We start from the raw sequence: 52,064 nt of genomic DNA on the forward strand, positions 1-52,064 counted from the left end.
GACTATATCATCAAATGAAGGGATGGCTACAACAAATTATGGCGTTTGTGTTAGAGGATCGCAGATGGAAAGTTTAGAAGTTGACTATTTTGGGATGATAATTGATATTGTACAAATGGGGTATCTTGGCCACCGTGACACAAAGATAACTTTATTTAAATGTCAATGGTTTGATCCTAGCCCACAAGGAACACGAAAAGATCGATATGGCAATGTTGAAGTTAAGAAGTCTAGGAGATACAATAGATACGATCCGTTTATCTTTACTCAACAGGCCGAGCAGGTTTATTATACATCTTATCCCGGGGATGAAAGAGAATGGCTGGGGGTAATTAAAACCAAAGCTCGTAACATTATCCCAGTGACAAGAGTAAAAGAAACCGATGAAATTGACAATGCTTACCAAGATGATTGATTATGTTGTGGAGGTTCCTATACACATTGCTGATGATGACATCCATCAGATCCTTGTTGACACTACAGCTGAATTAGAGACAATCCCTGCTCAAAGCATTGATAGTGATGACACAGACATTGAGGAACCACAATTCTTGTCATCATCTGAAGTAGAACACGACGATTATAAAACTAAGGAGACTGAAGAAGAAGAAGACCTAGTTCAAAATGAGGAATCAGAATGAAATGCCAATTTTAAACAATCATTAGAGAACTTTGTAACATTCATGACATATTATGTTTGTTTGTGGTCATATTTCTTGTGATATGTCAATGTAGTTGTAATTGTTGTAATATTTGGTACTATCAAATACTTATCTTTGGATTTATATGTTAATTTTGATGACATATTATGGAGATTGTAATGGTAAACTAATATTTGTTACATTTTCACAAATGATCAATTCTTATGGAGATTGTAATGGTAAACTGATATAACAATCATGAATGTTTCTTTTTGCAGATGAAGACATTTGACAGTACACATGGTAGGGGTGGAGGTAAGGATACTACCTCTCTACGTACATATGGACGAGGGGCCATTAACCGTCGAGGGCAGGACCACACGTCATTCTCTTCACGTATGCAAACAACATCACCAGATGCACAATCACCACCATCGGCAGTCCTGGAGACGCAAGAGACGTTTGTAGCTTCTACTGAAGAAGCAAATGAGGTTATCCGACTAATTATGCACATATTCTACATTTTTTATTCCAAAAAAATTATGTTCACATTTGCTTATTGGAAAATTTTTTGTCTTTATCTCTTGTTTTTGTTAAACAGGATCACACTTCGTCCCCACCAGAGGCTCCATATTATGGACCACCTCCGCCTGTAATGAAGGATCTTGTTCCACGATGGGGGGAGAAAGATCTTGTGGACAATCGTATATGGGTACGACCGACCATTGATGGGAGCAAGTATGTACAAGAAACGTTAATGGTAGTGGTGATATTTTTTCAATACATCTTCATATAAGTGTTGACAATAATTTAAATGCATTGATGAATATAATCAAATTACAATCTATTTCAGCTTTGAACCATGGGATGTAGTGCGCAAAATATGGGGTATAATCAAGCGCAACTATGACGGTCCATACCCTACATATAAGGCAGTTCCAACCAATGTCAAGGAGAACTGGTTTAACTCATTGATGGTAATGTTGCCCTTCAAATTTGACTTGTGTAATATTTATGTATGATTCAACGTTTTTGAAGCTAATGTTGAACTTTTTTCTAAATTGTATTGTTTCTTCATTGTAGGAATAATATAAATACTTACTGGATGACGAATATCTTTTTCAGAAAGCATACAAGACCAAAGCCAATGACATAATCAGAAATCACTTGAATTTGATAAGAAAAGGAAAGGGCGATATGTCTTGGGTGAGACAAGATGTTCTTGATGGTTTGAAGGTTCACTGGTCTAATGAAAAATGGAAGAAAATGGCTGAATCAAATAAGAGGAACAGGTCCAAATTTGACGGACCTACACATTCTGGAGGGTTCAATTCCATTTCATGAGCATGCAAGGCGGTTGGTAAGAATACTTACAATTTTTCATATGCATGTAGATTCATAAAATGGTAAGCCATTTTTTATACTTAGCGTATTATGTTCTGATTGTTTATGTACATATATACGCAGCAAGAAGATGGGGTCACAGATCCGTCTGCCGTGGGTTGGGCTGTGTTCAAGCATACACACACATCTAAAGATGATCGTGGCAAGTGGTGCAATGACAAGGCAAAGGCAACAGCTGTGAGTAATATCTATTGTTACACCAAATGTTTACTTTACAAAAGAAATTGATTTGTTTTAGTGCACCTGACTTTAACACATGAATACTTTCTATGTAAATTTTAGGATGGCTTTACGAGACTTAGGGAAGAGAGAGACAGTCAAGTCATTCTAGGAGAGGATGCTAGCAGTGTTGCCTCGGATAATGATTTGATCATGCAGGCATCTGGTGGGGTTAACCTTAAAGGACGGTTATACGGTTTAGGTACACTGGGAGGAGCATATAAGAAATCTCGACTCTCCAATAGGCTACCACTTGGAGTGTCCCAGCAAGAGCATGACAGGATGCACACATTGATTATGCAGTTGCAGGGTACAGTTGCACAGCAAGAGGAGAGGGCTGCACAACAAGAGGAGAGGGCTGCACAGCAAGAGGAGAGGGTTGTACAACAACAAGAGAAGGCTGCATAGCAGGAGAAAAAGGCTCAGCAACAGGATAGTCTCATGGTTATGATGCAAAGGCGAATGGACAAAATGGAGAAGCTTTTGCAAAGGCTTCCTGTGGAATTATTAGATACTGAGGATGACGACGAGACTCAGCCCCCGTCTCAGGTCGTAGGTGATGACTATGATCATGTAGGTCATCCATCAGCATGACTTTTGTATCTTTGTTGGATGTATATGACATAGACTATTGTACATAGACTCTTTTGATTAGTATATGATAGGGACTTTTGTATATGTATGTCCTTTTTGATTAGCATATGTCTTGCACATTTATAGATATATGACACTTTTGATTAGTATATGACAGAGACTTTTGTATATGTATGTCCCTTTTCATTAGTATATGTCTTGGACATTTATAGATGTAGGACTGTTTTTATTTGTATATGACAGGGACTTTTGTATATGTATGTCCCTTTTGATTAGCATATGTCTTGGACATTTATATATATATATCACTTTTTTGATTAGTATATGATAGAGACTTTTGTATATGTATGTCTCTTTTGATTAGTATGTCTTGGACATTTATTCATATAGGACTCTTTGGATTAGTATATGACAGGGACTTTTGTTTATGTATATGTCTTGGACATTTATATATATGTCTCTTTTGATTTGTTTATGGCAGAGACTTTTGTACACATAAATTATAGTAACATCAAATAATTTTCATATGTTATTTTCATTATATTTGTTTATCAGGTGTGAAACGTAAATTGGTATTAATTTTGTAGAGAAACAAATGAAAAAGCAATTTCGTCGAAAATTGAGACAAGATTTTTCGATGGAATTATATTCATTTTCTGTCGAAAATTTTCGACGGAATTAGTTTTCTGTCGAAAATCATTACAAGAATTTTCGACGGAATTTCATTCATTTCCGTTGAAAAATTCCGACGGAATTTGTTTTTCGTCAAAAGTCATTACAAGATTTTTTGATGGAATTTCATTTATTTCCGTCGAAAATTTTTGACGGAATTAGTTTTCCGTCGAAAGTCATTACAAGATTTTTCGACGGAATTTCATTAATTTTTCGTAGGAAATTTTCGACGGTATTTGTTTTTCGTCGAAGATCATTACAAGATTTTTCGACGGAATTTCATTCATTTTCCGTCGAAAAATTTCGACGGAATTTGTTTTTCGTCGAAAATTGAGACAAGATTTTTTGACGAAATTTCGTTCATTTTACGTCAAAAGTTTTCGACAGAATTATTTTTCCGTCGAAACTTTAAACAGAAATTATTTCGTCGAAATTTCCGTCGAAATTTTTCGACGGAATCTGTAATTCCGTAAAAAAAATTGTTACCCACGAAGATATTTTCGACGACTTCATTTCCGTCGAAAACATCATTTTCGACGGAATTTTAACGTCGAAAAAAAGACATTTTCTAGTAGTGACCTAACTTTTTTTGTAACCTTTTTTTTGGAGTTACCCAACCCTAATTATCTCTTTGAGACGAGTTGGCTCCCTCCGGTATCCCCACGAGCTTCGACTCTTTGAGCCGGCTATGAGACTAATCCGGAGTGCGGGGGAACAGTGATGGCTAAAGGTTCAGCCCCCTCCCCAAGAACGCATTCAGCAGGAATCGAACACATATCCAACCCCACTAACTCAGCGCCAAGTTACCAACTGAGTTGCACCCATTGGGTACTTTTTTTGTAACCTTATTGTATAAGTATCATTATCTTTTTTTATAAACTTACCGTAAGATCTCTTCCCTCTTTTTTTTTCTTTTTATACATACATATTTTATTCTTGGTTTGTGCTTTCATTTACGATTTTATATAGGGTTCACTTTTTCTGCAGTAAGCCCAATACGACGTCGTTTTGGGGCGAAAATCATGGTATTTTTATAATTTTAATTTATTTCAGGATTATAATAGTCTTTATATTTATAATTTTTCAAGATATCAATACCAAAATGATGTTGTTTTGGAAATAAATGCAGATAACTTATCTGCAGTAACTGCAGAAATATTTTTTCCTTTTATATATTATTAAGTTTTTCCATTTATATATGTAATAAAAAAAGAAAGAATTTTTATTAATTTGATTACATACAAGTAAACAACACAATTGACGTAAGGCCTTTTTTTTAACAGCAAGATAGTTCTTTTTTTTTTTCCTTTTAATATAAAGATCTTATTTTCCTCTTCAATAACAATGGGTGCATATTCTTTTTTTTTTTTTTGGAGTTACCCAACCCTAATTATCTCTTTGAGACGAGTTGGCTCCTTCCGGTATCCTCACGAGCTTCGACTCTTTGAGCCGGCTATGGACTAATCCGAAGTGCGGAGGAACAGTGATGGCTAAAGATTCAGCCCCTCCCCAAGAATGCATTCAGCGGGAATCGAATACATATCTAACCCCACTAAGAATGGGTGCATATTCCTTTGTCTTTCTAAATTCATTCCCGCCTTTATTTTTTATGTTGCTCTTACTTCACATTTTGAGCTAATTAATAAGTAATTACGTGCCACTTTTTCCCTTTCCTCATCTTCATGGAAAATGATAAATAGCCTCTCTCTTTTTTAATAAAACAAATTACTAATGCTATGGAATAACTATATTTATGTTGTGAATTAGAGAAAAATTAATGTTTGTGAGCGATAATAAAGATCTTAAGAGTTTGAAAACAAACAATAATGCCCCGTTATTTGGTAATGTTTCTTAATAGAGGGATATCAGTGGCTTCTAAACTCTGGCCATCAAAGTTTCACAAACACATCAATATATGACAATGCTATTGCTGTGTCGAGGAAAAATACCCATTAGCCAAACAACTAAAAAGAGATATCCAAAGCCATCTGTTAAAGCTTTTTTAAGAAAAAGTATAATTCTTAAATTAAAAAATGGCTTTAATGTTTCTAAAGTAAATGTAGATAAGTTATCTACATTCGCTCCCAAAACGACGTCGTTTTGGGTTGAAAAATTAAAAAATTATAATGGAAAAGACTATTATAACCTTGAAATAAATTATAATTATAAAAATACCTTAATTTCCGCTTCAAAACGACGTCGTTTTGGACTCACCGTAGATAAGTTATCTACATTGACGGTAGAAAAAATGAATCCTTGAAAAATATGCCTAAATTTTTTTATAACAAATGGATAAGCTTTTCTAAAAATAAAAAAAATATAAAAACCGTTTTAATACATAAACAAAAAAAGTAAAAAAATGTTTCTGCAGTTAATGCAGATGAGTTATCTGCATTTATTTCCAAAATGACGTCGTTTTAGTATTGAAATCATAAAAAATTATAAATATAAAGACTATTATAACCCTGACATATCAAAACGACGTCGTATTAGAATTACTGCAGATAATTTATATGCAGTAATTGCAGAAAAAACGAATCAAAAAAAAAACTCAAAAATAAATTATATCATATAGAAATACTTTTTTTCAAAACTTATGCATAATTAAATCAACAATCCAAAACCCAGATAGTCAAATTGCATAAGAGATCTAATCAAGTTTCTTGGAGCACTAAATAGAAAAGCAACAAATTTGTATAATTGAAAGTATCACAACTCTCTCTGGTAAAACATTCGGGCATTCGGCCGTTCTTAGGTTTAGGCCTCAATCTTTGGCTCTTCTGTTTTGGGCTTCTCTTCTTCAACCTTTACCTCTTCTTTCTTGGGTTCAGCCTTTGTTTCCTCAGCCTCAGCCTTTACTTCCTCTGTCTTCGGTGTCCCCTCTACATTCTGCCAATACAAATAGTGATAATTATTATGAGAAACAGTGCGAGGAGACGATATGCTACCTTCTCATGTCAACTTGGAAGGACCGTATATGATCCTTTTAAATTATTAAAATTGAAATTAAAAGGGTTCATGACTAAATTGTAATTGGATATAGCAAAGTCCCGTTCATCTTCACCATTGATTCAATGTTTTTGCCTTTTAAATTTGAGAAATATTTATATGACCCGTACTTGTTCCTTTTCAAAATACTCCTTCAAATTGTGTCCAAAATTTTTGCATAAAGATTAAGAAAGTTATTAAATATCTTTTAACTTTTTAAAATTTATAAATCTATTTTATTACATTATCCTTCCACTCCATTATGTTATGTAAAAATATCAAGAAAAAAAGTAAATAAGTTTTTTTATTTTTTAAAATGATAAACAATTTAAAATAAATTAAAACTCCTAATTGAAGTAATAATTATTTTAAAAAGGAAAGAGTAATTGTTGCTTATAATTTACTCAAAAATTAAGAAAGTTATTAAATATCCTTAATTTAAAAAATATAAATGCATTTGATTTTGATTATTATATTTTCCCTATATTAATGTTTTACTTCTTTCTACTTAATAAAATTATCAAGAGATAAGAATAAATTAAAAGAATTATTAACATTTTCTTTAATTTTTAAACTGACAAGTAATTTGAAACAAATTAAAGCTCATAATAATTATGTTGAAAGGATATAGTAATTGTCGTTTTACATAGAGTCTAACAAAATTAAGAAACATTGATAAAAGTCATAAAATTGAAAGAAAGGAAAATTATTAATGTCTTTTTAGTTTTATAAAAGGGTAATATTACTCTCATGTACTCTCATGTTACAGAGAGAATTCAAGTAGGGCCCGTTATTTAAAAGCAAAAAAAAAAAAGGGCACGATTTTCGAAGTGACAGAAAAGGAGATAACTACCTCATGTAAAATGAGAGTAGTATTTCCCTTTATAAAATAATAAACAAACTAAAACTTTTAAAAATCACATTGATTTGAAATAGAGAGAGAATTATGTAAGGATAATAAAAATGTAGAGTCTAATGTGAAAGAATAAAGCTAGTAAGTACCTCATTGAGCAAGGTGCCTAGGGACTTGTTATCAGGTTCCTCGGTTTTGGTCTCAACATTTGCTTCAACCTTAACTTCCTCGGTCACAGTCTCAGGCGCAGGCGCAGGCACTGGCACTGGTTCTGGACCCTCATTGGTCTTGGGGTTGCTACCACAGTTTCCCATGTTGAATAAAAATTGAGTGGAAGAATAAACCAAGTTTCTTTTCTCGATCGTCCTCTCTCTACGTCAATGAGAGAAAGAACGCTAAGAAGGCTAAGAAAGGCTAAAGGGACGCTATGTTCGTTCATTGTTGAACGGATTTATATAAAGGGTCGTTTCGTGCTTGTTTTGGATTGTCATTTTTGGGTTCCTAATGGCCTGCAAAATTTTGAGGAGGCCAACGGTTGCTATTACTTTAATTCATTGCTTATATTTAGCAAAAAGTTTGTAACCTTTATTATTGTATCGAACTTAGAAAAAAAAAAAAAAAGCACAAGCTATGTATGATTACTCCCCAACTTCTTAAGTGGCTACAAAATTTTTCCTATATGTCACTAATTACATCTATGTTTTACTGTTAAGATATAATTGTAATATTAAAATTATTTTTTCTCTCTATGTCACGTCAACCGACAGTCTTTTAAGGAAAGAGAATTTTTTTTTTAAATTACAACTATATCTTGTCGATAAAACATAATTATAATTGATTGCTAAAAAAAAAATTCTCTTGCAATACAAGAAATGATTTGCCTATATGATTATACTGAATCGACAATCTTTTGCTTTGATAATATTAAAATAACCACATGTCGTTTCTATTAATAGAAAAAACACAGATTCTGTAGCTTTTTGTGTCCTTTCTGCCTGTGATCAGTATATGCATGTTCTATCAATCATGTATATTGTTTTTTTTTTCTTTTCGAATTTTCAATGATTTTAATTAAATACACACGCAAGGTAACTCTGGCTTTTCATTTTGTACAAGGGTTAAATTTCATGGTGGTTTGCTAAGCTGATTTAGCCCCATACGGTAACAACACAATTATGATTCTTCAAATTAAATTTAAAAAATAAGGATTGAAATTCTTTAAATAACTCTGGCTGATTAAAGTATTTATTTTAATCAATAAATAATAAATGAACTATTCATGTTATTCATGGTATTGGAGTAATTGAAACGATGTTGATTGGTGATCTCTTTGCCTATTCTAGACGATATAATAGCATCAAGACATATTAAGAAGTTTGCAAATGTTTGAAGAAAGGATAAGATAATGCTATGGAATGCAAAGACATGTCACGCTTTGAGGTATTTGAAAAGGGTGTAGTCATAGATTTGATCCTTAATAATATTCCTTTTATATATTCTTTATTGTTAAAATATAATAACGTTCTGACAAGTGTTTAAAGAAAGGATAGGATAATGCTATGGGATATAAAGAAATGTCACCCTTTGAGATATTTGGAAAGAAGGCATGGTTGAATTTGTTTGATGGTTTTGGTAATGCATTTCTTTATTAATTATTACAGATAGCGTCAATGCTGTTTTTTGATCCAACAATTTTTAAAGATATTATTCATTATTTCATGGTCATTAACATTTTTAAAAATTAAAAAAAAAATATCTCGCTTACTTTCATATCTTTTTCAATACAAAACCCTAAGAGAAAAAATCTTTTACACATAATTACTAGACTTTCATTCGATTCATGTTTAAAAAAAACAAAACTGAAAAACAGAAGGGAAAGAACAATAAAGCATATAACAGAAAAGCCCACTCACTATTTTTGGTGTGACGACCAACTAGTTCTAAGGTCGTTATCCAAGTAATTAGAGGAAAATAATATTCTTCTTTTACATAAGATAACTTCTCTCATGTTATCTTATTTTGACATTCGCACCTCACTTTTTTTTTTGTAATAGTAGGACACACTCATTTTCTCTCTATAACGTAAGATAACTATCTTATGTGAAAGAAGAGTAATAAAACCCATAATCAATTAAGACCATACTTTTATAAGCCCAGTTTTATTTACATAATTTGAAATGATAAGGCCAAAACAAAACTACTGCAAAAACAGAATGGAAGCAAAAGAAATAGATAAAGGAAAGCGGTATAGTGAAACTGTATTAATATATGGATTGGTTTATGTTATGGAATCGTCTCTGTTCATATAAAACACATTCAGTATTTCTAGATAGAGCTGTAAAAATGCCCCTAGTTTCATGGTCAGCTCCAAAAGCTTTATGTTTGACCGTACTTAATAAAATTTATTTTGCGGGTGGGGCTTTTTTTTTATCCTTAACTCACAAAGCCCCATGAATAAGTGGGCCCCACGAACTAAAATTATTTTATCTTAAAATATACATACTAAAGAATAAATTAAAAAGTAATTTATAAAATATAAATATTTAAAAATTATAAATAATAATAATAATAAATATATATCCTATATATAATTTATATATGTAGAAATTATGTTATGAACTTATGTTATCATTATTATAGATTTTAATATATCACTTATATTTTTTTATAAACAAAAATATGAATAATTTATTATCTCTCACCTTTTATAAATGGAATGGGATTCACTTTGTGATCTAGACCTACTACATGCGAGATAGAGGCCCAATCCCATAAAGGTCCAGAGACCCCTATGATTTTGACCACAAAGGTAACCCATACTTGACTAGCAAGTCAAAGTGACTTAACCTAAAAGGAATTATCATTGTCGATATCAGCAGCTCAGACAAGTTGGTCACCACGTGAACCTAATAAATGTAAGGCAACTCCTGCTTTTCACCAAGTATACTGAATAAGCTTGCCCATCAAGGAATAGCTTGAGAGGCCACTCCTCTCCACCAATAAAAGTAAACATCGTCCTATCAAAGGTGTAACACCATGTAACTTGCAAGGATCAATGATTGTCCTCACAAATTAACATGAGACTTTTCAGCGTACTTTGTCTTCACCCACACACTTCCTAGGAAAACTTCTTATAAGGTCACCCATCTCAGAATTACTCCAAGTCAAACATGCTTAACCATGGAGTTCTTCTTTTCTAGGCTACCGAAAAGTATATGCATCTTGTTAGTATAGGTAGTATCAATTAATTCTTATAAGATATCCCCAATTGTACCGTACCACACCAGCACAGTCTCTGGAATCCCTCTCTCTCGGGTGTTGATTTGATTCATTCATGTACCTCTCAGTTATTTGGCATAAGCCGCTCAATGTTCGTGCTACTTTTGCATTGGCAATCACTCTGTGCCTTTGCCAGCCCTTGGGATATTACAAAAGGCGATATGAAACAATGTGCTCAATACTATAAATACAGAGGCCTTTAGCGCAGGTATGATATCCCTCTTTGGATACTTGAACTTCCTTGAATACTGAACTGAGTTGAGCATCATAGTGACTTGCAGGTACCCCCACTCACTCACAAACTGCCCAGAAATGAAAAGTGCTAATCAATCATCTCGCCAAACATCCAAACATCTTTGTTGGAAATCGACAATCACACAAATCGCAAACGAAAAGAGAAGAGAGAGAGAGAATAGACACAGAGATTTACCCTGGTTCACCCAATTTAGGCTACGTCCAGCTTGTCTGTACTATATTCACCTTACCGCCACTTGTTACAAGGAAAATATAAATAGGATTAGAAAACCCTAACAGCAGCTATTCATGGGCCCAAGCTCAAACTGCTAACCCCGACAACTAGAGTCCTCATCAGCATGTATGAGCCATACCCAACAATCTTGACAAGCTAATTTATCATCTCTCATTATCTTCATCAACATCTTTCAAATATTTGATCATATCCAGCCTAATATTTGTTGGACTCATCACTTTGCTTTGTTAAGACGTTGATAAAAAGAAAACACAACAAAGTTTTCCTTATGCACATTAAAGAGCATATTTTCAAAACTTACTCTAATTTGATTTATTTACTTTAGTAGTATCGTTTTTGTCCTAAATTCAAATTCCTCCATATCTATGATATTGTTTTATTTATTTAATATCTATTTAAAAAATGTGTTATAGAAACGCAAATAATATACTTAAAAATTATAAATAATATTATATAGTCACCATAAGATTTTTAATTAAAATCCACCACTGATTCTTTGCGGTGAAAATAAACATTGTCGATAAAAGTCAACAATTTTAACAGGATTGACAATAAAAAAATTAAAATATTCATATATCAAACAGTATATATATATATATATATATATATATATATATATATATAGACTTGATGTATGATGCTAGAGATTTTAATATATCATTAATATTTTTTTTAAAAGTATTAGTTACTATCTTTGCAATTGAATTACTAACTTTTATTATAATAAACGTAAAATTCTACGCATTTTTCTATCTATAATTTAAGTAAAATTTAATAATAATAATTCAGCATTTGATTAATTGTGACTGATAATTTTATTTAGGAATAGTTTATATTATATAATTTTACACTATTATTTTAAGATGAAAACTAATAAATCAAGATATAATATATTAAATTCCATAAAATATATTCAAAATTACTTTCTATATCAATTTGTGCAAGGACAAAATATAATAAACTACAGTTTAAAAAAATAGTAGCTTATTTATTTTTTTTGTTTTTATAAATAAAAATTTAAAAATTTGGAAGGGCCGTTGGTTGGCTCCATGCTCCAAATATAGAGGGGCCTTAAGCGCGTGTGGATTTTTGTTATTTAGGAGCCGTTTGACAGATGAATAAATTTTAAATTTTCAGAGAACTGACATTAGAAATTCTAGTTACTCATGTTTGGTATAACGATTCTTAAAATTTTTCTAAAAAGTGAGATTCTTAAAAATTAAAATTGTGAATAAAAATCTCATGAAACACAAGGGATGATATTCTTGGACTCCATCTAGTGAATTTTTTTTATATAATTTATAAGACATAAATAATCCTATTTTAATATTTTCATGATTTAAATATCCTCTCTTGTTAGAACACAAATTGGTAACCTCAAATTTAATTAATTTTCTTTATAGCAATGCTTTTTCGTTGAGATATTTTTCTTTCTGCATATATCGGTATTTTTTACATCAACATTAATGAATCTTATTATATTCTTTCTTTCATGTCCGACGAAGAAAGGATCAAGTTTTCCTCATTCATTAAATTCTAATTTTTTTTCATGCTTTTTTTATTCCTTTCACAGATTCCACATAAGCGCACCAGTCTTTTATTACTGGCCTGGTGATTCTTCTGAAGTTTAAGGAGTTAATGCAATTGGCGGTTTTATAATGAAATGTTGCTTGCTACAATCATCAGAATATTTAAAGGGATTTGATTTTCTCATGTTAAATGAGAATTCAATTCTCATGTTATATTATAGAGATAAAAAGTATGTGAGACCCAGATGTTAGAAAAAATTATATATAAGATCCATATCAGCACGAAAATGGAATGGTGTGTAGGAAAATTTGAATTCTCATATTAAATGAGAATTATAAAACTCATATTTAAATTACCAAACGGAGTTCTGTTTTCGCCACCTATTACAATTAATTTTCGCCGCCTTCACCTACAAATAAAATCAATACTAGATGACAGAAAATAGTGGTATGGTAATGAGAAAGGGGGGCATAAAACTTGACTACAACTAGACATTTTGGAATATAGTATTAGATATTGTAGTCATTTATGGAAGGTTAGTTTATGTAAAATTAGCTCATAATTTCATGAATAATTAACAATCAACTAAATATAGAATCAAAAAATTTGAACCAATATTTTTAAAAATATTTTGACCTACTAAACAGTTTTTTAGTAATATTTATGAAAAATTTATTTTCTCATCATATTCCTAAAAATCATAATAATACAAAAAAATTCCTTTACCTAACACCCGTTAAAGTATTTTGGCCCTATAAACTTTTAAGCATTAACCTACATGGTCTAAGGCCTAATAGCATGGGCTAACCCATTTCGTTTACACGACTTCAAGCATATGCAAATCTTTAAAAAAATTCCTTTAGGATGTAGAAAATGGCAATTAATATGTTCAATTAAAGAATTTTTTGTATTTTTAAAAATTATTCTAATTTTTTTTGGTACCAATTGTTCTAATTTTTCTAATTAGCGATGCATCATTCGCCCTAAAATTGTTCTAGTTTTGGTATTTTTAACTCACCCATTTGTTTCGTAACAAATTCCTGTATGTGTTTTCATAAATAATCATTCTAACACGTGACCATAGGTTTTCATAAACAATGTTATTAAAACCGGTTTGATCTAGTCTATCGGATCGGTTGAACCAAGAATCAAATCACTAACCAGTTTGGTTTAGCCAAACAACTGGTTATGCATCTAGTTAATTGACTGAACCAACCCGATCAAGAACCGATAAACCGGTCATAAATCGGTGTTAATCGGTACCAATTTTCTGGTTGAGTCAATTTTGAAAATTATGGCAAAATATTCCATCACATAAAAGTGATTCAAACTTGGCACTAAGGGAAGGGGAGTGAAATGTTAATTACTAAGACAAATCATTTTGGTTGTCATATTACTTTTATTTATATATTGGCTATTTCACCTATTTGGAGTTTTTATCCCTTTAATTTTCTAATTTAGTATTTGATTCACGATATTTATCAATGAGAGTCATTGAATGACGCGAGGTGAACCCAGCTGCACTGAGTGCCGCGACCCTCCCCCCGCGTCACTCACACATTTATTTATTTATTTATTTTTCAATTGAGTAACGTCATCCCTCCCTTGGGGCACTCATAAGATTGTGCCAAGTGGCACGATCTCGTTAGTCCCGTTACCGTAAAACTTCAAAAAGTCATAGCTTTTGACTCGTGTATCCAAATCAGATGATTTTTTTTATTTCACATAACTTTTTGAGATTTGCGCAACGACACCTCAATTGACGTATTTTATCTCTCACAAACATAGTTCGAATTTGTAAAAAAGTGTAACTATTGTTGCAAATTTGAACTACGTCAATGGAAGATAAAATATGTCAAATGAGGTGTCATTGCGTAGATCTCGAAAAGTTATGTGAAATAAAAAAAAATCATTTGATTTGGATACCCAAGTCAAAAGTTATGGCCTTCCGAAATTTTTGGGTAATAAGATTAAAGAGATTGTGCCACTTGGCACAATCCTATGAGTGCCCCAGGGGAGGGGGGCATCACTCAAGTGAAAAAAAAATGTGTGAGTGATGCGGGGAGAGGGTCGCGGCACTCAGTGACGCCAGGTCCCCTCGCGTCACTAAATGACCTCCATTGGTAAATACTGTGAATCAGATACCAGATTGATAAATTAAAATCCCAATGGGTCAAAGAGCCTTTATATATTATATATTTTTGTATTGATTTAATTTAAGCGATTCAATTGATGACTCATTGATTCAGTACTCTGACTGAGTCGATAATTAATAATAGGGGTTTATACTTCTTATGCAACATAAGAGCATTCTCAAGCTACACTCACATCGTTTTGCATGCTAATATTTTTAATTTTTTTATTTACTTTTTTCCATTGGGACCCATCTGAATATATGTGTGTTACAAAAATTCTCATATCTTATGTTACATAAGTATAAACCCCTTAATAATATTATTGATAAAGTCATCTTTACTCCAAAACAAGTAGCAGGCCAATGAGCCAAAAATAAAATAAAATTAAAGAAGGTTCCAACTTTAAACTCGAGAAAGCTACAGGAATAATCTTATTTGCTAGCTTGAAGGACATTCTAGGAGTCGCACAAAATTCATCCAAGTCATTTCAATCATGATAATCAAGTTTAAGGGTCCGCGCTATGTATGACCATAAAGATCAAGACTGAGCCAAATGGATCTAAAAACTTTCTACATAAGCGTTTAGTAGTGGAATTTTTTTTTTTATCTGAGAATCACGATTTCCAAGAATATGATGAAAAAATGAATTTTATGAAAATGTTACCAAAAAGTTGTTTGGTAGACTAACATATTCCCGGGATTATTAAGTTAATTTTCTTGATACTATGTTTAGTTGTATTAAAATTTTCCTTGTCATAGAAATCATAAAATACCACCTTCTAAATGGTATTTCTGGATTATTTTTTTCAAAAAAAAATTACACACTAAATAAAATCCTGGGAAATTTGGATTCCTAGAATTTTTTTAAAAAACTTATACCAAACGTGAATAAATAAGATTATTACTTTCAGTTTCCTGGAATCCTAACAAAATCCTTGTAACAAACGGCACCTTAAAGGAAATTTTTTTTCCAACCCCATACCTTATCCTTGACACAATCATGGCGAACATGGAAAACAAGGTAAAAGCCAAATGGTTGGAAATGATAGTGCTAGTTAAAGTGACGATGATGACAATCGAATTTAGAATCACCTGTTAGTAAATAAATAAATAAAAATGCATTGATGCACAATTGTTGAAGGGAAAATCCCATATGTTGTTGTTGAATCTAAAATTTATATTCAAATTTAAGCTTGATCAATTATCATTATTTTTGTAAGTAAGAATCCACACTAGATATAACTATTTAATGAAGTTAAAAGGCATTTGTGTGGTAGAAATCCTTGTAGCTATATTATTGCATTTACAATGAATTGGCAGCTACAATTACAATTGCACCCTATTGAATGCAGAGGATCTGAAAAAAATAAAAATAAAAAATTGTACAAAATTGGAATTACAGGGGTCAAACTCATTTGCACCCTCAGAAGTTATTCTCATTAATTTCTCCTTAATTTACAATTATTTCAAGTATTGTAGTAAGTCTGGGTTTTCTATATCTTCTTAGAAGCAAAGAAGAGCATACAACAGTCACAGAAGACAGAGCCATGCATGCACCGGCAACCCATGGTGGAAGCTTGATCCCCAGTGAAGGATATAAAACTCCTGCAGCAACGGGTATAGCAACAATATTGTAGGCCATTGCAAATACATAATTTAATCGAATACGAGAAAAGGTTCTCCGGGAAAGATCGATGGCTGTGATCACATCTTCCAAATTATCTCTCATCAGCACATAGTCAGCAGCTTCTATTGCAATATCTGTCCCAGCCCCAATTGCCATGCCAACATCTGCAGCAGCTAATGCAGGAGAGTCATTGATACCATCACCCACCATTGCAACTATACTTCCATCCTTTTGGAATGAACGAACAACCTCAGCCTTTCCTGCAGGCATAACCTCTGCTCTAACGTCTTGAATGCCAACCTGTCAAACAACAGGTTTTTTATTCCAAGTTTGACAATAACATCAATTTCTACCGAAAAATTTATGTTACAACTCTATCATAAAGTGACAGATACTCAATTATGATTGAGAGCTGAGGAATGAGATTTTTATAATTCAAATTCAAAATCATACAATTTCTTTTAGATACTACTATTTCAGTTATGAATAAAATAAACAATGGCCTGCTCAAACAAGGTCAGATTATAGGTTAATTGATATATTTTCTTTCATTATTGATTACAATTATTCCTGTCCGTGGTTCAATTTAGTTCTCATACTACACACTACAAAACTACTATAATCCATGAAAAGATATTGGTTTTCTTTGTGCAAGTAAAAGTCCAAATGTTGAATGCATAAACTAAGAAGCACAGCCTTGAAACCACACTACAATCACAATACCAAACTTTCCAACCAAAAAAAATATCACACAAATATACAAACCTCCTTGGCAACAGCTCGAGCTGTTCTCCAGTTATCTCCTGTAACCATAATAGGTACAACTCCCATTTTCTGGAGGCCCTCAATAACAACAGAAGCTTCTCGCTTTAGTGGGTCTGAAACCCCTAAGACTCCAGTTAATACATCATCGTATGCTACCAGTATCCCTGTCTTCGCACTTTCTTCCAGCTCTACCACAAAATTTTCCACTTCGGTAGAAATATTAATGCCACTTTCTGCCAGCAGCTTCCTATTACCAACCTGTTCATGACATACGGCCTCAGATAAGCAACTCTTTGGAAAATATGGAACAAATTCCAGCTTTTCAAGATAATGATGGTCATATTACAACAGTCAAAAGACATTACCAAAATACGCTTTCCATCTATAAAGCACTGAACACCTCTTCCCGGAAGAGCAGAGAAGTCTGAGACATCATAAAGCCACCCTGACATAAACTTCTTAGCATCATTCTGGGCATCACTGGTAGGAGAGGACTCATCAAAGAAATGAAAATGGCGGGCATATTGTAATATTGCTTTTGCCAGTGGGTGTTCACTACTAGCCTGAATTAAGGGCGGAAATTTAAAAAAAAATTAGTTGATTCCTATAACAGGCATGAAATGAAATGGATGAAATTTTCTCACAAACAAACAGATTGTCAAAAATGATAAATCTTCTCTAATATTGTTCCTAATCCTATTTCAGAATGCCAGAACACACTTTTGGGGAAATTGAGCTATCTGTGTCGACTGTCGAGGAGGGAAAAGGAAATGTAGAAAAATATTACTCTTATAAGTCCTCTATACCCGGGTCTAGGTTCGAACCGTGTATAGGTGGAAATACTATTGGCAGATGTTGAGAATATGTTAGGAACTTCCTAGTTAGGAAAGTAGGTTAGAAGAAATAAGGATGGGTGCAAAATCTAGTTGGTTAGGCCCTAATAGAAATAGTAATTAAAGTTAATATTTTTAGATATATTAGATATAGTTACCTAATACTAATATATATCGTTAGATATAGTTATTTATTTATTCATCTTTCTCTCTTATTTACTTTTTCCCTCTTCTTTATTTTTCTCTCTTATTTATTTTTCTTTTCTCTCAATCTTTTCTTACTTTTTATTTGGGTTCATTGACCGCCAACCTAAATTAGTTTGGGATAAAGGTGATTTTGATGTTAGATATTAATAGAACAGGAAGTTGAACAATAGAACAAAAAAAGGGGGGAGTAAGTTAACAAAGAGGGCTCGTGACATAACAGAATGGAAATAACATTATGGGGTATAAGTAAGAAAGAAGCATGGGTAGAGGGGAGGCAAGAATTCAGTAGTGGTAATTAGGGGGAAGGAGGAACTGTTGAAGGTCCTCTGGGTTATCTTCCGTGGTGTAATTTTCATATTTCAAGGCTGTCTCCAGCCTTTGTTCTTGGGTATTCTGTCATTTGGTAATTGTAAGGCGCTAGTCTCCATTTTATGTTTCTGTTAATACAAGCTTAGTAAATTGGGTTCCATCAGATATACTAGATAGAATTACCTGATATTAATTTGATATTTTTAGATAGAGTAACTTGTTTTTAGGGAATATTATTACATAAGACAGTTAGGATTTCAAGATTTAAGAGTATAACCCTTAGGTCACCAGCAGAATAAAAAGAAGAAGGGGGCAGGAGGGAGGCAAGGTGAGATTAGAATGAGTGTGGGGAAAGACCAGGTTCTTTGAAATCCTTGATATCAGCCATTGTGTTCACAAAATTTACCTCTGTTTTCTCCATAAATCTTTTAAATTTAGGTCCAGTTCAATACGAAATAAAGAAAGTAACTATCATCAAGAAATTGGAAGTCACCTCAGCAGAAGCCACCAATGTAAGAAATTCTCCACGGTCCATTCCTGTGAACACCTTGGCAGTAGTAACGGTGGCTCTTGCCTGAGTTAGAGTTCCTGTTTTATCAAATACAACATACTTCACCATCTGAGCCCTCTCCAAGGCATCCCCTCCTTTAATTAACACACCATTATTAGCCCCAACGCCTGTTGCCACCATGACAGCAGTTGGTGTTGCCAAACCAAGTGCACAGGGACATGCAATCACCACAACAGATATCGAAAACATAAGAGCAAAAACAAAGTGATTTCCATTTTCTGGCAGCCATTCTTCGGGGTAAGCTCCAAGAGCCCCAGCAATATACCTAAATTTTGCCAAAATATATAGAGAAAAGTAGGGATAAGCATTCAAATTACACGTTTGAAATCAACTTTAATCAATATGCCAAAACTAGTCAAGGTAATCTTACCAACACAATAGTGTCAATAATGATAAAGTCACAACTGTAGGAACAAATATGCTTGCCACCTGCAAGCCAAAAGAATGGTAACTGAGTTCACATCTAATATTTCTTTAGTTGATACGGTTTCTACTAGGAGAGAAGAAATCAACTCTAGATGGAAGGTTTATTCCCGTAGAAATAAACCCAAAAACGGTTAGAGCAGTTTATGTTGTCAGAGAAGTTCAGGGTGGTTGAGTCAGTTAGGCAGTTATAGGGTCTTTTATGTTGTCAATAAATCAAATAAGCCTCTAGGGGGGATAGAGGCATTAGGATAGTTCTTTGGTGTGACTGAGATATCTCAGTGTGAAGAGGACACCCTCGGGGAGATTATATCTCTTATGTACGTTTATCATAATAAAGAATTCATTTCAATCATATTCTCCTTAGAATTTTCTCTTCTTTCCAGAATACATTCTATTAAATCTCTGATAATTTCTGAAATGTAACATCATTCATCTGAGGAACGATCAACAGGCAAGGTCATAAAGTCAAGAAGATAGTGACTATTATTAGAAAATTATGAGCAAGCAAAAGAACAGCCGCTTGAATTACAAATAAAACCTAAACCTGGAATAACTGGATTAAAAAACAATCCAATTTATGAATGATTTCATAGAAAGTGCTTTAGTGAACAGAGGTGAGGCATCAATATATTGCCCCAAATCTACAAGCTTAATCAGATTTGCCAGAAAGCAGCCCAGGAAAACTAAATGCTGACTCCTTGCTATTTTACAATTACAAGAATTGTATCGTCACTCAAAAAAAAAAAAAAGAAGAAGAAGAAATTATGTGATTTTCATTTGCCAAGCCATCTAGAAACATGAAACACTTTTTAACTTCAGAACTGATTAATGAGCTAATACTTTCTTTACCGCAAAGAATCGACTGCAATTTTATTCTATGCAAAAATGCATACACTTTTAAATTAACACATACAGAACATAAAAGTCAACCAAAAGCGAGACCAGAATACTTACTCATAATACTTACATAATCAGCAAACTTTTGAATGGGAGCTTTTGACATCTGGGCTGTCTCCACCAAACTAATTATCTGACTCAAAACTGTATCAGATCCTATTTTGGTAGCTTGAATGTGAAGGACACCATGCAGATTGATTGTACCTCCAATAACAGATGCATTGACCTCCTTCAAAACAGGTATAGATTCACCGGTCACCATACTCTCATTTACATAACTTGAACCCCAAGAAACAATACCATCAGCAGGAATCTTTGTACCGGGAAGAACTTTTAATGTGTCACCAGGTTGAATGAGCAAGGAATCGATTTCCCTTTCTTCAATAGATCTACCACCTAGAAAATAAAACATTTATTGGTAAGTTCTAATTTGATGTTGAAATAAACTTCAATAAAGGAGTTTTCAGCCTAAATATAAGATAATCAACACAAAAGCTGTTTCAACTCCATATTCCAAAGAAAACAGAGCACATCAAAATAAAGTGACATACACCTTTATCTTTGACAACCAATAATGCTGTTGCAGGAGCAAGTTCTACTAGCTTCTTAATGGCATCAGATGTCTTTCCCTTAGCAAGGCATTCCAAATACTTGCCCAACAGTACAAAAGTTATAAGCATAGCACTTGTTTCAAAGTATATTGGAGACCAAAATCCAGTAAGAGCGCCATAAAGAAGAGCACAAACAGAATAAACATAAGAGGCTGTAGTTCCCAAAGCAACGAGGACATCCATGTTTGTTGAACCATTTCTAAGAGCTCTGCCAGCTGCTATGTAGAAGCGCTTACCAATCACAAATTGGATGAGACTCACCAATGCCCACTTCAGCCAATCACCCATGAGAAAAGGCCCACATCTCCAAAGTAATAAGGAGTATATCAATGGTATATGAGGACAAACAACCCCCATGAAAAAGAGAGGAATCTGACACAAATGCATCAAGCAAAAATCAATGCAAAATATTGAACCGAAACCTAAACAAAATAAAGATGTTAAAACAGGCTCTCAATTCATTCCTTTCTGCAACAATATCAAGTCTCATTTTCCTTCAGTTATGTGTTTCTATGAAGAAAAGAGAAGAAACAGATTATCACTTCACTTAGATGAAATTTCTGTATGGACTAATACAAGCCCTATGAAGCATAAATTTATGGGATTTGAGTTTGACAACTGCAGAATCTCAAAGGATGATTCATTCTATACCAACACCTTAAGGTTTGAGCATACTGCAGCAGCTACATGATTTCTTACCCCCACTCCCCATCTATCCTCTACAGATACCCTTTCTTTCTGAAAAGCATTGCATTACACGCAAATTTACCCCTAATTAATAAATATCTGTTTTTGCATATAATGAGTACTTGTTCAATCATCTCACAAGGATTTTAACATGCAATCAGGTGACAAAATAAAGTAAAATGAAAGTGGTGGTGGGTACAGTTCGGTTTTCTATACTCAACCAACCCGCCGGTAAAGTGGTTCAGTTTTATGAACCGAACTGATTTAGAAAAAGTTTTTGGTTTTTAAATTGGTTCAAAAAAATGGTTCAGTTCTTTCAACTAATCAGAAAAATGTGATTATTTATGGTGTGTTTTGATTTGGTTCATGGTTCGGCTTATAAGCTTTTATTCAAACATAAGGGTTGACATGGTTTGGTTTGGTTCGATTTTCTATGTGCCGAACCGAATCAAACGAGTAAAGTAGTTTGATTTATATTTTTTTTTTTTCACACTCCTAAATGAAACCAAAAAATGCATATACAAATATCGCTATATGAGAACTGATATTAAAGAGATACTCACACTAAGAAAAAGGCTGGAAATAAAAAGCCGAAACATAGTTGAGGTCTCTGAAACATCTTTAGAAGCCATTCTGGCATAAGGGTTTCTAACATGCACTTTAAACTCGCCATTGCCTCCAAGCTGGATCGCATCAACCAACGATCTAGAACTGATAACTTGAGGGTCAAACACAAGATCCAGTTCGCTCAATAACGGGTCAAACCGAAACTGTCTCACCCCTTTCATGCCGCTGAGCATGCCTTCCAAAACCTGAGCATCAACCAAACCGCACACACCAACAACACCTAAAACGATCTTATCCTGGCCACTGCTCTGCACAAACGAAGCATCAAAACCAGCATCTTCGATTGCACTAACAATATCATCTTTGCTAATCACATTGGGATCATACTCAACTTCACCTAACGAAGTAGCCAAAGCCACCACCGCCCTTTTCACTCCTGAAAGGTTCCTCAGAATGCCCTCAACGGAATTCACACACGCCGCACACGTCATTCCCCCAATCGTGAACTGCCCCACAACCAAGGTGGTACCGTTTCCGAGCGAACCGGGTTCGGGTAAAATCTCAGCTTCAAAACCTGCATCTTCGATCGCATTCTTAATGTCTTCATCCTATGATTAACACGCGAGTTTCCAAAATCAGCTCCTAACACTTTCACAAAAGAAAAAAAGAAAAGAAACTAAGTTAACTAACCTTGACGAGGCTCCGATTAAAAACGACGTCGGCTTTGTTCTGGAGCAGGGCGACGGAGGCGCCGATGACGCCGTCGACGGACTTGAGAGCCGCCTCGACGGAGTTGGAGCAAGCGGCACAGGTCATGCCGGAGATTCTGACCTGAACTCGCTTCGTTCCGTCGTCAACGTCGTTCTTCTCGTAGGAGTCCAGGAGGCGGACGTCCTCGAGATCGCCGTGGACGGCGGAGGCGGCGGTGGAAGTTAGTTGGAGCTGTCGGGTGTTCGGCGCCATGAGGAGAGAGAATGTGGCGAGAGAAATGAGAAGGAAATGAATTATATAAAAGAAGAAAAAAAAAGGTGAAAATGAAGGAAATAAAAAAGGAAGAAGAAAAAGCTGTTACCGAGGGAGATGGTGCGACAGCAAATTTTTTTGAGTTCGGTAGAGACAGCAATATTTTAACTGTGTGGAAGGTTTCAGGTGGGACCGGTAACGGAATGGAGTTGGAGGGAATTTTTATTTTATTTTTTTCCATTTTTGCCCTTTGGGTTTTGGTGCAAGTACTGATGGGTCCCCTTGTACTTCTCCTGCTATGAGAGGGTTTTTGTACTGCATGCCACGTAGGCCTTGTTTGGTTCGCCAACTTACGCATTGCTTCTGTTTTCTGTGTTTTGCCGTCGCAATTGCGTCTTATAAGTTATGAAGCATCGACATTTCAAAATTCTTAACTTGTCGTGTCCGTCTGACACTTCTTGATACTTACTGACTCTTCGACACTTTTTCACACTCCAATACTCGTTACAAAGACTCGAAAAAGGTTCAAAGGTTATGTTGTGTTGCATTTTAAGTTCCAATTATTAAATTCGTTGGATTACGATTATTATTGTATTGAGTTTAATATACACATTTGGGATCTTATGTTTCTTCGCAAAATTGATGGGTATTATAAGTTTAGCTTTATTTATTTGTTGAATTATTGAATATTAAATATAATATACACTACATAAATTAAAAATATTATATAATATCAAAACGTGTCCTAACATGTTGAAATTTAACATTTTTTAAAATTAACGTGTCAGAATGTCGTATCATATCGTATCCCGTGTTCTGTGTCGGTGTCGGTGGAACATAGCTTATGAGTTCTTCTTTGAAAGTTTCTGGCCGGCTGGTCAAAAGTTGTGTTTGGAAGGAAAATTTTCGTAAACGACGTTAATGTTGACTGGGTGATGCAAATGTTGGCATCTTTAATTAACATATAATAGTTGAATATTTCTGATTGAAACATTGGGAAATCTTTAAAGCAAACTAATCTGAATAAATAAATCGAATGAACCAGGATGGCATGAGATCTGCCACGTGACCCACTCCTGATAATTTTTAAAATATGATATATTCGATCCCATTTTGGATTTGTTGATAATGACATCGTGGCCAACGTGTTCATTAATAATGAAGTTCAAGTTGTATGGTTGAATTAAAACATGGTTTTGTAATTTGTATGGTTGAATTATTTGGAAAGGGGAGCTTTTTTCAATTATTTAAAGTTCAAACCTAAGTCATTGATAATTACTTTTTCACAGATTTCATATTACTGGTACGACTTTGAAATGGCATCCATGACCATGCCCAGAACATAATTAAGATGGATTTTAACCTCACTCATGTCATACAAAACCTCAATTCACGTTAATAACTAATGCTTAATTATTTAAAACAGAAAAACATTATTAACTTATGAAACAAATTCAAAACATATATAATTCTCAAAAGATATAATTCATCTATAACTTATATAATGATTCAGAATGTCATTTTCGTTAAATACAATGTTCCAATAATGTTTTCGCTCAGGAAAAAAATATACAAAATACAATAATGATATTTCCAAATCAGTAAGTTTGACACCAAATCTTACCGTTGATTTCTATCAATTTAACAATTATAATTTATTCAAAATGAATAATTAATTAATAAGTGTAATTCAATAAAATATGATCGTTAGATCCATAAAATTAACAGTTAAAATTTGATGTTAAATTTTGATACCAATATCAAAGGATCATGTTGGTATATAATATATTCAAACAAAAATAAGAGGTATTAAAGTGAATATATTTTATATGGAGTTGATTTTCACTATCACAAAACTAAGACTCAAACAAATTTTTATCCTTTTATCGTAGGCATAAAAGTAGTCTGCGTCAGTTATCGTCAATGCTTTAGGCCGTTGTTACTTTTTTCCTTCACGTGGCTGTTATTGATATTGAGAAATACAAGTGTGAGTGGGTGAAGTCTCATATTAATTTGATTAAAAATGGATCAAGTAATTATCATATAAATAGAATTGATTCATACATATAATATTTTTAGATTTTGAGTTTGATTATGGTGTCTATATGCATTTAATGTCTCACTTAACTCATGAATTGCGCTTTCTTTCTGTTATGAGCTCCCCTGCCACCTAATCATTGTTGTTAAAATCTCGATTTATCGCTACGATTTTACGATTTTTTATCATCAAAACGATTTTACTAATATTCCAAACGCTTTCACGTTTTTAAGATTTTTTATGATTTTTTTACATTACGATTTTTTAATCTCCTTTTCGATTTTACTTAAGATCTCGATTTTAACAGCATTGCACCCAACAATTGAAAGTAAACAATCATGAGTGAATTAATAAACTTTAATGTTATCAAATAATGGTACCTCAATTGGTGGTAAAATCTCAGTTTAATCCCCATAAATATCATATTTAGAAAGGGCATAAGATCTTAATTTCAAACGCATCCTACACTCCGAATTAGTCTTATTGCTGATACAGAAAGAATCTATTCACCTCAAAGAAATAATTAAGGTCGATATAAAAAATAAAAAACCAATATTTGATCCGCCGAAAAGTTGAGTATGAAAAAATGAAGAGGAAAGCAATGCTTGTTTTATCACGGGACAAATCCCATTGGAACGATGACATTTTTATCCACTAATCTTCATCATAATAATGGTAGTATGAAGACATAACCTCCACTAACCTAAACGAAAACAACAATTGCATAAAAAAAAAAGGAAGAAAAATAAAAAAGGAAATGGTAGAGTAACTGGTCTTCCACCCAAAACAGTGTGCTATGTGGCGCATTATCAAATGTGGTATCCACAAAACCATCTTTTTCCTTTTTTGGAAATTAAAAAAACATCTTTTTCTTACTCTTGCATTCACGAGCAATACTTTACATAATTTCAGCTTTTTTAAATTGGCTTTACTTTTCTCATGTTGTAGGAGAGAAATTATCTTATGTTGTGAGATAAATTAAGTGGAGTTCATCAATTTTTAAAAATAGAAAAAATGAGACACATCTTTTTATGTGAGTGTAACATGAGAGATGAATCTTATGTAACATAAGAGTATAATTTTTCTTTTTAAATATTATTAATTTTTATATTGGATGTACAAGCACTCCAATGCGAGACAAATGGATTGTCCAATCGAACCATTAAAATCTATATACACCCTAACGAATTATATTTTATAAAATTCAATATTAAATTAAAACTACACTTTACGTGTACCATTTTATAGAATATATATAAAACTTTACAAATTAATTAAACAAATAACTAAAAACGAAATCCTTCCTGATTATATGACATAAAGAAGATAATAATACGATCCCATTGCGTTAACCGAAGCAAAATTGACTTTGATTTATATTTAGAAATTTCTCTAAGAAAATGTCACAACGTTGACAAACAGGTTAATGTTGCACCGTCAAGTATCAAACAGGTTTTCTTTTTCGTTGTTTATGTTATTCATTGAAATTTGAAAGTGCACCAAGTATTTGTTGATTTTTCATATAATAATTGATTAAATTATTATACCTACGAATATGAGAATGTGAAAATATTACAGTTGAATCTGAAAATGTGGAACTGTAGAATAGATGCCTATTCAACACGGCAAATTTGAGGTGGGCTTTCATTTCACCATGTCAAAGTGTACTACACAAACTCTCAAATTGTACAAGGGTGACACAGTAATTTCGGTTCAAGTAATATATTACTTGAAATAACATTATATAATTGATACGATTCTATAAAAGGGATTTGTTGGAGGATACAATTAGGTATAATATCCACATCAATGCAGGTTGGCTTGCTTTAAAATAAACATGCTTAAGCTTTCTACAAGTTAGTTGAAAGCATGGGTAGTTAGTTAACCGAAACCAGAGGAAGGCTAACCACTAATTTGGAAATAATGTGTATTTGTCCCTTTTTAAAAGAAACTCTTATTGATGTGAAAAAATGATGTGTTCAATATATTGTTGAATAAAATTGTGCTAAAAAAAAAAAGGATCTTTAATAGGTATTGTATAAGTTGTATTCTAATTTCGGTGTTGCGTTCGTTTTTTAAAATTTATTCGAATAATAATAATAGAGAAAAGTATTTGTCATTTTAAATTACATAAAGTTAGGTCATTTTAAGAGAGATATAGACATAAGAAATTTTTTTATTTAAAATTTAAATTAAAAATAATTACCTACTTTCTCTCTCCCATGATTTTCATTTCTTATATCTACCTCCCTCTTAAAATGACCTAACTTATGTCATTTAAAATGACAAACATCAAACTCATAATAATAATAATAATAATTGAAAAGTCCAGTAAAAAAAGTATGATTTTTATGTTATCCAGTATGATTATTGTTCATAAAAAATTAAGGAAAACGGACTATAAACATAATAATCTTTGTTAACAGGATAGTCATACTCTTTTGTTGTGCATTTATAATGTTTTGAAGCGTGGTTGCTTCAACAATAATCGAATTAAAAAAAAAGTGACCAGTTATATCTGACACTCTATTGAAACACAGTACTTAACTTGTCACTGTATTATAATTTTAGTTAATAGCATAATTTGTAAAATTATCATAGCTATAATTCTTAATAATTACAAAAATTTATATTATAAAGTCAAATATAAATACAATTTTCCCATCACATATTCGTTATATATTCTCTCATACTTTTGGGCCTAATTGTATATTTAAACTAAGATCAATCCAATAAATATATTATTAAATAAGATCTTTGTAAAAAATAAGCCCATATTTTATGAACTGCTGCCATATATGGACTATCGTTAAGGGGCTGGACAGGGGATGGGCTAGGCCCAATTTGAGCAAAAGCCTTTGGTTTCACCATGCTTCGATTCTGACTCATGAAAACAAGCAGATTCAGTAAAGATGGCAAAAAGAATACGAGTAAACAAGATACCTCTATTGGGTACAAGCTATCATGTTCCGATATTTCAAAATATTTGACATGTCATTTCGATACTCTGACTCTATCCCACACTTCAACACGCGTTGTAGATATTAAAAAAAAAGATTCGAAGATTGCATTGCGTTGCATTTTTAATTCTAACTATTAGATTCGTTATATTATGATTACAATTTTATTGAGTTTAATATAATATATAAGATATCCTAGATTTATTTGTAAAATTTAGATATTATAAGTTTATCTTCATTTTTTTTGTTCAATTATTGAATATTAAATTAATATACACTACACAAATTAAAAATATTATGTAATATCAAAACGTGTCAAAATCTAGCATTTTTTAGAATTAACGTATCGAAAGTGTCATGTCGTATCGTATCTCGTTTCCCGTATCAGTGTCGATGCAACATAGGATACAAGCACATACACCTCCTCCGCCCGTCATATTGTAACTTCACTTAACGGATCAAGTTTTTAAGAGAATTAATTGTATGATATGATATGAGCTAATGACCAAATAATCTAAAGTTCAATATTTACTGATGCTATAAGCACATAGATAAAATAGCTGAACAGAAAGTTGAAATTTTACAAAAGAATGACTCTCTAGTTCCCAATTTCTAATTTTTATAATAATAAAATTCAACCCCTAATAAGGGGGTCATAAGCACCCTTTTATAGATTAATTATAAATTAATCCAAAATCTAAAATTCAAAATCTAAAATCATAAAAATAAGAAAAATTTATAAAAATAAATATAACGATAATTAAATTCTAAAAATAAATAAATAATTACAATTAAATCATTCAACACACGTCCCAAATCATGCCAAATATGTTGCTTTCTTTTTTTGCCAAACAAATCAGAATTATATATGATGCTTCCTTTGGATTTGAATTTGATTATAATTTGTTATATTTCAAATTACTGCTCATTTTCACAATTGAGCCATATTTATTGAGCCACAATTATGATTGACTCCGAGTTTCTTGAACCAATGGTTGGGCCATATTCAATGGGTCATGCCGTAAGTGCATTATTCTCTCCTACTAAGAAAAGATTCATCCTTTAATCTTCTTCATCTTCACTAATACCAATCTCTTGGTAAAAATTCAATTGATAATTCTTCCTCTATTAGATCTTTATCATCTTATTTTCCTTCAAATTTATTATAGACTGGATTATCATAATAAAATATGTTATGATCATAAACTTCAAAGTTAGAAATGTTAATTTACATCTTGATATCTTGAAAAGTGGACTGATTTTCAGGTCGTACTTTCCAATTCCGTACCTAGTTTAGAATACTCAAAGGATTGACGTCCTCCTCGTCGTTATCATATGCACTCTCTGCAGTGGCGGAGCCACATGGTGGCTGGGGATGGCTTTGGCCCGGGCTAAATTTTAATAAATTGTACTTATCATGTATAACTATATAATTAATTATAATTTGGCCCGGGCTAAAATTTGTAATTTGGTCCTACCAAAAAATTAAAAAATATTTGGTGAGAGATTTGGGTAAGTTGTGTTAAGTTATCTGTTCCATTTCCACTTATATAAAAAAATTAAAATATATTTAATAAAATTATAACTCTTTTTTATGCTCTCTCTGCTCAGGTGTTTTCTATTTAATATAATTTAAATATATTGTAATATGAACTAACAAAAATTAAGAAAAATAAATACACATATAATTTTTTGGCCTGGGCTCCAATCTGATTCTATTCCTTCTTCGGATTGAACGTCAAACTTTATTCTCGCAAGTCGTCGCTCCAAATCTATCTTGGATTTTCATGTTTTGCGCCTTCACAAGTTGTCGCTTCAAAACTTGAATTTTCTCACTATATGTTCGCACGAGTTGCTGCTTCAAATCTTGGATTTTCTTGCTCTGCGCTAACACAAGTAGTCGCTCCAAAACTTTGTCTAACGCATGTTCAAGTTGTTGATTCAAATCCTGGATCCACCTTCTGAGCTCTTCATTTTCTATGTCTTGCGGATCTATCTGATGCGGTTGTCTGTCTTCTTTAGGAACGAATCCACATCCCTTGCCTTCACGACTCCGTCATCCAAGACCTCTACGATTCTGTTCAGTCATTAGTTGAAGGCAACCTAGTGCTCTGATACCAAATGATGCCAAAAGCGCATAGAAAAAGTGGCTAAACAGAAAGCTGAGATTTTACAAAAGAGTAACCCTTCAGTTCTCAATTTCTAATTATCAAAATAATAAAATCCAACCCTTACAATAAGGGTCATAAGCAATCTTTTATAGACTAATTACAAATTGATCCAAAATTCAAAATCTACAATACTAAAAATAAGAAAAATTCCTAAAAATAAATATAACGATAATTAACTTCTAAAAATAAATAAATAATTGCAATTAAATCATTAAAATGTGTTCCAAATCTTAGATCTCAAATCTTGCCAAACAAATCAAAATCATATATGTTCTCCCTTTAGACTTGAATTTGATTGTAATTTGTTATATTTTAAATTACTTCTCTTTTTCACGATTGAGCTATACTTATTGGGTCACAATTCTGGTTGACTCCGAGTTTCTTGAACCAGGTTGGGCTATATACACCGAGTCAACCGTAAGTACATCACTTACCATACAGTTAATTCTCCCAAAAATATAAGCTATTGGGTGAAAGTCATATGACTAGTTTTATTTTTGTTTTAACACTCCTCCATAACCAAATAAACACATATATTCATATAGAAAATTTTCTTTATGAATTCGAACCCTTCAAATTGTAGAATGGAACTTAAGCTACAGCATTGAAGGTGGTCATAAAGGTAAATGAGCATGAAAATGACACTTTTCATAATGATTTATCTACTATAGTACTATAGTTATATATTTTATTGTGATCAAGGACAATAGGCCACATCTGGTAAGCAAAACCAATTCGGTATTCTTGCATATTGCGAATGAAAATTGCATAACTCGAATAAGTTGACAATCCTCGATAAGCTGTCCGTAGTTGTATGGTTAAACTTCAGCAAACCTAGTTGCCCCTCTATCCCTTTCTTTCTCTTGTTGGTTATAAGCACTATATGTTTGGACCCATAATATGTTGGAGGGGGGGGGGGGAGGGGTATGTGAGTGTCAACAGTACTGGGTGAAAATTAATAAAGTTTAGAAGAGAAGATATTTTGAAATTCTTTGCACTTTCCCCTTGGAATGGCCAATGGATTCTAGATTATTAGATATTAAGTATAAGGGTAGTTTAATATTTTAATGATATTCTAGATTTTTCTCTGTTATGCTCTTCTATATAAGAGCTCACTCATTGTACAAATTAATAACCACAAACAATGAAATTTATATTTTTCCTTTTCTCTCTTTTACCTCCTAATATGGTATCAGAACATTTTTATCCTCCATGAATGGAGCTTCCGCTGCGACCATTTTTTTTTTAGTTTTCTCTTCATCGATTTTTTTGAGTCTTTTATTTTTCCAGATCTGTGCTTCCTTTGCTTCTGTATCTTTTCTCCCCTTTTCTTCCAGATCTCCTTTGCATCTGAACCTTTCCCCCTTCCTTCCTTCTTCTGGTTCACTCTTTTGAATTTTCCGATTCCTTTCTTTTCTTTTTCTTACTTAATTGCTGCTACAGTTAAGCTAGTCTTTTATTATTCCTTCCATTGGTATATTCTCATCCAACCCCACAAACATTCCAACGACCCAAATCTAAAGGACCGTCGTGCGATAAATCATCTTTTATTATTACTTCCAGTGGACCATTGTGCTACAGTTAAGATATTCCCCTTTATTTTCGGTCGGTCACCGTTGAATCTCCGGCCGGTCACACCCAGTTTTCAGATCTGCGTTTATGTCTTCTTCCGGCCATGTCCTTCTCTTTTTCGGCTGCGTCTTCTTCTGTTCCGGTAATCATCTCCGACCGTGTCTCATTCTCCGGCCACATCATCCAACTCTCTGACCGTTGTTCCAGATCGTTCACTTTTCAGATCTGTGTTTTTCTTCTCCGGTCTTTTCTTTTCTGATCTGCGTTTTTTTTTTGTCTTGCCATTTTTTTTTCTTCTTAGTTATCGTCCACCTTTGTTGGGTCTCTGATATATTCTTATTTTCAGATCTATCTTCTTGTTCTCTTTCACTTCTCATTTTGCAGGTCCATGAAGATCCTTGGAGCTCATGGATTTAACTGCAATGCATCATTATAATTTTTTATTTTATTTTTTTTATTTTTTTGATGTACTGTTTCTGGCTTGTATTTCGCCACTTAGATTTTATTCCCACATATATTTGTGGTGTTATTCCAGTCTGATTTGACTTGTATGTGGTTTATTTCTGCCATTGTTTTGGCTTTATTTTGGCTTCTTATTCAGCAGGAGCATTGATCATGTTGCTGAATTTCATTTCAGAACAGTTGATTTTGCCGATGTCCATCGCGGCAGTTCATATTAGGTTGCTGATGTCCATCCCAGCCCTTCCTTCCTTTGCTGATGTCAATCCCAGCACATTATAGCTGATGTCCATTCCAGCACTGTTTCTTTACTGGCTGATGCTCATGTTATTTGGTTATTATGTTTTCTTGATTTTTCTTGTTCAAGATGAAAGTTCTCTTTGTTCACTCTCCATCTTGAGGGGGGAGTATTAGATATTAAGTATAAGGGTAGTTTAGTATTTTAATGATATTCTAGATCTTTCTCTGTTATGCTCTTCTATATAAGAGCTCACTCATTGTACAAATTAATAACCATAATCAATGAAATTTATATTTTTCCTTTTCTCTCTTTTACCTTGTAATAGGACCCCTCTTTATATTGCATAGTTACCTAGTAAGTGGACCCATAAAATGTTTAAGAAAATTTATCAATCAGAAATTTATTAGAATGGAAATTATATTTTTACTTTTATTGTATGGCTATGTTTGTTTTACTTTCATGGAATAGATATGATGAAATTTTGCTTAAAGGATTGTTTTTCAAGCCCTGCAAAGTCAAGTTCATTGGCTACAATGGAAAATGCACCTCGGACTTTTTAGTTCTAAAGATGCTTTCAAGTCTGGGCGTATGTGTTTCATCATAGTGGATTGTCCATCGTCCTACAATGTAATCATTGGCAACCTACAATTCACAAATAAGACATGCTCATCTCAATCAATCACCAGAACTTAAAGCTGGTAGAATCCAAGAACGAAGTCATAATGACTAAATGGAGTTGTGAACCTGTTACTATGAGACACTGATGATCAATGAAGGTGATTCGTCCTGATCACCACCCTGGATCTAACATGGTGAAAAGATTAAAAAAAGAAAAAGAAAAGAGCAAGTCAGTCAAGCCCACTAAGAAGCTAGCTAGACATGATGGTCGAGCTAAATATCCAAGAAGTTGATAAGCTCCCAAGACTTGAACTTGAGAGCGAGCTAGAGAACTTAGTCATGGGAGAAAAGTCTGAACATTACATAAACAATGGAAAGAGCTTGGAACCCGGCCTTAGAGAGAGGCTAGTGGCTTTCCTAAAGGAGAATAAAGATTGATAGGCACCCACCGTCCCATGAGATGAACACCAGGCACCCTCCTTTTAAGGAAGGGAACACCAGCAAGGAGATGAGCACCATTGCTGACCAAGAGATGGAGAAGGAGACAGCTTCACAGACGCGTGGAGTTGTTAGAACGGAAAGAAGACAGAGAAAGGCACCTCAGTGGCTTGAGGACTTCATAACACCAACACGTGGCTGAGTTGTGACTAAGTTGACTGAAAGAAGTGATATTGGGCTTGTTAAATATAGTCCATTATGTTAGGACATTACACTTAAATAATGTAAATGGGCTTTTGGCATACCAAGCCCATCATATAATTCTTAGGCATTTACAATTCTGTTTCACCATATAACCATAGTAGGGACCATCAGAGGAGGGTATTGAACATTGTTGTAACAATTTCTTCTTCCTTCGCATGAATATTTTCTGGAGTAACCGGCATACTCGAAATTGCCGTTGATAATACCAATTTTCCAGTATTTTCCTTTCAGTAATTGTGCTTTAGACTGTAGACTCTATCAATTTGGTGCAGTTCATTGAGAGAAACTTCCACATCATACATGGCGGAGGGAACTCGCTCAGCGGTGAAAACAAATCTGATGGAGGAATGCATTGCTCGACTTACACGACACGATGAGCAGTTCAGTGCCTTAGGAGAATTACTCAAAGGCATGAACCTCAAACTGACATTAATGGAAGCTAAATTAGATCAAAACCAGAAAAATAAATCAGAAGGCAAAAGTGAACGTCCTCAGACTGAAGGGTTGAGTACTTTTTTCGGCAATAATGCTTACAAGTCAGTGAAGTTCTCGATGCCTCGTTTCGCTGGACGAAACCCGGAACCCTGGATCCACAAGATTCAGCAATTTTATGGATTCCACAACCTACCCGACGATGATAAGCTCACACTGACATCCTTTCAAATGGATGGTGCAGCCGAAGAATGGTTCCATTGGATGGAACGGAGTCAGCGATTAACCACTTGGGATGCATTTGTTACAACCTTGCGCTCACGATTTGCTCCTTCCAAGTATAGGGATCTCAGAGGAGAATTAGGAAGGTTAACCCAGAATTTCACAGACGAAGATTATCAGAGGAAATTTAAACAGCTATCAAATCAGATCATTGGTATAGACGATCTTACCTTACAAAGTTACTTTGAAAATGGACTCAAGTCTGAGATACGAAAGGAAGTCCGACTACATTTTCCAGAATCATTAGGAAATGCAATTGAACTGGCTAAGGTGGTGGAGGATAAACTGAATGACCGAGCTCCAACACGATATGGGTACCAGAAAAATACAAACCATAGTCCTGCAATGGTGAACCAACCAGGCCTGTTACCCACTCCATCAAAGGGTATAACAAATCCTGCTGGACCGTCACGGAACACCGTCCCCATCAAGCGTCTTTCAGCTGCTGAAATGATGGAAAAAAGGGAAAAAGGACTCTGTTATTATTGTGATGAAAAATTCAGCAGAAGCCATGTCTGCAAAGGAAACATGTTTTTGCTGCTTATTCAAGGAGATGAGGAAGATGACAAGGAAGAAGAAATTGAAGTCACAAATGAAAAGATTGGGGGTGAGGAAGAATCACCTGGCATCAGCTTGCATGCTATGGATGGGCAATATTCTTCTAGCACCCTGAGATTGAAAGGGGACCATCAACAAACTTCCGGTACAGGTTTTAGTGGATGGAGGTTCTACACATAATTTTGTACAGGAAAGGATGGTCAAATTTCTGGGATTGGAGGTGCAACCAGTTACTCAGTTTAAAGTGCTGGTAGGGAATGGAGCTAGTTTAATGTGTAAAGGGGTTTGCCATCGGGTTGGGTTAGACTTGCAAGGGCACAAATTTTTTTCTGATCTTTTTGTCCTTCCTATCCAAGGGGCATAAGTAGTATTAGGAGTGCAGTGGTTATCGAAATTTGGAGATGTGACTACCAATTACAAGCAGCTGGTCCTGAAATTTACAAAGGAAGGCAAATTGATTGAGTTGCATGGAGAACCGAGGATACAGGTGGAGCCAATAGAATTACATCAGTTGCGTCGGCTCAACAATTCCAATGCTGTAGCCACTTATTTTTAGTTGCAGGCCGTAGAACTCCAGTCTCCCAATGAACCACATACTGACCAGCAGTGTCATTCTGCCAAACAAGCTGTGTTGGAAGAATATGAAGATATTTTTGCTACACCCAAGCAGTTACCACCAGTAAGATTGGAGGACCACAGAATTCATCTTGAACCTGACACCAAGGCAGTAAATGTTAGACCATACAGGTACCCTTATTTTCAAAAATTTGAAATTGAAAAAATGGTAAAAGACATGCTTGATACAGGTGTTATTCGACCAAGCTTGAGTCCCTTTTCATCCCCAGCCTTATTGGTGAAGAAAAAGGATGGGACATGGAGGTTCTGTGTTGATTATCGAGCCCTCAATCAAGTTACCATACCCAACCGATTCCCAATACCTACAGTGGATGAGATGTTGGATGAACTTACTGGAGCAGTGATCTTCTAAAAAATGGATCTACGTTCGGGGTACCATCAGATTAGAATGGCACCAGAAGATGTTTACAAAACAGCGTTTAGGACTCATCAAGGACATTATGAGTTTGTGGTTATGCCCTTTGGGCTCACCAATGCCCCAGCCACATTTCAGGGTATTATGAACTCAGTTCTGAAAGAGTTCCTACGCAAATTTGTCATCGTGTTCTTTGATGACATACTGATATACAGTAAATCAATGTGGGAGCATGTAGGACACTTGAGGAAGGTCATGGATTGTCTTAGGCAACATCAATTGTATGCCAAGAAATCCAAATGTGCATTTGCTAGGGAGGAAGTGGACTATCTAGGTCACCTGGTGGATGCTAATGGGGTTCGGCCAGATGTGGGCAAGATCAAGGCTATCATGGAGTGGAATAAACCCACCACCATTAAACAGCTGCGCGGATTCTTGGGGTTGGTTGGCTATTACCGCAAATTTGTTCGCGGTTTTTCTCATATTGCGGCTCCCTTGACTGCCTTATTACACAGGGATGCCTTTATTTGGAATGATAGGGCCGAGCAAGCCATGTTAGACCTCAAGGCATCCTTGTCGAATCCGCCAGTGTTAGCACTCCCAGATTTCACTAAGAAATTTATTCTGACTACAGATGCTTCTGGGTTTGGGGTGGGGGCAGTCTTAAGCCAAGATAATCGGCCAATTGCCTACTTCAGTAAGAAACTCAATCCTAAGATGCAACAAGCCTCCACCTATGTGCGGGAAATGTTTGCTATCACCGAAGGTGTGTCCAAGTGGAGGCAGTATCTACTAGGAGGGCCATTCATTATTCGGACCGACCAGAGGAGTATCAAAGAGATGATGGGGCAAGTTATACAGACCCCTGAGCAGCAACGCTTCTTAGTCAAGCTACTGGGTTTTGATTATACCATTGAGTACTATCCTGGTGCATCCAACAAGGTAGCCGATTCCTTGTCTCGACAATCAGAAGGGGAATTAGCAACGTCAACAGAAGATGCATGTACACTGGCCATCACCATGGTTACTCCTAACCTGATTGCACAAATTAAAACAGAGGTTCAGAATAATGCAGAATTGAGACAGTTAAAAGACAAGATCGAAAAAGGAGCTGATGGCTATGAGCATTACACGGTGAGAGAAGGGCTTATACTCTTTAAGGGAAGGATCACACTGGCCTCAAAGTCTGAGCTGCGTAGGGTCATCCTTCATGAATTTCATTCATCTCTAATTGGAGGGCACAGAGGAGTGAAGAAGACATTACAGAGGATACTTCCCATATACTATTGGCCCAACCTGAAGAGTGACGTCCAGGAGTTTGTTAGGATATGTCCCATCTGCCAAGCAACGAAGTACCAGCCCCTATCACCCGCAGGCCTCCTTCAACCTCTACCGGTACTGCTAGCAATTTGGGAGGAGCTGTCCATGGATTTCATCACGGGACTTCCAAATTCAGAAGGGAAAACGGCAATATTGGTAGTCGTCGATCGACTCTCCAAGTACGCCCATTTCATCGCTCTACCACCGAATTTCACAGCAACAAAAATTGCATCAGTCTTTGCAGAAAACATTTGTCGGTTACACGGCATTCCTCGTTCCATTGTATCTGACAGGGATAGTATTTTTGTTAGCAAATTCTGGGCGGAATTGGCTCGTCTAAGTGGCACCAAGCTTTGTTATAGCACCGCCCACCACCCTGAGTCAGATGGCCAAACAGAAGTTACAAACAGGGGTTTTGAGCAATATTTACGCTGTTATACAATGGAATCACCAAGGCAATGGGCACATTACCTTCCTTGGGCGGAGTTTTCTTACAACACCGCATACCATTCCTCGATTGGGGCTTCTCCCTTTCAGATTGTGTATGGCCGAAGCCCTCCCATCATCCCACCATATGAGGGTACTGCTTCATCGGTAGAAGCTGTTGACGAGTTATTAACCCGTCGAGACACAGTGATACGTTAGCTCCGGGAAACCTTGCATCGGACTCGCCAGCGAATGAAGGCTCAGGCGGACAAAAGCAGAAGAGATGTCCAGTTTCAGGTGGGAGACCCTGTCCTGGTTAAGCTGCAGCCCTACCGTCAGCGCTCCGTCCGCAATCACTCCTTCTCCAAGCTGAGGCGTCGCTTCTATGGTCCTTTTCCCATCATTGAACGTCTAGGGCAGGTAGCCTACAGATTGCAATTGCCGGCACAATCTCGTATTCATCCAGTGTTCCACGTCTCACTGCTTAAGCCGTTTCGTCAGAACCAGTCCTTTCATGCCACACCACTTCCCCCTGTAAGTTGGGATAACCACCCCATCACCACGCTTGTCGCAGTGCTTCGTACCCGCGTCCTCCAACACGGGAAAGAGGAGATTTTGCAACTCCTTGTACAGTGGATGGGGCTACCGTTAGAAGACGCCACTTGGATCTCCTACGATGAGTTCTGCCAGGCCTTCCCAACCTTTGATCTTGAGGACAAGATCTTGTCTTCAAGGGGTAAGGGAACTGATAGGCACCCACCGTCCCATGAGATGAACACCAGGCACCCTCCTTTTAAGGAAGGGAACACCAGCAAGGAGATGAGCACCATTGCTGACCAAGAGATGGAGAAGGAGACAGCTTCACAGACGCGTGGAGTTGTTAGAACGGAAAGAAGACAGAGGAAGGCACCTCAGTGGCTTGAGGACTTCATAACACCAACACGTGGCTGAGTTGTGACTAAGTTGACTGAAAGAAGTGATATTGGGCTTGTTAAATATAGTCCATTATGTTAGGACATTACACTTAAATAATGTAAATGGGCTTTTGGCATACCAAGCCCATCATATAATTCTTAGGCATTTACAATTCTGTTTCACCATATAACCATAGTAGGGACCATCAGAGGAGGGTATTGAACATTGTTGTAACAACTTCTTCTTCCTTCGCATGAATATTTTCTGGAGTAACCGGCATACTCGAAATTGCCGTTGATAATACCAATTTTCCAGTATTTTCCTTTCATCTGGAAGTCCTCTGATATATCTGGTATCGTCCCCAATATTGTTGTCATCGTCTTTCTGTCCATCCAGGTGCCCAACCCATCTCTCAAAAGAAAAAGGAAGATCGACCGTGAACATATATAGGCAATAGAGGAACATGCCAAGGAGTTATCGAAGACTGGCTTTATTAGAGAGATCAATATACATCTGGCTCTCCAATGTGATCTTGGTAAAAAAGTCAAGAGGCAAATGACAAGTATGTGTAAACTATACAGATTTGAACAAAGTTTGCTCCAAGTACTCTTATCCCATGTCAAGCATAAATCAGTTAGTGGACTACTATTCTAGATTTCAGCTCCTCTCCTTCATGGATGCTTATTTGAGGTACAACCAAATTCCCCTCCACCTAACTGATCAAGAGAAAAGAACCTTTCATTACTGAAAAGGCAAATTATTATTACATTGTTATGCACTTTGGACTTAAGTGGAAATTATATTTCTACTTACAGCTATGTTTGTTTTACTTTCATGGAATAGAAATGATGAAATTTTGCTTAAAAGGTTGTTTTCAATCAAGGTAGCTTAGGTTTCGGTTATTTTTTATTAACAGAGAACATCATCCACAAAATTAAAGAAGTTGGTATAGAATTTTGCTTAAAATCTTTATGTTAAGCTCTATATATTAATTTGATTAGTTCCCGGCTTATCAAAGAGATTATTAGACACCATAGGTTTTCATCGAGCATACAAACAGTGAGAAACAAATCTAAATTTCAAAAAAGATATTCTCCGTTCAACAATTGGATACCTAGTTCTAACTGAGTTTGTTTTCATCATACTAGGAGAAAATCTACCAAACGTAACTTTAAGTTTTGGGAACCAAATTAGGGAAAGGCTTCGATAGGAAATTGGGTGTGGTCACAGTGCTGTTCTTCGATTGCAGTAGCTGGGAATCATTTTGATTCATATTACTTGCTTGATAATATGGATTATTAGAGGAAGAAATGGGTCTAGGATAGATATTTCTTTTTGGTACTAACGTTCTATGCTACTTATAATTCATTTTCATATGTTTTGTGAGTTCTTAGTAGGAATGGTGTCATGACGGGAGAAAACAATTTGGAACCCCGAGAATCCATCGGAACTTACTAGAGAAAAATTCTAATTTGGTGAAAATCTATTTGATGTGACACTTTTGTAAATATTATGCGGAAAATCTATTCTAAAAACTCCGATCCAAAATGGACTAAAAAGTTAAGTGGATGCAATACATCACTTCAAAAAAAAAAAAAAAAAAAACTGGCGTGTATTTCTGTAGATAATAACAAGTTTTATTAATATGATGTTAAAGAAGAAATTATCTCATATTATAGAAATAAATTTATAAGCTCCACTACCTGAAAAAATAAAAAGAAAAAAAAATGACACAATTATCAAAGAGTGTGTAAAAAAAACTTATCTCAATTAACATAAAAATAAATTTTCCCTATAACATACATATAACCTTGTTTTCATTCTATTTTCTCTTTTTAAAATATTGCCAAAATTGTAAACATAAAAATATTATTTTTATCATTTCCCTCATAAAATTTTAAAATTAAAATCCAGAAAAAAAAAATATTTTTACAATTTCTAATAAAAACAAAAATCGAAACAAACGAGACTGCCCTGCTCCAACAATCTCGAGGGGCATACCCTCTACCTAACCTCTTAATTCCAATTCATAATCATACAAATTCACATGGAAACCAAAAGAAGGCAAAAACAATTAATCATTGCAAACAAAGAAAAACTACTAGACTTTGGCCATCTTTGTTTAAACAAAATGCACTCCACACAGTGGCGTAGCAACATTATATTTTGGTGGAGCCTCGGTTCCGACTACATTTCAATGAATTTTATTTGTTATATATAATTATGGGAAATAATTTTCTCATGTTGCATGAGACAAGTTGTCTCATGCAACACATAAAAAAGTGAGTGGGATCCACTAGAAAGAAGAGAGAGAAAAGAAAAAAGTGGATCCTACTCACTTTTGTGTGTGTTGCATGAGACAACTTGTCTCATGCAACATGAGAAAAATATATCCCTATAATTATATAAGTAATTATAATTGGGTTCTAACTAAAATTATAAGTTAGTCCTAGCTAAAATTGTAACAATGGTAACAGACGAAGATTTGGAGTTGCTTTGTTTGTAGGATCATATAACAAATTGATTTCTCCTTAATTTCTTCTTTTTCTTCTTTCATCTTTTTTCAATTAGCGTTTTCTTCTAACTTTTTTTTTCTTATTCGCATAGACCACCAGGAACCTAACCATTTATGTGGCAAGGTACGATGTTTTGTTCCTTTCTCAAGATTTTAGGAATACATATTCTTGGAATATGCATTGGTAATTATATTGTCCGCTCGGAAAAAAAAAATGATTTATATTTTTGAATCTTGTAAAAGAGAAATTCTTTGTTTTTGCTGACCATAATTATTTATTAAGTGTTTTTAACATGAGTGAAATTCATTCCCCTTTTTTTTATTTATAACTTTTTTTTTGTGCGGTTGTATTTATTGATTTTATTTCCTTTGAAAAATGTAGTGCTGTTTTACATTTTCCTTTTTTTAAAAAAAATTACTTTAATGTAGAGTTACAGTTGCTATTGGTAATGGAATTGAATTGTTTGTTGGAGTTATTTGTATTTGATTTCACAACAGGAATGAGAATTTTGGCGATTAATCAATGAAAACTGTTAAAGAGAAAAATCAATGAAGATATATGTATATATATAGAGTATGAAAATTTCTTGTACATATTCATTAACAACTTCTTTGTTTTTTTTGTATTTTTAAAAATTTTAAAATATCTAAACACTAATTAAATGATTTATCTGGATTCAATGTCATTTAAATGATTTTAGACATTTGTTGCTGATTGTTCCATGTTTCTTTTTAATTGTGAAATTTGTCCCTCTACGTTGATGTTCTTCACAGGTCACAACTAGGGGTATAAATGGACCAAGTTAGACCAAGCTTTAATAGCTTAAGTCTATGTAAAATATTTAGAGCCTATACTGACCTATTAACCTATTAAAGACTTGATTTATAAGTCTACCCTGACCTATTATAAAAAACTAAAAAACTAAAAAATATAATTCGACTTGTAAGACCTACCAAGTTGCAAATTAAAGTTTATAGGCCTCAAACCAAATTAAAATATAAAAGATAAAAAAAAGTATTCACAAAGATTACATGAAATAAATTTTCATTAATATCACATGAAATAAATTTTCATTAACATCATATGAAATAAATTTTCATTAACATCACATAAAATAATATTCATATAGATCACATGAAAATGTTCATAAAATTCACATGAAAATTTCATATATGTATATATGCATATACTTTGCACTTTCTTTACTAATTTATTTTTATGTTATATTTTAAATTTTAAATAAATTTATCTTAGCATCACTTAGCACCTTTGTGCTATTGCTTTTCTCGAGAATTTTTCATATGTTTTCGCCGGTGTTTAATAATCCGGTGTTTAATAATCCGTAGGAATGTAGGATGGATCAATATATGAAAGTCATTGCCTTCTTGCATAAATAGCCACCTTACAAACTGTGATTCATACATTACACTAGATATATCTCCTCTACTAAAAAAACCCCAAAGCATCAAATAAGTCAACCAAACTTGACTGAAATATGGCACAAGACTGGGAGCAGCATGGAGAACTTCTGAACTCAGAAGCACTTCCGGTGAACAATAGCTGGACCAGATTCTTCAAATTCACCCTTGGAGATCCACATCTGCATTAAATAAAACAAAACAAAGAAGGCAATGACTTTCATATATTGATCCATCCTACATTCCTACGGATTATTAAAAACCGGTGAAAATATATGAAAAATTCTCGAGAAAAGCAATAGCACAAACCTGTTGAAAGGTGCTAAGTGATGCTAAGATAGACCCACCAATCCAGACACTGTATTTCCTCTCAGGAGGAGCCACCACCTTGATTTTCATGCTGCTCGGAGCAAGAGCAGTGATTTCCTTACTCATTCGATCAGCAATGCCAGGAAACATAGTTGACCCACCACTAAGCACAATATTTCCATATAGATCCTTCCTAATATCAACATCACATTTCATGATGGAGTTGTACGTAGTTTCATGGATTCCAGTAGCTTCCATACCAATTAGAGAAGGCTGGAAGAGAACTTCTGGGCAACGGAATCTCTCAGACCCTATTGTAATGACCTGTCCATCAGGTAATTCGTAGCTTTTCTCCACTGCAGAACTACTCTTAGCAGTCTCCATTTCTTGTTCAAAATCAAGGGCCACATAAGCTAATTTCTCCTTCACATCACGTACAATTTCCCGTTCAGCAGTGGTAGTGAAAGAGTATCCTCTCTCAGTTAGAATTTTCATCAAGTACTCCGTTAAATCTCGGCCAGCAAGGTCCAACCTAAGGATAGCATGAGGAAGAGAATAACCTTCATATATGGGCACTGTGTGGCTCACACCATCACCAGAATCAAGCACAATACCTGTTCATATAACCAATAGCTCAATAACAATACAACACAAACCAGGAAGGAAAATAATAGCTAAAGACAGTGTATAATTGCATGTATGTGGCATCCTTGTAGATATGGAATCATACACAGACCACATAATTCAACTGTAGTAATAAAATAAACCAAGAAACTAACTCAAATTTCAATAGTTCTACAGTAGTTAAACCAAGGTAGAACTGGGATTTAAATAAATTTAAATATATCTTACATTATATCTCTATATAAAGATAATAATGTTCCTTTCTACTTGAAATTGTCTAGGAATTATATTTATCAAAGCAGGAGTACAAGTAATAAACCACTCCCCATTAAACCCCGACTAGCGAGGGTGGGGTAATATAATATGTAAATCAGCATTATAAACAAAAATAAGGCCCTTGGTCCAATGGCGCAACCTGTGCTTAGTGCTTACGTAAAGTTTGTGCTTGGGACACACAAGTTTCAACATTCCGGACAAAAGAGAAATAATAGTCACTCCACTCATTCACCCTCAAACTGGCTGAGCCACCGTCCAGTTTGGCTGTTTGCCTGGTTTTCTAGTTCCCAGGCCAGATTTCAGAATTCTGGTTATGATGGCTAGACCAGACTGACTCCTAGGTCAAGCAGTCAGACTAGCAAGTCCAGTCCGGATTTCACTTTCAGAACTATGATATATACAAAACCCAGTTTTAGTCCCCAAATTTCCAATCCATGTCCATCAAAACTTGACCAATTTGACCTAGCCCAATCAAAGTCCCATGATCACAAAATAGTAAAAACAAAATCAAGTACAGAAACAAACCTGTTGTGCGTCCACTGGCATACAGAGACAAAACAGCCTGAATGGCAACATACATGGCAGGCACATTGAAGGTTTCAAACATAATTTGGGTCATCTTCTCTCTGTTGGCCTTGGGATTGAGTGGCGCCTCAGTGAGAAGAACTGGGTGTTCATCAGGGGCAACACGGAGCTCATTGTAAAATGTGTGATGCCAAATCTTTTCCATGTCATCCCAGTTGCTAACTATACCATGCTCTATTGGATACTTCAATGTGAGTATACCCCTTTTTGACTGGGCTTCATCACCCACATAAGCATCCTTCTGACCCATCCCAACCATAACACCCGTGTGACGAGGTCGCCCAACAATACTAGGAAACACAGCCCTTGGGGCATCATCACCTGCAAAACCAGCCTGCAAGACAAAAAATACACACAGGAAATATCAGAAGACGAAATAAAACAAAACTACTGTATTTCATAATAGCCAAGCACATGAAAACTTTGTTCCATAGCAGAACAAGTACCATCCCATTCTTCCATGAAGATAAAACATTCGGAGTGCTAATCACTATAAACTGAAGGAATTACCCATATTTAAATCATAATAAATGCACTAACCTTGACCATTCCAGTTCCATTGTCAACAACAAGAGGTTGAATGTCCTCAGCATCAGCCATCTTTTATAACCTGCTCAGCACAAAAGAAAGGGAAAGAAAGACACAGTTCAAGGACTTCGTTCATATAAAATCAAAACAAAATTCAAAAACAAGCTAAGAAGGACACCATTTAGAATTTTCTTTCAGTAAACTGCAAGGCAATTTCCCTATCCCAGCAATTCTTGCAATAAAATAAAATAAAATAAATAATAAAACCCAAAAGATCATAACCATGCAACACGCCCAAAAAGCTCATAATCAAAAGAAAAATCATTTAAACACAGATAAGCATATTAATTAATAGAAAATGAAATGAAAATCAAAATCAGCCAACATATCACAACAAATTCAAGTTAAAACCGAAGCTACCAACAGAAGAGGCACCCTAAAAGACAGACCCAGATCAATAAGATCAAGTAAAAGATCATAACTTTTCGGGTTCAGAAACTCATCATCGGAGAAACAACAGAGGATTACGGTCCTGAAAACATGCAACAAGAAAATCCAACCATAAATCACAAGCGCAAAGTTGAGATCGAAACGCACCTTTTCCTCACGAAACGCGAACTAGCTACGCAGGGAAGGGACGGGTCGTACGATGTAATGGTTCAGTGCAGCAGCATAAGAGGTAGGTGAAGTGTTTCTTCAGGTGAGCATTTTATATTCAGTGACGCAAGCTAAATGACACTGAAATGCGAGTAAAATGAAACTCAAATGCACATTCGAAAATGCAGGTTTGGGATGCGTTTGGTTCCCCGCAAAAACAGCGCGGAATGTAAGAGGAAAATACGTGGACTCTCTGCCCGATGCCAAACAGAGAAGAGAAAACACCGCCGTGACTTTTTCTGCGGAAAGAGAATCCATTTTTGATTTGGAAATTTGATGCTAAGTAAAGTTATCATCGCTGCCGTCCATTCCATCCAGTGCTGCGTGTGACGGCACATCAGCATTAACTACCGTTAATCAGAATAAATTCTCATATACTTTTTAGAATAATATATTTACTATAACTTTCATGATAAAATTTTAAAATTTGACATCAAGCTATCATAATGAAAATTAATAATAAATTAATAAATTTAATTGGTAAAATTATAATTATTAATTAGTGGAAATTAAAAATTATGGTTTAATTTGATGTAAAATTTTAAAATTTGATATCAATATGAAAGATCTTACTCAAAATTTGATTTGTATTATTAATCGCTATCAACATGTTTTTGACTGAAAGATATTATATATAAAAATTTATTTGTACATCATTTCTTGAAAGTATGGATTATATGATCCTTATCTATGAATGGTTCAACGCTCCAACAATATATTCAAACACAACTTGAGGAATTGGGAAATAAAATATAAGTGATTGAAATAGACAAGAATAAGAATGAAAAGGAAATGTGTAAAATATATTAAATATTTATTAACCAATTTGTAATAGTGTAAAATACTTATATAACCATCAAAAGAAATATTCTTTTACAGGGATATAAGTATTTAATATAAATTCCCTTATATTTTTGAAGAAAATTTTCTTTCCATCTAATTAGCTTAATATATATCACTATTCATGCGGTAAGGGGTTACATTCAGAAAGAAAAATTATATGAAGACTTACGACGGGATTTGACAATCTCAAAAGAACACGACTAGCATACAAGTTAGGTAACATAGCACGACAAGATTTTAATGTCAAACAGAAAGCATTAAAATATTAATTTATACTTTCAAAGAGAGAAATTTTTGCAGAGAAATATAGAGATCCAAAGAAATGCAAGTACACGTGAAATAAACAAAACAATATCTAGTCAGGGCCTCACACAGGCCAAAGAATTCATAATCAACCAGTATAGTTCAACAATATATCTAAGTATCTAACAAAGCGACCATCAAATTTATAGATAATTTTAGTGTTATCAAACTTCCCGGTCGGAATATTGGATTAAGGGATCACCAATTCAATTAATAGGTCATATATTTAACAACATGAATTAAATATATAATAAAATACAATAAATATAAAATCAAAAACAAATTCTTGGAAAATCTTTGGGGGCCAGAGCACATGCCTCTCTCCTCGAGGGGAGATTAGTCTCATCCTTTCTCCGGTAGCGAAGCTCAATGCACCCACTATTCCAATGAAGGAGTAGCCTTCGGGCCGTACTCCGAGAACAAGGTGACCGGAGGAGATTGAATAGGGATACTCTCCCGGTTCTATCCAAAATAATAATAATAATAATTAGAGTTGATTTAGTGTTAAGTAATAAGTGAAATAAGTTATAATTGATATGGTTTAGTTTTGAATCTCAGTAGTGAATTACCCGTGCGATGCCCGGGGGAAAAAGAACAAAATATTTATCGTCTGCCGTGGTTGGTTAATCGCACTGCAAACCTTATACTTACAAAAACCTGTGTTATTATCTTATTTTATATTTCAGGTGGAAAAAATTACAGCATTGACACAGAACTTTGCAAATATCAATCATAAACAAAAATTTGCTATCGAAAGTGATCAATATTATGCAAATCAAATACAGTTATCTACTCGATGAGTTATGTAAAAAATAAATACGCCACAGTAGACTATGTTAAAATGAGGATGGGTAAAAAAAGAAAAATGCATACAACTTATTGCTAACTATAACAGCACTTATAAAATCAAGGTAACAAACAGACCAAGCAAATATGGAATTAAAAGATCAGTTTGTACCTATAATATGAAAACACTATTAATTCAGTGTCATTCTGTAGCAATCATTGGAGGAATGAGTTCAACACATATCAAACATGTGATTTCCTATGTTTATGCATTACCAGGGACATCCTCTTCTACCATCATATTTATGCCTACGATACAAAGTGCAAATACTTATTAAATAAATTATGCTAATATGTTAACACCCAGAAGTAATAATCTCAGGAAAAAAAATGAGTTATTTTTTTTTAGAACCCAAAAAACGTTGTCTAAAAGGGATTTGAAAGCAAATTAACCAAATAATCATGTATGAGTCATATTTTTTGCTTACATTGGAACAAATGTGTCTAAACAGCATCAAATCAATACACATGCTAAAAACTTGTAACAATATAAAGAACCCACAATGATAAATTTTTAAAAAACAATAACATACATTTGGGTCCACCAAAGACTTAAAGAATGAGGTGACAATAGCTTCGTTGCTTCAAACACTTGAATCTTAATATCTTGGCTCATTATATGACTCCAAAATATTTTTTTTTACGTTGACCTTAAATAACATGGAATTTTCATTAAGAACGTTAAGTTTTCCTGGATAATGTTCCAAATCAGAACCCCACATAAAAAAACTCCTTCAAAATTAAGTATAACTCGTGCGATGCACGGGAAAAAAGAAATTTGTTTTTCTGTCTCGTAAAAGTTAATGTAAATCATAAAAATATATCTCTGCATTTTATTTAAATCAATATTGTTAGCTACCTAACTCCAACTTTTTGTACATATAGAGTTGGCAAATTTTTGAGTTATTATGTTTAATATAAAATAAGAAGAGCAAAATTTTAATTTAATTACAAAAAAATATAGGCGGGTCAGTCCTCAAGACCGACTCCACTTTGCAACCTCTAATTGTCAGCATTATATACCAGCATGTAATAAATTTTTATATTATCCACACGTAAAAGTTCTTATATTTGCATCTAAGTTTTTATATTTTATTTCAGAGATGGACTTTCATTTATTACAATCAGATTTTAAAAAAAATAATAAATAATTATTTTTTGCAAGGATTTGCGTCGTTTGTATTTGAAATTTTACAAATTTATATTTACAAAAATTAAAATCACATTTAAGAATTTAATTATAAAAGAAGAAGGATGCAATTTTAATTTAATTATGAAAATGTTTGGTAGGCCGGCCCTCCGGGCCGAACTCAGTTTGCCACCTATAACTATTAGCATGTAATAGGTTTTTATATTTATTCACAAAAAAGGCTCTTATTCACAAAAAAATAATAAATAGTTATCTTTTTGTAAGAATTTGTGTCGTTAATATTTGGAATTTTATAAATTTGTATTTACAAAAATTGAAATATGAATTAAGAATTTAATTATAAAAGAAGAATAATGGAATTTTAATTTAATTATAAAAATGTGTTGGCAGGCAGGGCGGGCAGGCCCTCTGGGCCAAGTCCAGTTTGCAACCTTTAACCATCAGCATTTTATGTAAATAATTATTTTTTGCAAGGATTTGCGTCGTTTGTATTTGAAACTTTACAAATTTGTATTTACAAAAATTAAAATCAAATTTAATAATTTAATTACAAAAAGAAGAATAATGAAATTTTAATTTAATTATAAAAATGTTTGGTAGGCCGGCCCTCCGGGTCGAACCCAGTTTGCCACATATAACTATTAGCATGTAATAGGTTTTTATATTTATTCACAAAAAAGGCTCTTATTCACAATAAATAATAAATAGTCATTTTTTGTAAGGATTTGTGTCGTTAATATTTGAAATTTTATAAATTTGTATTTACATCCTCATTGAAATATGAATTAGGAATTTTTTTTTTTGGTAACCTTATTAGGAATTTAATTATAAAAGAAGAATAGTGAAATTTTAATTTAATTATAAAAATGTGTTGGCAGGCGCGGCGGGCAGGCCCTCTAGGCCAAGACCAGTTTACAACCTTTAACTATCAGCATTTTATGTAAATAATTATTTGAGTAAAAACCCTTTTTGGTCCCTCGCAATATCTACGAAATCATTTTTAGTCCCTAGCAATAAAAAAGGACCAAATTGGTCCCTTAAATTATGAAAAAAAGGGCCACGTTAGTCCTTATGTCAACTCCTCCGTCACTAACGTGGCCCTTTTTACATACTGTTAGGGACCAATTTGGTCCTTTTTATTGCTAGGGACTAAAAAGGATTTCGTAGATATTGCCAGGGACCAAAAAGGGTGTTCACTCTAATTATTTTTTGCAAGAATTTGCGTCGTTTGTAGTTGAAATTTTACAAATTTGTATTTACAAAAATTAAAATCATATTTAAGTTGTGGAGCAGAAAGCTGGCCAGCACATAGGCAACATAAAACGGCAGTAAGACCGGCAATGCTATATGGAGCAGAATGCTGGCCAGCACATAGGCAACATGAGCATAAGATGGGAGTAGCAGAGATGAGGATGTTAAGGTGGATGTGTGGTTACACAAGGATGGATAAGATAAGAAATGAAGATATTCGACGAAAGGTCGGAGTAGTACCGGTAGCCGAGAAGATGAGAGAACATAGATTGAGGTGGTTTGGGCACGTGATGAGAAGACCCATGGATGCTCCTGTAAGAACAGAAGTTTGTTACCAAGAGCTCAACACAAAAAGAGGCAGAGGTAGCCGAAGCTTACTTGGGGGAAAGTAGTAAAACAAGATTTAATGGAGTGGGATATAGATTGGCGGACAGTATGTCTTAGAACGGAATGGAGAAAAGCTATAAGTATAGTGGAGGGTTAGACCCGCTGTTATTCCTATGTTCCAAATGGTCCCTTTTTAGTCCTTTTCCCCTTCATTTCCCCCACTTCTTCTTGTCCCTTTCTTTTTTTTACTTTTATTTATTTATATATACATATATTGTTATTTTATTTTATCTTATTTTATATTTTTATTTTATTTGTTTATTTTTATTTATTTATTTTTGGCTTTTTTATTTATTTATTTTTTTTCAACCGTTTTGTATCTTTCATGTGGGTTCATCTACCACTGACCCCAATTAATTTGGGATAAAGGTGTTGTTGATGTTGATGTTGATGTTGATTTAAGTTGTCTCCCATTAAAAGATGTTAAATTCTTTTTCCACCAATATCAATTTCAAATTTCGAAATTTAAAAAAGGAGTGGGATATTAATGCACCTGTCTGCCACTAACTATTGTTGAACTCTTTTCTTTGGGTCTTTTGGTTTTTCGATAAATATGGAAAAAAAATTCAATGTTTTTCAAAATGAGGGTTAACAATTCCCATGTAGAGAATAGTGGGAATTTAATACAGTTGTCTCCCAATAAAAGATGTTAAATTCTTTTCTCACCTATCTTTAGAATCTTCTGTATATAATTATTTAATTTAAACTGTTTAGCCTTTATTTTGCAATTTAAGATCCCATTGAATCAGTAGAGCAATTACAGTGTGTCATTTCAGTTCAAGAATCAGAAAAACCATTTATAGTGGCAACGACAATTACGTTTTAGGTGGCAATGATAATAAATGACATTTATAACTATTAATATTGTTTGATTTATGTCTTTACATATTCCATTAAATCTGTACATTAAATTTTCATATATGTTATCTTTACCTACTTAAATGTCATTTAAAATGACGTTTCACTTACCCGTAACTATTAGCATGTAGGTCAACAGATTGGTCTTCAGCGTAAAACGTAAAAGTCCTTTTTTAAAATGACGTTTCGTGCAGTTTTTATAATTTCGAACATATTGTAATTATACCCGATTAACCCTTTTTTTTGAAATGTCATTAATCCTTGCTGCGTTGGTATTGTAAAAGTTTGGACACGGGGTATAACAATTTTTTCATTTAAATTTCAAATATATATGATCCTCCAACCACTACAACACTCACCATCTATTCGAAGTTCACACAATTCACAGTCACCTCTGAGGCTGAGAACCTAGCTAGACGTTTCAACTTCATTTCTCTTATGAGCCTGTCTGCTCCCACTTCAATTCCCAAAGCCTAGCCCTCACCTACACCTTAAAACCCAACCGGCTGTTTTTTCCTTTTAATGACATTTATGCCCTTCCTTTCCTTCAATGGTGTAAC

General features: G+C 34.1%; 3 protein-coding genes across 4 annotated transcripts; all 3 read right to left on the reverse strand.

Annotated features, from left to right (window-relative positions):
• Window positions 1-6,287: 6,287 nt before the first annotated feature.
• On the reverse strand, window positions 6,288-7,685 carry LOC133315616 (uncharacterized). Its single transcript, XM_061517267.1, has 2 exons — window positions 7,521-7,685; window positions 6,288-6,419 (listed from the first exon to the last, which is right to left on the reverse strand). The coding sequence occupies exons 1-2, from the start codon at window positions 7,683-7,685 to the stop codon at window positions 6,288-6,290; spliced, it is 297 nt and encodes a 98-aa protein (XP_061373251.1).
• Window positions 7,686-16,149: 8,464 nt separating this feature from the next.
• On the reverse strand, window positions 16,150-23,354 carry LOC133315615 (copper-transporting ATPase RAN1-like). Its single transcript, XM_061517266.1, has 9 exons — window positions 22,996-23,354; window positions 22,302-22,913; window positions 20,994-21,423; window positions 20,511-20,836; window positions 19,488-19,546; window positions 19,040-19,382; window positions 17,563-17,760; window positions 17,198-17,455; window positions 16,150-16,732 (listed from the first exon to the last, which is right to left on the reverse strand). Exons 1-9 carry the CDS (start codon window positions 23,266-23,268, stop codon window positions 16,256-16,258), a joined length of 2,976 nt encoding a protein of 991 aa, XP_061373250.1. The 5' UTR covers window positions 23,269-23,354; the 3' UTR covers window positions 16,150-16,255.
• Window positions 23,355-42,786: 19,432 nt separating this feature from the next.
• Window positions 42,787-46,802, reverse strand: LOC133315613 (actin-101-like). 2 transcript variants are annotated; one of them, XM_061517265.1, is made up of 5 exons: window positions 46,786-46,802; window positions 45,222-45,258; window positions 44,622-45,015; window positions 43,197-43,810; window positions 42,787-43,069 (listed from the first exon to the last, which is right to left on the reverse strand). In XM_061517265.1, the coding sequence occupies exons 1-5, from the start codon at window positions 46,800-46,802 to the stop codon at window positions 43,004-43,006; spliced, it is 1,128 nt and encodes a 375-aa protein (XP_061373249.1). In that variant the 3' UTR covers window positions 42,787-43,003. The 2 variants fall into 2 exon arrangements, with proteins under 2 accessions (XP_061373249.1, XP_061373248.1); XM_061517264.1 differs by lacking the exon at window positions 46,786-46,802 and adding an exon at window positions 45,807-45,921 and having other exon boundaries at window positions 42,788-43,069; window positions 45,222-45,291.
• Between the last annotated feature and the right edge of the window lie 5,262 nt (window positions 46,803-52,064).

This window comes from Gastrolobium bilobum, unplaced genomic scaffold (assembly GCF_033153095.1).
Source record: "Gastrolobium bilobum isolate Gb01-03AN ecotype WA unplaced genomic scaffold, APGP_CSIRO_Gbil_v1 utg44174, whole genome shotgun sequence".
Lineage (NCBI taxonomy): Eukaryota > Viridiplantae > Streptophyta > Magnoliopsida > Fabales > Fabaceae > Gastrolobium > Gastrolobium bilobum.

Excerpts from the sequence above, each read along its gene's own strand:
- LOC133315615 (XM_061517266.1), bottom strand. The coding sequence starts at position 23,268 with ATGGCGCCGAACACCCGACAGCTCCAACTAACTTCCACCGCCGCCTCC. Across the intron at positions 19,547-20,510 it reads TTCAAAAGTTTGCTGATTAT|GTGGCAAGCATATTTGTTCC; the intron begins GTAAGTATTATG and ends TTTGGCTTGCAG. Across the intron at positions 19,383-19,487 it reads TTATTGACACTATTGTGTTG|GTATATTGCTGGGGCTCTTG; the intron begins GTAAGATTACCT and ends GGCAAAATTTAG.
- LOC133315616 (XM_061517267.1), bottom strand. The coding sequence starts at position 7,685 with ATGGGAAACTGTGGTAGCAACCCCAAGACCAATGAGGGTCCAGAACCA. Across the intron at positions 6,420-7,520 it reads TAGGCACCTTGCTCAATGAG|AATGTAGAGGGGACACCGAA; the intron begins GTACTTACTAGC and ends TTGTATTGGCAG.
- LOC133315613 (XM_061517264.1), bottom strand. The coding sequence starts at position 45,281 with ATGGCTGATGCTGAGGACATTCAACCTCTTGTTGTTGACAATGGAACT. Across the intron at positions 43,811-44,621 it reads TGCCAGTGGACGCACAACAG|GTATTGTGCTTGATTCTGGT; the intron begins GTTTGTTTCTGT and ends TTATATGAACAG. Across the intron at positions 43,070-43,196 it reads CACTTAGCACCTTTCAACAG|ATGTGGATCTCCAAGGGTGA; the intron begins GTTTGTGCTATT and ends TATTTAATGCAG.